This window comes from Cibotium barometz, chromosome 35 (assembly GCF_041138505.1).
Source record: "Cibotium barometz isolate CiBa-2024 chromosome 35, ASM4113850v1, whole genome shotgun sequence".
Classification (NCBI taxonomy): Eukaryota; Viridiplantae; Streptophyta; class Polypodiopsida; order Cyatheales; family Cibotiaceae; genus Cibotium; species Cibotium barometz.
The window spans coordinates 30,010,639-30,082,727 of NC_141080.1; the positions used below are offsets into that span (position 1 = coordinate 30,010,639).

The 72,089-nt window shown below is 42.9% G+C and overlaps 1 protein-coding gene and 1 pseudogene across 1 annotated transcript; one reads left to right on the top strand and one right to left on the bottom strand.

Annotated features, from left to right (window-relative positions):
* Positions 1–4,516: 4,516 nt before the first annotated feature.
* Positions 4,517–53,782, bottom strand: LOC147618313 (uncharacterized). The gene is made up of 6 exons (XM_086774777.1): positions 53,255–53,782; positions 35,674–37,767; positions 35,179–35,229; positions 6,297–6,395; positions 5,998–6,153; positions 4,517–5,199 (listed from the first exon to the last, which is right to left on the bottom strand). The coding sequence occupies exons 2-6, from the start codon at positions 37,639–37,641 to the stop codon at positions 5,065–5,067; spliced, it is 2,409 nt and encodes an 802-aa protein (XP_086630903.1). The 5' UTR covers positions 37,642–37,767; positions 53,255–53,782; the 3' UTR covers positions 4,517–5,064.
* LOC147618314 (uncharacterized) lies at positions 10,133–11,471 on the top strand (annotated as a pseudogene).
* Positions 53,783–72,089: the final 18,307 nt, after the last annotated feature.

Sequence of the window (72,089 nt, forward strand, 5' to 3'; positions counted from 1 at the left end):
AAGTCAAGGATTCTTTGATTACTAAGTGAGACATATGTCAAAAGAAGCCAAGAAAGAAAATTGGTAGTGACATAGAGAAATGAAGGTTTCTATTTTTGTAATTTGTAACAAGTTAAGACAAGGTGATTCTCCATCTATAAAAAGCCCACCTCTGCCTTTCAAATCAATGAGTGAAGCCTCCACAATAGGTTATTCTTGGGTAATTGCCACTTTCTCATAATCTCTTATTTAAGAAATCTCTTTACCTTCAATGGATTCATTTAGCATAAACTTCTTATGCCTTACTAAATCTTGGACCTCTTGATGATGATTCAAAGTAAGGCATAAGCTCCTTATGCCTTACCAAATCTTGAACCTCTTAATGATTCAAAGTAAGGGGGATAAAGAGTTATTATCTTGGTGGTCATATGACCTCAAGGTAGATCTTGTCTTTTTGTCACCCTCCTTTAGAAATACCAATGGTTTTAGTAGTATTGAGCATGTGAAAAGACTTTGGGAATCATGGGTAAACCTTTGGTTTTTCACTAAAAGTAATGTTAACCCTTGCTCTCTACAAGAAAGTTAACCACTCAAGGCATAGAGTGACAACATGGGTGTAGGTCACCATCCTAAGGCAATACTCAAGGCATGGAGTAGGCACAAGGGTGTCTGTCACCATCCTTAGGCAACAACCAAGCAGATCTTGCAAATAGCTGATGTGGGTTCTCTTCGTCATGGTGGCCGACCCACCACGTGTGCCAAGTGTTAATGGAGGCTCTCCGGTTTCAATGAAGTGTGAAACCCCAAACTTTGTGTCACAATACCTTGGATTGGAATAGTGATTTGGTCACCTACATGATGTTAGTGAGTTGAAATGATGATTTGCAATGATGGAGCAACCCCCCAATTAAAGTTTGTAAGCTCAATCGCTCAAATAAGCAAGCTTGATTAGTAGTAATCTCTAGATTAATGAGTCTCAACAATAGAGAGCACTTTGAAGAATGTGGTGAAAATACCTTGAGATTTAATGTGGGCAACTCACATAAGCTGAATTGAGTATCCATAGCTTTTATTTCAGCTCAAGAGCTCAAAAGGAGGTTTTGAACCCTATATGTAGAAAGCACAAAGCTGGCTCGCATGCAAGATTTGAAGTCATTTTTGTTAAAATCAGTTGTTGGAGGCTTAATGTGCTTGACTATAAGAGGCTGAGAAAGGTGTGTGATGCCTAAACTTGAAGTAAAATAGCTCAAAAGGGTAGATCTGAGCTGATTTGTAGATTTAACTAGCGTCACCTTTTCTGTTGATTTGGGTGTCAATTTTTCCCTAATATGTGATGAGGGGAGGCACCTCAGACTGATGAAGATAAGGGTATGCTTGGTTTGAAGTACAAAAGCCTAAATCTCTAATTATGAGCTAATTAAGAGAAGGGGTAAAAATTAGATTAGCATGTCGATTAGGGCTTAATCTCATTGACTAATTGAGCAACCTAGAATGCATGTATGGTAATGGGATGGTGGTTGGCTCTAATACCAACTTGAAAATCATAGTTGGGAGCTCTCAACAAGGAGGATCACGATGAATCAATGCCATTGATTAGACATAATCACACTTAGGAGTTTAATAGAGTAGCATAATAACAATACAAGTGAGCCAAATCAAAACCACACAATTTGCATTAGATTGATGGGAAGAGGTTGAGATACAACATTATCAGCACTTTGATTAGTGCCTAATTCTTGACGTAATCGAGCTCTTAACTTGCTCCTACCAACGCTCCACATTTTCCATAATTTATGGTGCGCTAAATGAGCTTTATTCTCCCTGATTCTCTTACTAATCTTTATGATATCTACCATGATATTTATACTTTTATATGGTGATTTCCATAGACCTTTGCTTCAATTTTTTTTCCTAAGATACAGAGACTCCTCCTCAACGTTAGTACCCATCATCACTTGATTTTTAACATAAATGACCTGTGCAAATTGAGCAAGTCAAGTGTAAGTATGTGGTTACGTGTGCTAGTGAAGCTAAGTTCAAAGGTGATGTTGTGAAGTATTTAAAGGGCTTAAGTATGATGTTTATAGGCTTAATTATGATGTTTGTAGGCTTAGCTAGACGTAGAAGATCAACTTTTTTATGGAGTGATTACAAGTCTTAATTATGATGTTGAAAGACATGTAGAAGATCAACAAATTTGACCAACAAGGACACATCTTTACTATAAAAGAATTGTAATAAGTAATGACTTAGTGTGATTAGGTAAGTATGAACCTAGAAAAGAAGGGTTGATTGTAAAGTAAAAGAAGGGAATAGACAAATGCACATGAGCCTTGAATGTTTTGATAAAGCATAAATTTATAGAGTATAATTAAACTATGATATAATTACTTTAGACATTTTCGTTTATAGTTTGGATATTTAAGAAAGGTTTTTGAGGATTATGACCAAGGTTCTAGATCTCAGTTCAAGACTCATTTGCCATATGAAATTGTGACCATTTGTGATGTTAGATGTCCTAGTCATCACACTTGTAGGTGTCAGTGTAAACTTATACATCATAAGAGAAAGGCTAATCAAGTGGACATTCCTATGCCTAAATATGTCCAACTTCAAGAGAGAGACAAGCAAATTAAATGTCCTAGTCATCACACTTGTAGGTGTCAATGCATCATAAGAGAAAGGCTAATCACGTGGACATTCCTATGCCTAAATACGTCCTAGTCATCACACTTGTAGGTGTTAGTGTAAACTTACACATCAGAAGAGAAACGGTAATCAAGTGGACATTTCTATGCCAAAATATGTCCAACTTCAAGAGAGATTGACCAGTTAAATAAAAGTATAGAACACAAACTTGGAATCAAGTCCCAAGGAAAGAAGGGTACAATAGAGTATGCAATCGAAAAGAATTTAGGTTCATCCGACCAATTCATAGGTCTTCGCAATATATCGATGGGACATAAGACATATATTTATCACTGCTATTCATACATAGCTTTTGTATGCATAAACATGGGTATGGTATTATCTTTTATGTGATGTACATGTTAAAACACTTTGCAGGATCTATGATAGAACCATTATGATGGAATAACCGTTCTCTACTGCAGTAGATCACAAAAGCAATCAGCTGCATCGAGACCTAGGTGGGACTTTTTAAGCCCATTAGTACTGTGGCACATGGATCTAGAATCCTCAAACACCTGTTGTTGCAAGGGGTTGCTGGTGGATGAAGCTCAAGGGCGGGTTGTGTGTTTTGAGCTCTTGCAAGAATAATTTTCCCTTTTGCACAAAACCATTTATTACATGGAAACATGGTGGAACTATTCCATCGTGGATTTATGCAAAAGTATTCGTACAATTACTCTATGGACACGTTTCTAAGAACGTCAATGTTTATGTTGTTATCCATGGGGACGCCATGTAAAACTATGACGTAGTTTAAATTGACATGTGCATTATTATATTTCATGTGAGGATCTGAGGAGAGGTGCATCATGTAGATATTACATTGTTCTCATTAAAAATCTTGAGGTTCTCATACTTACGGAGTACTACACTCAACGATTTTCTCGCAAGTTGACTTTAAGTTCCTTGACCTTCCTCAAATACAAGTCAACTTCGACTAACTTTTCTTTGGTTGGATTTGACTTCCTTGACCTTGGTCAACAAGTCCTTCATTTGAACCCCTAGAGTTTGTTGACTTGTGTATTAACTTCTGTCTTGTAGTTCCAACTACCTCATGAAAATTGCCTTCGATTTCCTTGACCTTGGTCAATGAGTTTTAACCCTGAACGCAGCTTGGTCTCCAATACTGCAAGGAAGTCTTCACACTCCCAAAGCTATCCCTGAAGAGTCATGAATTCTCTTGCTTTTCTTGGACAATGTGTTGCTGCAGGTGAGAGAGCAGTCAGCTCATTTTGACAAGGGTTTCCTACGTCGACACACCTCCAAAAGTGATGACCTTGTAGCCCGACGCTTCAGTGGCTTCTCTCACGGTTTTTTTGGGTCCTAGAAGCATAGAAAAGGCCCCTTAATAAGTGCCACATCGAAGGAATAACATATAGAAAAGGCTTTTAAGGCTCTCAGCAGAGGAGCAGCAGGCAAGCAGGAAGCAGGAAACAGGACAAAAATACATAATGGTGATGAGCTACTATCAGCACACGAACGAGGCAAACAGGCTTAACGCGTTAAGCTGGTAAGAGTGGGTTGGGCAAAACCTTATGGCTATGTATCATTTCAAGAGATAATTTGCTTCAAATTTTGGTGGCTGTTTCTTAGATCACCTGACTAGGACAAACACAGGAATGAAATTTGACAAAACCGAAGTGCAAGGTATAGCACACCAATATACCTACATCTATCCAAGGTTAAAAGACCAATGATATGCCCTCAAGAGTTACACAGTCATTCCTTAAAATATTATCAACAGATCACCATATCCTTTCCCCAGTGATTAGACTCCTTGATTATTTATCCATTATACAGAGACTCCAGGAACATGCTACAGCATATAAATAATATGGGCAGAGACTCCAGGAACATGCTACAGCATATAAATAATATGGGCAAGTAAAGGCCACATAATATTTGAATACAAAAGCGTCTACTTAAAACTCTATTAAAGCAAGCCGCATAGTATGCTATGCCAACCTTATGACATAAAGCCACGGTGCCCAGTTTTAAGTGCACTTCAGTGAGTCCTTGAACTAGCTTAGGCTTCACATTCACATGTACAAATTCCAGTTGCACAACAGTATGCATCTCAGCAAAAGGCTGCATTGGTGCATGGTTTAGTGCAGATTACACCTTGACGCCACCATCACACAGCCTAATCCACCACACCTTGTGCTGTGTGTGGCAAACAAAAATCCTGATAAGCTACTGCTGGAAGAGAAGAATGTTTTATGCAATAACCAACCAGATGTCCTACACCCCAATTGAGAATGCAGCCAATGAATGCTGTCCAATACTGTTGGTCTTTGAAGAAAGACACTGCATGGCCTGAGAAGGCTTGCCATGCTATCATAGATAAGACATGTTCTCCCTTGTAAAGCTTGGATTTAAAGGGCATCTTGTCCTTTAAGGCTTTAGATAGGCAGAAGACTTGCATATGGGACATTCATTCTTTTGCAAGAGCCATTGCTTTATACAAACCGAATGATAACCATGGCCACAATCCAGTCTACCCAATTCATCTTCTTCAACAAATTCCTCCTGCAGAAAAAGGCATGAAATTGTATGAGTGTCCAGAAGAACTCATTGCACGAGGGGGTGAGCTGTGCACGTGCGTATGTGCATGAGAGAGCCAGAGACAGACAGACAGAGCGTTTATGCATGTGATGCTTGTTGAGAGGGGAGTGGAGGGGAGTGAACGGGAGTGGGAGTGGGAGTGGGAGTGGGAGGAAGCAAGCATGCATTCATGTGTGTGGGGAAGAGAGAGAGAGAGAGAGAGAGAGAGAGCGAACGTCTACTAAAGACCCGATATCGTCTACTAAAGACCCAAGGGCCAATGGGCCTACGAGACCAAAGTGATACAGTAAAGCGCAAGGCATATCTCATCATGGAACGGGAGGGAGAAAGAGAGCAAGAGAGAGAGAGCATTCATGCATGTGATGCATGTTGAGAAGGGAGTGGGAGTGGGAATGAGCAAGCATGTGTTCATGTGTGTGTGGGGAAGAGAGAGAGAGACAGAGCGCAAAAACCCTCACTGAGCATCTAAAGCATACATGCACATGAGAAGAAAGAATACTATAAGCACTTCATCACCTAAAGACCCAATCGGCCTACGAGACCAAAGTGACACAATAATGCCCATGGCATCTCTCATCATGGAATGGGGGAGAGAGAGAGAGAGAGAGTTCATGCGTGTGATGCATGTTGAGAGGGGAGTGGGAGTGAGCAAGCATGCGTTCATGTGTGTGTGGGAAAGAGAGAGAGAACGCAAAAACCCTCACTGAGCATCTAAAGCATAGATGCACATGAGGAGAAAGAATACTAAAAGCACTTCATCACCTGGCAGATGCTGCATTTCACATCACTTTCTTGAGATATAGCAGCAACAGTTGCATCTAGCGAAGAGTACTTGCTCTCCCTCAAGCACAAAGATATCTTCTCATCATCAAGTCCTGTGCTTACATTACCAATTCTTTCCTCTAAAGCAAGCAGCTCCTGCTCAAAGACCCCATCAAGAAGCTTCAGAATATTAAGAATGTGATAAACACACAAATGAACACAAGCAAAAATTCATAAGAGAAGACAACACAAGTGACTTGCCTCGTGCAAAAAGGGCTTATGCTATGATATCAACTTACCTCGTATGACATGTTGTCCACGTCTAATCGCATGTCGCTATGCTGGTCATGTACGTCGACCCCTCCATAAATTAAAGAAGGGTCCAGCATCACAAGCTCCTGCACAAGGTTTTGTGCCAAAACAAAGGCTTCAATATTCAAGTAAGAGACTTTGCCCACATATCAAGGTTAAAGGAGCTGCATACAGCATAGTTACTAGAAATTGTGAAGGGAAAACTGAAACAGAAAAAGAGATGGAAACAGCATTCTCTAGGGGAGAGGGCCAAAACGCATCATTTTTGAACAGTTGAAATGGTTAAAATATGTTCTGGACCAAAATGGCCAAAATGGCTCAGAAACCCCGCGTTTCAGCCATTTCTTGTAACTATACAAATTATTGAGTACATGAGTGTGTTTAAGTGTGCTACCTGTTTTTGGCCTGCCTTTATAAAAGGAAAGGCATAGAAATGTATGGGAATCTATCAATTGAAACAGAATCTTACAAGACTTACTTGAAAATTATGCTTAGTGGAAGAAAATCTGCTAAGCATAATTTTCTTCCACTAAGCATAATTTTCAAGTAAGTCTTGTAAGATTCTCTTGCAAGACGGTACCCCACAGTGGAAGTACATTCCTCCCCAGTGGTTTATGTCCCACATCTCTTATCTCCCTCCCTGAGATTTTGTATAAGTTTTGTTTTTTGGCATAAAATTTTGCAAGTTGGTCGCACTTGTACTTTTTGGCGCTTTAGCGCGTGTTTGTATGAGATTTATGGTAATATAATCAGCCTTGTTTTACTTAAAAAACAATGCTTAGCGTTACTATAAATAAAGATGATATTTATGACAATAATAACTAAACTATCTAATTAATTCCTACTGTACATAGGTAATATTTATTAAGTTATGTATAACAGTGTAGTCCAATAATTGATATGAAATTTAAAATCAAAAAAATTAAGTCACCATCAGTCTACAGGCCGCCTATTAGTAGGGAGTGGTACTCCTCAGCCCGAGCAGCCCTAGGCATCATTAAGAATTCCCGGTGGGAGGAGTATTGGCACAGCAAGTCATCATTTCATTGTACTCATTCTCTTGCAGCAATCAAAGCAAACTCTCTTCAGAGGAGGGACCCTTCAGTGGGTGATTGGGACCCATGGGGTATACAATGTATGCTCTTTGCTTCTCTATAATATCTTCCATAATCCGCAATTAACGCATAACTAATCTCCATTAACCACGCTTCCGCATAGTCCTTTACCATTTCACGGTCTTTTCTAGCACCACCCTAGATCCCCCCCACATCGACTTCCATCATGAGCTTTACTTTGTGTATGATGACCACCTATACGAACTAAGAACCAAACTTCAACTCTCAACCCCTTTGCCAGTTCTCGCCTCATTCATGCATCAATGCAAGCCAGCTTTACACACCATTTAACCTGCACCTTTAGCCACATCCACTTTCACCACAACCTCAATTTAGTTTATGTTAGTCATCTCTACCACCACACAAGCAGTGTAGACCTCTCAATACCTCAGTGCTCGCTGCCATCGTATCATTCACAAGTCCACCCAAGCCAGAGTTTCCCTCACACTGTCTCTTCCACCACCAATCCTCCTCTGGGTTCACAACCTCAAGTCCACCCGAGCCACAGTTTCCCTCACACTGTCTCTTCCACCACCAAACCTGATTTATCCCCACACCTACAACCCACATCACTACCCTTTCACCACAACCAATGTCACCAACCCCCTCTAGAAGTTGCACAATGGAAGAGCCAAGTAACACAAGGACCTCCAAACGGAGCATTTTGCACGTGGATGTTACATCATGGCCTCTCATTTAATAAGACTTTGTGTGAAGGCTTGCCCCCTTCCTTTACCACTAACACCATTGTCTCGATGCATAAGGCACGAGACCCCATGGACCTTGGTAGCTATCAAACCATCATGATTGACCTAACCATGGCCAATATAAATGGTGTTGTTTGTGGTTCCATAATGTGGACTGAGGTCTTATCACCCAAAGATCGCTTCTTCGGACAATCTTGTTGATGATGGTCGGGATGTGTTATGTACCTAGCACTGACCCTTGGGGTTAGGGACTAATCTAAGAAAGCCTTGGGATTAGGAAAAAAAAGGTGATTCAAATTCAGATTTAATAAATCCAAGGTTATTGGCTATTTATGACTGGTCTGTTATTTATGGCAACAGTAAGCACTACATAAGTGAGTCTTGGGTTATTATTAATGTTGGGTTACAGGCCTAAATGACCCCTCTATCATTTGTATAACTTGTACATAGCCTTTTTAAAGGATTTATGAAGGTTTTAAAACCTTGGGCCAAGTTCACATTGAACTTGGCCAAGGGACCATTTTTAAGGGTCAAAGTGACTCCCCAAATAATAAAGGGAAAAGGGCTCAATTCTTGGGCTCTTACGAATTCCCCCCAGCCAGCGTATCTTCTTCTCTCTATCTCTGATTTTCGAGTGGCTCCACGCCTACACTTCCCTCTCTCTCACGCCATTGCTCAAGGCTCTACACGAGTGCTCCTTGACATGCCTTTTACCTGGTGTAGCCCACATGCCCTTTCAACTGGTATCAGAGCATGAATTTTGCTCCAAAACCTGCAAACTCTGATTTTCAGCCAAGAAGATCATCTTTCACGCGAAGTTTTGCAAATTCATCGCCAAAGGGCTCGTCCCCGGACACTTGAGGGCTCCGGACTTGCAAAGTTGACCTAAAACAGGCTGAAAACAGGCCCAAATCAGCAAATTACAGGTTCTAACAGCAAAATACAGGTTTTGCAAATCATGTATTAACTTGTGGGAACACAGGTACTTGGTCTACGCTACCCGAAAACACCGAAATTGCTGAAAACAGGTCTCCAAAACAGGTCAATTCAGCAAATTTCAGATTTACGCAGGTTTTTGCAAGTGTGCACTTGATGTATTTAAATTGAGGAAAGTGCAAATTGCTGTAATTTATGCACATTGAGTGAGTTTTGCCTATGTATGACCATTTGTGGCTCAATTCTCTGCATTTTTTGATGCTACAAATTGGGGCTTTTGCTCCTACATGCTTCTAAAGGCTGTGCATTAGCCTTATGTATGTCTCTTGAGGGTAAAAACAACTAAAATTGTTGTTTTTGGGCACAAATTTGCTTGCTGAAATTGTCTGCGCAGAAAATTCAGAACTTTATTTTTGTGCCTAAACTAACCCCTTTTGGCTCAAATTGCTCCTGTGACCACTTGGAGCTGTAGTGCACGTTTCTGTGAGGCTATACTTTGTTTTTGGTGCATTTTGCCCCAAATTTCAGCACGTTAGTCCTCTCGTTTGTGCGACTATGGCATCATCTTCCTCGGACGTAAAGAATCTCTTTGAGATCCGGCGCTTTGAGGGGACCTTTGGAAGGAAAGGATTCAAGGAATCCTCTTCCTTAAGGATTGTGACAGGGCATTGGAGGCAGAGAAGCCAGTGGACATGACTGAGGATGCATGGCTTACTTTGAACAAGAAGGCCATTACTTACATTAAGATGGCCGTTTCCGACGAGATCTTGGTAGATCTCAAGGGGCTTGTTACTGCTTTTGAGTTGTGGGCAAAGCTAAAGGCGACGTATGAGAATACAACGCCAGTCAATCAGGTGCATCTAATGCGGAAACTTGTTGGCATGCAGCTAGATGAGTCCAAGAGTGCTGCAGAGCATTTGTCATTGTTTACAAGTACCTTATCGCAGTTGCAGGATTCAAGCATGCCTCCCTTTGATGAGAAGCTGAAAGCTATCTTCTTGCTTATGACCTTACCTGATTCGTGGGAGACATTGGTGGTCTCACTGTCAAATAACCCCAATCTGACCTTTGATGGTGTTAGGGGTTCTATACTGAATGAGGAAATCAGGAGGAAAGCAGGGGGAGAGGGAGGCAGCTCAGCCAACATGGTTAGAGGCAGGACAGATAAGAAGACTCCTTATGCACAGAGAAGTAAGAGTAAGAGTAAGGAAAGGGGAAATGCCAGCAAAGGCAAGGGTGAGGTGACTTGCTATCAATGTGGCAGGAAAGGTCACAAGAAACCCGAATGCAGGTACTACAAGGCAGAGTTAGAAAGGAAGAAGAATGGCGGAGACAAAAAGAAAGAGAAGAAGGAAGTCAAGAGTGACGCACAGGACAGCTCAAAGGACAAGGAGAAGGCCAATGTGGCCTCTAGTGTCGTTATTGAGGAGTTGTCAGATGTAGAGGACATCCTATGTGCCACTTTGTCAGCCGACGATGCTCATGAGTTTGATGCCTCTCTCAATGTTCATGCACAGGACATGCAGATCACCAAGAGTGATCTCATTGATGCTTTGTTGACTGTTAATGATGCATTATCCCAGACTTGGATAGTCGATTCCGGTGCTTCGTTTCATGTGACTCCTATCAAGGAGTGTTTCTCTACTTTTAATGCAGGCAGCCATGGTCATGTATACCTTCGAAACAATCATGCATGTTCCATTGAGGGTATTGGCACTGTGCATCTTTCTATAGATGGCACAAATGAGCTCGTCTTGCATGATGTTAGATATGTGCCGGGAATCAAGAAAAGTCTGCTTTCTGTTGGCCAGATGGATATGCATGGTTACAGCATTTTGTTTGAGAAAGGATCATGGAAGATGACCAAAGGCTCAAGGCTGATTGTGAAAGGTACAAAGAAAGGGACACTTAACTGCTTGCATGGAAAGGCCTTGTTGGGCAAATTTATTGCTTTGGCTGAAATTAACTCACATATGGAGTTGTGGCATAAGAGGCTTGGCCATATGAGCCAAAAAGGCCTTACTAAGCTTTGTAATTTGAATAAGCTTGATGCTAAAGGCACAAAGCTTGACTTTTGTAATGAATGTCAATATGGTAAGCAAGTGAAGAGTTCTTATTACTCCGGTGTCTCTCGCAAATCTAATGTGCTTGATCTTGTACATTCTAATGTTTGTAGCATGCCTACCAAATCTATGGGGAGTGCACACTACTTTGTTTCTTTTGTTGATGATCATTCTAGAAAAATTTGGGTTCATTTGCTCAGATCTAAGGATGAAGCCTTTGCTGCGTTTAAGAAGTTTCATGCATTTGTGACCACCCAAACAGGTAAAAAGCTGAAATGCTTGCGTACGGATAATGGGGGTGAGTTCACAAGTGCTGAATTTAAGAAGTTTTGTGAAAATTTGGGCATTAAGAGGGAGCTTACTGTTCCATACAGCCCCTCTTCTAATGGTGTGGCTGAAAGATATAATAGGACTCTATGTGAGAGGGTGAGATGCATGCTGTCCACAGCTAATCTCCCTCATGGATTTTGGGGAGAAGCTCTAAAAACTGCAGTGCATATATGCAATCGATCCCCTCACATGTCTTTGAAAGGTGACATCCATGAAGAGGTTTGGTCTGGCAAACCTGCTTCATATGATCACTTACGCGTCTTTGGTTGTGAAGCTTTTGTGCATATTAGACCTGAGTTGAGAAGCAAACTGGATGCCAAGTCCATTACAGGCCTCTTCATGGGATATGGTGAAGAAGGCGAAATGGGCTACAGGATTTGGTTACCTCAGCTCAAAAAGGTTGTGCGCAGCCGGGATGTTGTTTTTAATGAGGCAAGGCTGCTTCAAAACAATTGTGCCTCAAAGCATGACCATAAAAAGGTCAAATTTCAGCATGACCAGCCACCTATTAGGCCTATTTTTGACCCTCAGGATGCACCACATATGACTGAAAATGTTGATGAGCCAGTGGTGTTTGAGCCAGATGATGTTGGACAGCAAAATGAGGCTCCTGAAGGGCATTTGCAGCCACATAACAATGCTGAAAATGGTGCTGAAAATGATGGACAGCAGCCCATAGTTGATGATGTTGTCATCCCACCTGATGTAGACCCATTTCCGGATAATGTGGATCATTGGGTGAGGCGTTCTACTCGTCCAAGACGGAATGTGAGTAGATATGATCCCTCTTTGCATTACATTATGTTGACAGATGAGGGTGAGCCTCTTACTTACAAAGAGGCAAAGACATGTGAGAACAGCAGCTTGCTATGCAGGAAGAGATTAAAGCTTTGCATGCTAATGATACTTGGGACTTGGTTGAATTGCCCAAAGGTAGGAAGGCCATTCCTAACAAATGGGTGTATAACATCAAGACAGTTGATGCAAAACCCCAAGTATAAAGCAAGGCTGGTTGCAAAGGGATATGCACAAACAAAGGGCATAGACTTTCAGGAAGTGTTCTCTCCTGTCATGAAGATGACCACTTTGCGTGTATTGTTTGCCATAGCGGCTGCCCTTGATTTGGAATTGGACCAAATGGATGTACATACAGCTTTCTTGCATGGTGATGTTGAGGAAGAGCTTTACATGAAACAGCCCGAGGGTTTTGTTATTCCTGGAAAGGAACATTTGGTATGTAAGCTCAATAGAAGCTTGTATGGGCTGAAACAGGCTTCTAGACAATGGTACAAAAAGTTTGATGCGTTTATGCTCAAACATGGTTACAAAAGAAGCCATGCAGATCATTGTTTGTACACAAAACTTGATGAGGATGGCAGCCCTATTATTCTTGTGCTCTGTGTTGATGATATGTTGATTGCTGGGAAGAAAAGAAGCACTGTTGATGCTCTTAAACAGCAGCTGAAATCTGCGTTTTCAATGAAAGACCTTGGGGCAGCTGAACATGTTCTTGGAGTAAGGATTAGAAGGCAAAGGGACCAGCGCATATTGTACTTGTCTCAAGAAAAGTACATTCAAAAAGTGCTGGACAGGTTTAACATGGCTGAAGCAAAGCCTCTTGGTGTGCCATTACAGCCATATGTGAAATTCTCCAAGGAAGATTGCCCCAAGTCTGATCAAGCAACCAATGAAATGCAAAGTGTTCCTTATGCATCAGCTTGTGGTTCACTTATGTATGCTATGGTTGCTACTAGGCCTGACATAGCCCATGCAGTGGGAGTTGTGAGCCGGTTTATGGCTAATCCAGGCAAATTGCATTGGGATGCAGTAAAGTCCATTATGAGGTACTTGAAAGGGACTAAAAACAAATGCCTCTGTTATGGTAAGGGTCCTTTGGAATTGAAGGGATTTTGTGACTCAGACATGGCTGGTGATGTGGATACACGCAAATCCACAAGTGGTTATGTATTTACTCTTGCAGGAGGTGCTGTCTCATGGTGCTCTAGACTACAAAAGATAGTTGCACTGTCTACTACAGAGGCTGAATATATTTCAGCCACCGAGGCTTCCAAAGAAGCCATATGGTTGGCACGTTTATGCAGTGAGTTTGGTTTGCCTGACAAGGCACCTATGCTTGGTTGTGATAGCCAGAGTGCCATATGTCTGGCAAAGAATGCCATGTTTCATGCGCGCACAAAGCATATTGATGTGTGTTGGGTTTTATGCTGTGTATGCACCCAAAGGAGTGCTAGTGATCATCAGTAGGTTACTGGGGCACTTTTTACTTCAGTTAGTGGAGGTTTTTTCCCCAGTTTAGTTCAGTTTCACTTATATGCAGTTTATAAGTGTTTTGGTCCACCCGGCACATTTATGGCCGGACATGTGAACACTTATCTTTTAGGGTCACTATCATGTGGCTATTGTACTTGATTTTTCTCATCATTGAAGCATATTGGAAGTCGTGCTCTCTCATCTTGGTTTCCACGCTTGCTTGCTTGAACCTGTGTAAACCCTAACCCTAACCCTTGAGTGCCTTCAATTGGTATCAGAGCATTGAAGCTCTGCATTGCTCTGCCCGTACACTTGTTGCTGCTGCCCGTACAGCATACGTACATCCAGTCAGGCGCAGGCTTCAGCATCTCCAGCCCGTACACCCAGCCAGCGCCGTCTTCAGCTGTAAGTGTGCGCTAGCTGCCCGTACATTCAGTACTGCACGTCGCCATCAGTCAGGTACAGTACACCGCCTACAACTACTGCACGTAGCCTTCAGTCGGGTACAGTACGCCGCCTACAACTCCTGTACGTCGCCTTCAGTCGGGTACAACACGCCGCCTACAACCTCTGCGCTCGTGTACCAGCCAGTCTGCGCCACCTGCCCGAACCTGGTCGCCTTCAGTCGGGTACTGCAACAGTCAAGCGCCGCCTGCAGCCTGTAGTACTTGTTCGCTGCTGTCAGCATCAGGACCAGCTCTTGTCAACGCTGGTCGCATTGATTCCGTACAGTCAGCGCTAATTGTCACCTGCACAAAGAAACGTCCAGCTTTAAGTGCTGTGTACCTGGCGACTGTACCTTCAGTGCAGCATTCAATGCTGCGTACCTGGGGACTGTACCTGCAGAGATACGTCTGTATGCTTTCGTACCTGGCTTCCGTACAGAACCAGTAGACTGTACAAGCATAGTACAGTCAACAGTACCTGCAGAAATAACACAACCTACACAGTCATTCGGTGGTAAGCATTACATATTTTGAATACTGGGCATTTTTATTTTCTCTGTGAAAATATACAGGCACAACAGGCAGATTTTCTAGCAAGAAAATATACAGGTTTTTTTTGCACAGTTTGGGTGCAGCAAATTTGGGCATTTTTGGGGCATTTTGGCAGTGTACGCCATTTGCTACTCTACTCAGTCATTGGTGCATTGAGCTGCACATTCAGAGGATTGAGAGTGCAGGCAGATTTGGGTGAACTATATTCAGTGGAGTATAGTTGTTATCAGGGTTTTTTGCCATTGGGTTTTTTGGTAAACAGGTACAACATTGTGCGTAAAGCATAATGGCAAATCAACAGCAAAGTGATGTATTCACATATTTGTCTAAGGAAGACAAATTGGATGGCACGAACTACTCCTTGTGGAGTTTTATGCTGAAAAATGTGCTTGTGGCAAAAGGTCTTTGGGATTTTGTTAGTGGTGATGAACCACGTCCAGGTCCATTGGCTCCAGAGACTCCTCCCCAAGGGGGTGCTCGTGGACGAGGACAACAGGTACAGGCTCCAGGACAGCCATTGCCTGTTCAGAGAACAAATGCTCAAAAGACATGGGATGCCAGGGATGCACAAGCTTTGTCACTCATTGCATTGTCAGTACAGAGGTCCATTATACCTCATATTCGTTCAACTGGCTCTTCACAGAATGCATGGGTGACTTTGGAGCAGATGTATGCTGCTCGTAATGAGGCTAGGATCTCATTTTTGAAAAGAGAGCTGGAAAATCAGAAAATGAATGAAGGAGATGATATGTCTAGCCACTTAAACAAGCTGCAGGATTTGAGAGAGCAACTCATCAATGTGGATGAAATTATTCCTGAGACACAGCTTGTGTCCACCATCTTGCACTCTTTGCCAAGATCTTACTTGGCTTTCCATACCTCTTTGAACCTCAGCATGAGGAATGCTGTTGAACCCCTCAAGTATCAGGAACTTGTTGCTCTCTTACTACAAGAGGAGCAAATGAGGAAGAATATGAATATGAACACAAATGCTGAACAAGCATTTACTACAGGTCAAAAGGGGAAAGGGAAATCTCAGCCAAAGAGTGCAAATAAAAATTCAGGTGATGGTGGTTCTTCACAGGATACCAAGAAAAGTGATGGACAGCCCAAGAAGAAGGGCAAATGTCATTACTGTAAGAAGCCAGGTCACTACATCACGGAATGTAGGAAGAGGATTGCTAAAGAGAAGGCAAAGGAAGCTGGGATGTCAGTTAATGATACTTCTAAAGCTCCTCCAGAGACTGCTTCTTTTGTTGAGGACAGGGATTACTGTTTTTATACATGCAGTTATGATGCCTCTTGGTCTTCACAGGCACTCAGTTTGACAGAGCATGCATGTACTTGGTATTTTGATAGTGGTGCCTCAAAGCATATCACATCTCGCAGGGATTTGTTTAGTCATGTTGGCCCTGCCCCTGTTGGCAAAACTGTTCAGTGTGCCAACAATGCTTCATATCCAGTTTGTGGCATTGGGGAGATTCAGCTTACAGCCATTGATGGCTCCATTCTCCGCCTTAGAGATGCCTTATATGTACCAGGGATAAAGAAGAATTTGTTGTCCATTTCTTCTTTAGCACATTGTGGAATGCAGGTCTACTTTGATGATGATAAATGCATGGTCAGAGACAAAGCAAATGCCTTGACCTTGATGCTTACTGGTACATTATGTCATGGACTTTATGAGTTGGATGCATTTCAACCAGTGGATCAGTCTGCTTATCAAGCATTCACTCTTACTCCAGCTATGGTTGATGCGGAGTTATGGCATGCTCGCATGGGGCATGTAAATTTTGGTAGTCTTATGCTTATGCAGCGACATAATATGTTTACAGATCTACCTCTCATGGAGAAGCCTCCAGATCACATTTGTGAAGGATGTATTTTGGGAAAAATGCACAGGTTTTCCTTCCCACGTGATCAGGCTCTAAGAGCAACTGCAAAGTTGCAACTTATACACAGTGATCTTTGTGGTCCCATGCAGACGAAGTCATTAGGTAGTTGCTTTTATTTTGCAACATTTATTGATGACTTCTCTCGTATATGCTGGGTCTATCCTTTGACACAGAAATCACAGGTATATGATGCATTTTTGGCCTTTGTAGCACTTGCTGAGACAGAGTCAGGATGCAAGGTGAAGACTCTCCGTTCTGACCGAGGGGGGGAATATATGTCACATGTGCTGAATTCCTTTCTTGGGAGTAGAGGTATAAAACATCAGTATACTACTCCTTACACTCCACAGCAGAATGGGGTTGCAGAAAGGAAAAATCGGTCACTCATGGAGATGGCCAGATGTATGCTAAAGGCAAAAAGACTACCACATATCTTTTGGGTGGAAGCAGTAATGTGTGCTTGTCATATTTTGAATCGATGTCCCACAAAGGCATTGGTTTCTATTACTCCTTTTGAGGCTTGGCATGGCCGCAAGCCTTCTGTATCGCATTTTCGTATCTTTGGGTGTCTTGCATATGCACACATACCCAAAGAGTTGAGGAGGAAGCTTGATGATAAAGCCACAAAATGCATTTTTGTTGGGTATAGCCGTGAGAGCAAGGGCTACAGGTTATATGACCCACTATCCAGGAAGATATTCATCAGTCGGGATGTGATTTTTGATGAAAAATCAGAATTATCCATGGCTGGTAATGAGGCAAATCAGGCTGAAAATGATGTGTTTGAAGGTCTACTACCCATGGAGTTTCATTCCACAGTTGGTGATCCAACTCATGAGGGTACTGGACAGCCAGCAAATGATGTAGGTGGTGCAGAAATTCAGCAGCCAAATGAGCCAGAAGCTGAACCAAATATGGGACAGCAGGCACCACAGGTCAGACATATACCTAGATGGTATTTGAGGACATTACAGGACAGCCATTTAGAGGGTCCTCTTGTTGGTCGTACTCGTAGGGAGACAAGGACCAATGAGCATGCACACATCATGGATTTGAATCTGGTTATGGCAGCCAGTTTACAGGATGATGATGAGCCTGATTCATTTGTGGATGCACGAGATAATGTGCATTGGAACAAAGCCATGCACGATGAGATTGATTCTATTAAAAAGAATCAAACATGGGATTTGGTTGATCTGCCCAAAGGCAAGAAAGCCATTGGTACTAAATGGGTCTATAAGTTGAAAAGACATGCAGATGGATCCATTGACAGGTACAAAGCCCGTCTTGTTGCAAAGGGCTATGCACAGAAGAAGGGCATTGATTATGAGGAGACATTTGCTCCTACATCCCGTATGTCGACACTTAGGTGTGTCATTGCATTGGCTGCACATCGTGGTTGGGTTGTTCATCAGTTGGACATTAAGACTGCAATCCTACATGGGAACCTCGAGGAGGAAGTTTATGTATTTCAGCCCATGGGATTTGCAGAACATGGTCATGAGGGGAAAGTATGCAAGCTGAAAAAGGCCTTGTATGGTTTGAAACAAGCTCCACGAGCTTGGTATGCAAAAATAGATGCTTTTCTACTCACTCAGGGATTTGTGAACAGTCCATCAGAAGCCACTTTGTATGTGAAGAAAGAAGAGACAGATCTGCTGGTCATCAGTCTTTATGTGGATGATCTCTTGCTCATGGGATCAAATGATGACAAAATTGCAGCTTTTAAGGAGATACTGCAACAGACATTTGACATGTCTGACTTGGGCCTTGTACATTACTATTTGGGCATACAGTTTGTGCAGGATAACAGAGGCATTGGGTTGTTGCAATCACGTTATGTTGCTAAACTTCTGGAGAAGTTTAAATTTCAGGATTGCAAGCCTATTAGTACTCCTATGGAGCCTGGGATGAAACTGTCACTACAAGATGACAGTGTTTCATTTGATGCCACTACATATGCTCAGGCTGTTGGGTGCCTCATTTACTTGTGTAATACAAGGCCAGATATTCAGTATGCAATCTCTCAGTTGAGCAGATTCATGCACAGCCCACGGTTGTCACATTGGCAAGCTGTGAAGCGTGTATTCCGTTATTTGCAGGGTACCTTGTCTCTTGGGTTGCTTTATCCTGAAGGGGGTGACATGCAGTTACATGCTTACAGTGATTCAGATTGGGCTGGTGACTTTGATACCAGACATTCCACTAGTGGAAATTGTTTCTTCCTTGGCGCTTCATGCATTTCTTGGCTAAGCAAGAAACAGACCACAGTGGCCACTTCGTCTTGTGAGGCAGAGTACAAAGCAGCCTACCCTACTACTGTTGAGTGTGTTTGGCTGCGTCGTCTTATGACTGATATGGATATTTCAGTGGAGGAGCCTACACCTATCTATACTGATAGTCAGAGTGCCATTGCTGTGGCCAGGAATCCTGTGTTTCATGCTCGCACGAAACACATTGAGATTCACTATCATTTTGTTCGGGAGAGACTCCAAGCAGGAGATATCAGTCTGATCCACTGTCCTACAGATCAGAATGTGGCAGACATCTTCACCAAGGCATTACCACGTCCGAAATTTGAAGCATTCCGCAATGCTTTGAATTTGTTTCCTTTTGGTGGATGATGTACAATGATCACATATCACTCCAGGGGGGTTTGTTGGGTTTTATGCTGTGTATGCACCCAGAGGAGTGCTAGTGATCATCAGTAGGTTACTGGGGCACTTTTTACTTCAGTTAGTGGAGGTTTTTTCCCCCAGTTTAGTTCAGTTTCACTTATATGCAGTTTATAAGTGTTTTGGTCCACCCGGCACATTTATGGCCGGACATGTGAACACTTATCTTTTAGGGTCACTATCATGTGGCTATTGTACTTGATTTTTCTCATCATTGAAGCATATTGGAAGTCGTGCTCTCTCATCTTGGTTTCCACGCTTGCTTGCTTGAACCTGTGTAAACCCTAACCCTAACCCTTGAGTGCCTTCAATGTGCGGTATCACTTCGTTCGAGAAGTGCTTGAGGATGGCCTTATCACCATGGTTAAGGTCCATACGTTACAAAACCCTGCAGATGCTCTCACCAAGTGCTTACCCAAAGCACAACATCAGCTATGCATACAGATGGTGGGAGTTACTTAACTTAAAGGCGCCATTTATGCCTTTAAGTGGGAGGAGGTTGGGTTACAGGCCTAAATGACCCCTCTATCATTTGTATAACTTGTACATAGCCTTTTTAAAGGCTTTATGAAGGTTTTAAAACCTTGGGCCAAGTTCACATTGAACTTGGCCAAGGGACCATTTTTAAGGGTCAAAGTGACTCCCCAAATAATAAAGGGAAAAGGGCTGAATTCTTGGGCTCTTACGAATTTCCCCCAGCCAGCGTATCTTCTTCTCTCTATCTCTGATTTTCGAGTGGCTCCACGCCTACACTTCCCTCTCTCTCACGCCATTGCTCAAGGCTCTACACAAGTGCTCCTTGACATGCCTTTTACTTGGTGTAGCCCACATGCCCTTTCAATTAATTCATTGTGGTCTGGATCTGGACCAAGATGCTTACTCCTGTTGCCATGGACATGGCGGATCACGGGTGGCAGATCACGTGTAGTCTTGCTGAGGGCCATGTGGGCAAGCGCTAGTGGTATGGGACGCCAACAAAATACCTAGATCTTTTTATTATGAATCTAGATAGGGTCGATGTTATACTAGGTAAGGAATGGTTTATAGCCATGACGTCCATGTAGATTGATTTTCATTGTGTGAACATGTATGTGTGTGAACACCTCTTAAAGGTAAATGTGTGTAAGTGTGATTGCGTAAGCAGTGATGTCACTAGGTATAGACAAGTGTCACTGCCCCAGTGAATTGAGTGTTGAGAAAGATATGGCATTTTGCCTATAAAAGCATTGTACCTTGTAAACTTCATATCAATGAATACAAGCATCACATTGTACTGTGCAATCATCTAATTTCAGCTTATTACATCACACACTCCCTCTCTCCTCTACACATAAACCATGGAGGCCCATCACCCTCCATAGCTCTCCTTTGTGAACCCTAAAAACTTCACAAATGGTATCAGAGCTCATTGTATGTCGCCAAGAAACGCCATGTCACAACCCCAAAGCCATTGCGGGCAACTTTTTCAGGCGACACTAGTGCTAGGGACACCACCTCTGCCTAGCCCCCCGTGGTGGGCGTCACCATCAGCACCAGCTTTTTTGGTCAAGGCAAGTGTCCACAGGACTGCCACCGGCAGCATTTTTGCTCACTTGCCACCATCGTCATCTGTTGTTCGCTCGCGACCACCGTCGTCCTGCTGGTTGCTCACCACCACCACCTAGCTGGCCGTCGACTCTCGTTCATGCTACTGCTGCTCTAAGTTAAGACACCACCTCTTCTCTTCCACTCGTCTCTAGAGCTTTTGCCTCTTCTACTACTGATATTGTTAATGTTGTTGATGCTCTTGCCGGCGATCCTATGAGTCAAGCCGCCTCCTACTTCACGGCCTCCTCACTACCTGCTTGGTGCTTCCTCCTCTACAACCGGACTTCAATGCCCATTACTTACTCTCCTTCTTAGTCTCTACCATGAATCCTAACAGAAGTAGTGTTGTTTTCGAAAAGTTCTCCGAAGCTAAATTCCCTATCTGGCAAAAAAGGATTCATCTACTTCTTGTCACCATTTGGCCACCCAATTGGTCCACCCGTGCTTTCTTATTATCATGTATGTACATTGGACTCGTGTCCATGGCAGTTGTATATGCCGGGGATTGATGCCACTCATGTGATACTGTGGAATTGGCTTTCCGTTGGGACTTGTGCCTCCGTGTACATGCCCGGAAATGCTTGGTGGATTGGTGTTCCATTGGGTCTGGTACCTCGTGTACTTACCTGGAGCACGTCTATTTTGGTATAGTCTCATGAACAGGGATTGTCCATACCAATGCTGCATTACATAGCATCTTTATGTGCTTGCTTCTTGCATGCTGTTTTCATGCTTGCTTGACCAATGTGTAGTTCCGGGTAAGGGAACACCCACCCGCGAACCGTGCGTGTGAAACTGTCTGCTGACATGGTTATGTGGCATGTGACAGGTGGTAAGTATTAGTCATAAACCTAGCCTTAGGAGTTAGCACTAATTTATAAGTGAGTGTGTACACACTTCATTAAGTTTTGGGCGACCAAAACTCACTTATAAATTATGACCAGCCCAGTGTTCTCACACACTGATGTCCCGAGGTAGACATAACCCAATGTCCACCGCCCAGACCTTATCCCCTTTGTACAAAGGGAGTAACCAACCATGTGTCCACACTAGCTTGCTCCACAAAGCACCTACCTTCCACCTACACTGGACAACTCACCACCTCACTCCTCCTCCTCTCTCGAGAGATTGGCGCCTCCTTCATGAGGGCTGTTGGGCTGCATTTTCTGCACTTTCTCCTTCCCAACTCCATTTCCAAGCTTGCTAAGGTGTTTCTCAAGCTTCCAAGAGTGTTTCCGAATGCTAATCACTCTCCTACACACTCCCAATGACTGAAATTCAGCAAAACAGCTCTCTTTATTGCTGTAATTTCTAGTCTTTTTGCTGAAAACCCTAATTTCAGCCCTCCTTTCTCATGTTGAACCATAGGGGAAGCTTTCCCAAGGTTCCCTTCATCCTCTTGAAGACTTTTGTCGCGAAGAAATGCGACAAATCAAAGATCTATTCACTCCAAGGACTTCCATCGCGAAGACTTTCCGCTATCATCGACTCTACTTGCAATTGGTAAGCTTTAATGCCTAAATATGGAAGCAAGTAGCAGGAGGGAGGAACCTAATTACAAGATCACATACCCTGTGTAGTGTTCTCTCATCCTACGTGCTCTCTTGCAGATTGTTGCAACAATGTGTTGGTAGAACAATAGAGAGCAGATGGTAGGAAACATGGGCACTTGAGAGGGTAGCGTGGATTGCAAGTCTACATCGACAACCACTTGTTTGCAATACTGTATTCATATGCATGGGTATGGAAATCTGGTCAGAAATGCCCATGACACTATGTACTTGATTCTCCCAAGATCAATATACTTTATTTGAGGGAGGGGTCGACCGTTCCGGCTCATTGTGTCTCTTGTCAATTCAGCAATTTACTTCTTGTATTTGAGCAAGTGTCCTTTAAATCTTAGTGTATTTAAGTGTATTGATTAGCATTGTGTTCAACCAAGTTACATTGGTATCAGAGCACTCAGCATACGGTTCTCTTTCACTTCTATTGTGAGAGACGATCACCGTGAACACTAGCTATCTCTACACTTAGAACATCATGGACAACCATACAATGAATGTTGGAGATGCTAATGCAAGAGGCAGGGACAATGAAATGCATGCCTCCAAAGCTTTACAGAATGAGCAAACTCATGTGTGCACAATAGGGAACATGAATATGTGGGACAGTCGTCCCGTGGCAAAGAGAAGATGCAGGAAGAAGTATCCATAGTCTTGAGGGCTGAACTTACTCGTATGTAGGCTCTTCTCCATGCACAATAAGAAGAATTGAATCTCTACCGCCGCGAGGATCCATTGGTACATGACCATTTGAAGGCAAAGAAAGCTGAATCTTATATGGATCATGCAATGGCAATGATTACTCAAGAGTTACACATACAACCGAGGGATGTAGCACGTGCATACTTGGCTCATACCGAGGATGCCTAAGCAGAAAAAGCAACCATCCCACATGTCTTGGAATCCCCACAGGTGCCTGAACAAGAACTTATGTCTAAGAGGATGAATCTCCATGCTATGGGAAAGGAACAATCGGTGACTTCACGCCATTCAAGAATACCTTATGTAGCCCGTGAAGGATACAATGTTTATGGCACTGGTCAAAATCTATGTCAAATGCCATTGCCGGCTGAAAATGTGCATGCACAACACATGCAACATGGGCTGCAATTTTTTGTTGGTGCAAGTATTCCGCGTATCTCTCATTCCACTCATGCTTTCGAGTGTGCTCGTTAAGGAGAAGCTATGGCTGAAAATGTATCAATGCATGTTGAGGGACCAACCATGCCTCATGCTTACACGACACATGTATCTATGCCTTATGCATCACCTTTTGGTCCTAAAATGATGCCAGTCACCCACAGGGACTGTCCCAATGAACAAACATGGGGAGAAACATGTTGAGATGTAGGCACGTGCATCAAAGTCTCGTGACTTCAAAGCCGGAGACAAATCTGTGAAGTTTGACACATATCATGGGAAATATGATGCATCAAAGGCACTTGCTTTTATTGCCCAGCTTGATATTGCTTTCAATGATGAGGATTTCACTCAGAAATCCATGTAAGCATGTTCATGAAAGGCACTGCTGCCCATTGGTGGCTCACGGAGAAGCTCTCATCAAATCCTATTAGATCATGGAAAGAGTTCAAGGAGAGGTTCTATGCTCAATTCTTGCCTCCCAATGCATTGAATGAGATAACAATGAAGTGGGATTGGGAGAAGCAAAATGAGGAGGAATCGGTAAATGCATATGTACAAAAGTTTTGGAAAGTGCTTTTGGAGTCTCCATTTATGCATGTCACCGAGGCGGAAAGGAAGAGAAGGTTTCAATCGGGATTGCAACCCGTGTACAAAGCAGGACTACAAATGTATCCTGGTCATACCTTACACCAACTAATCGCAACCGCCACTGCCACCGAGCAATTGGAGCTCAAATTGAGTCGATCCAATAAGACTAAACCCTCATTTCAAGGCAAAGAGAAGGCTGTCCAAAACCTGCAAAATGATAGACAACCACCTAAAAAGGACCAAAACCAAGATAAAAATGATCCAAGGGCTGAAAATAACACTACCAAGAAGCGTCCCTTCAAACTGAGAGACTATGCTCTCACTTCGAAGCAGAAAAAACAATATATGAGTGAGAGTAAATGCTTTACTTGTGGTAGCACCGAGCATATTGCAAAGGCATGCCCAAACAAGAAGAAGCGTGATAATGGAAATGCATCAAAGCCTAATGTGCATATGGTTCCGAATGTGGAGGACAACACTTCACATGATAGCAAAGACAGGATTGTATGTAAAGCTTGGGGATAGCTCAAGGATCAGCCCGCTTTGTTCATGTTTGATGATCGTGCATTTGAGAATTTCATATCCACACAGATGGCAGCTACTTTGGGCATTGAAGTGAAGGACATGGGTCCTCAAATTGAAGCAAGGGCTACCTTTGTTGGTAGAGAAGCGCAAGTCGTGCCTATTTTTGGCAAGTTGCGCATACACATTCAAGGCTATGTGGATCATGAGGATTTTCTTGTGGCGCCTTTGAATGGCTGTGATGAATAGCTTGGAAAGTCTTGGCATACACGCATTGATCCGTGTAAGGCTTACAAGACCAACAGGATCACCTTTATGCATAAAGGTCGAGAGCATGTAATTGATGCTAGTGAAGAGAGTGATACCATTCCCTTTGTATCTCATGTACAAATTAAGAAAGTAATGAAAAAGAGTAATTTTGCGTACTTGATTTTTGTACGAGATCATGTTAAGGAAAATAATGTACATGTAAACACTCTTAGGAATGATAGGCTGAAATTTTTGCAAGAGCACAATGATTGTTTTGCTGATGAGTTACCAAATGAGTTGCCACCCGTACGACCGAAAGATCATCGCATTGATCTTGTGCCGGGTAGCTCACCACCTAATAGGCCAGCCTATCGTGTAAGTGCATCCCAAAAAGAGGAGATCATGAAGCAGGTGAATGAGCTTCTTGAGAAGGGTTTGGTTCAGCCAAGCTCTTCCCCATATTGTTCACCCGTCCTCTTGGTTCAAAAGAAGAATGGATCCTTTCGTATGTGTGTGGATTATAGAGCTTTGAATAAGCTTACCATCAAGAATCGGTTTTCGATTCCACGCATAGATGACATCCTTGACAAGTTGGATGGATCGGCAATCTTTAGCCGAATTGATCTCAAGAGTGGGTATCATCAAGTGCGTGTAGTGCCTGAGGATGTACACAAAACTGCTTTCAAGACAGCATTTGGGCTTTATGAGTATCTTGTTATGCCTTTTGGTCTTACAAATACCCCGGCTACATTTCAATAGAATGATGGATCGCATATTCCGTGGGTACAGGAAATTTACACGTGTCTTCTTTGATGACATCCTAGTCTTCTCGAAGACCGAAGAAGAGCATAGAGCTCATTTGGCCATTGTTTTTGAAGAACTCCGTAAGCATAAACTCTTCATAAATGCAAAGAAGAGTGAGTTCTTCTTGTCAGAGATACATTATCTTGGACATATTGTGTCCAAAGATGGAGTGCGGATGGATCCTGCAAAGATTGATGCAATTCGGAATTGACCCGAATTGAGTTCGGTGCATGAGATCCATAGTTTTCTTGGATTATGCTCTTACTACCGCAGGTTCATTCGGAACTTTGCATGGATTGCTGCTCCTTTGCATGATTTGACAAAGAAGAAGACCGTGTTCGAATGAACTAATGTAGAGAGGCATGCATTCCTCAAATTGAAAGATGCAACTACTCATGGTCCAGTGTTGATCATTCCGGATTTGCAAAAGCCTTTTAGTGTGGAATGTGATGCATTTGGAAGGCTGTCCTTAATCAAGAGGGACATGCCGTGGCTTATGAGAGCCGTAGATTGCATCTCTTGGCATTTATGAGAAAGAGCTCTTGGCTGTAATTCATGCACTTACTATATGGAGACATTACCTTCTTGGAATTGATTTCACTGTGAAGACAGATCATCAGAGTTTGAGGTATTTTCTTACCCAAACTAAGTTGTCAGAGAAGTATATGAGGATGGCCAATTTCCTCTCTATGTTTCATTTTCAGATCTTGCACACCCCGGGAAAGAAGAATGTAGTGGCCGATGCATTCTCACGAAAGCCGTATGTAGCAGCTATCTCGGTTGCCTCTCATGGGGACTTGTCTACCATGCATGATTTGTATCATACGGATGCTGATTTTGCCACTATTTGGGTTGATTTGATGGCTGGTCATGCACATGCCTCATATGTGATCAAAGAGGGTTATCTCATGAAAGATAATTGCCTATGTGTGGTGTCTGACATGAGGCAAAAGATTTTGGATGAGTGCCATGCTCCTCCATATGCTGGTCATAGAGACATAATACCTACTACGCACATGATTGAGCGGTATTTCTTTTGGCCAGGTATGCGGAAGGACATAGAGGCACATGTACGTGTATGTATCACCTGTCAAAAGGTGAAATTTGATAGGCAAGAGGCACCAAGTTTGCTTCAGCCATTGCCTATTCCCACGCAACCATGGGAAAGTATTACAATGGATTTCATTATGGACTTAATGATGCAATTTGGACAATTGTGGACAGGTTTAGCAAGCAAGCTCAATTCTTGCCGGTCAAAAAGACCATCAAAGCTGAGCATATGGTTAAAATATATCTTGCACAAGTGTTCAAACATCATGGAATGCCAAAGTCCATTGTGGGGGATAGAGATCCCAAGACTACAAGTCTCTTTTAGCGGACCTTATTTGATAATATGGGAACCAAATTAGACTTCTCATCAGCTTATCACCCTCAAACAGATGGGCAAAGTGAGGCTGCAAATTCAGCCATGTTGGATCTCTTGAAATGTTATGTGGCAGATCAGAAGTCTTCTTGGGAGAAGTACTTACCGCTTGTAGAATTTGCATACAACAACACGGTACATGCATCTACGATAAAGGCCCCGTTTGAGATTGTTTATGGTAAGGTGGTTTTGCCACCCATCCTTCGCACAAAGAATGAGATATTTACAGCTGATGAGTATGTAAGAGACTTGGATATTGCTTTTGCTCAGGTGCCGACAGCCATTGCAAGGTCACAAGACAAGCATAAAAAGGCTGCTAACAAGCATAGAAGGCAATTGGATGTTAAAGAGAATGATTGGGTATTGCTGAAATTTGAGAAAGCAAGACTTGCAAAGAGGCCTGACAAAGAGGTTGCATATCCTAAGCTTGCAACCAGGTACTATGGGCCTTTTCGAGTGATCGAGAAGATCAATGAAGTGGCTTTCAGATTGGCATTACCTAGTCATTGGCACATACACAATGCTTTGTCTCCTTTGCAAGTATGTAAGACCGGAGCCCAGTGAGACGATCATTGAGAATCCACTAGAAGTGGATGAGCTTGAGGAGATCTTGCAACTGTCACCAATTGGCCGACCATTTGGTCCATTCCCACATTTTTGCGTCTCGTTCACTTGAGGCCAGGCCAGTGTCTCATGTGAAGAGGCCAGTATTTTGCTGACATGGACGGGAGCCAGACTGGTGCCACCCGTGTGTTAGCAGGATGGTGTTGTATGGACGGGAGCCAGATCAGTGCCACCCGTGTATGACCTGGACTGTGTTCGATCCATGGGACTGTCACGCCATGGAAGAGCCAGTATTCGTGCCGTGTTTTACCTATGGGACTGTCACACCTAGGGAAACTCGTGCCTGGAACTGTGTCTTACCTATGGGACTGTCACTCCATAGGAAGACCAGGATTTTTATGTTTTTATGTCGTGCCAGTTTTGTGCCGACAGATATTTTGTACATGTTCCATGAACGGGAGATATGTCCATGTTACTTTTTGCATATGCACACATGATTTGTATGCTTGAAACTGTTTTCGCATGACATGTATTCGTGTGTTTGCCTGCCTGACGTGTTACTTACTGAGCGGGGACGCCTGCCAGTGAGTCGTGAAGTGTGCTCTGTATTCTGACGAGTTTCAGTGCATGTGAACAGGTGGTAAGTATATGGTACATGTTGTTTTAAATGTTTTAAATACTAACCCTTTGATTTATAAGGTGAAGTGTTCACATTCACTTAAATGTGGGCACCACTTTGGGCACCCACTTTGGGGCCAATGAGGGGAGCCCCATTTAAGTGAGTGTGGGGGTGGGCAAAGGCACCTACCCAAACTCCCCCACCCTCATGCATGCGTGGGTATTATCAACAGTTAACTCCACCTTAATTTATTAAAAGAAATCTCTCCATCAAGCGAAAAAGGCCATCGCTTCTTCCTGGCGTCACCCCTCGTAAGCTTCCTGACGACGGGAGTCTTGCTACGCTTGCTGCTGGGGGTGCTTATGCTGCTGCTGCCTGCGCCTAACTCTCTACAGGCGGTCAGCACAGAATTGCAGGTGTGCTACACACACAGGCTGCGCATGCCTCTTTGAGGCGGCTGCTTCCTCTACAGCCACCTCCTACTCGGCTGCTTCTACAGCAACCAGGCGGCTACTCTTCCCAAGGGCTGCAACAACAGGCGACTGCACACACTTCAGCCTGGTGCCCTTCCTCACAGGCGGCTGCCCCACTTCAGGCGCATCTCTGTTTTCCTATGCTGTTGACTGCGCCTCCACTTCTACAGGCGGCTAGCATTGACTTGTGGTGCGCTTCACACATAAGCTTTGCTGCAGGCGGCCATCTCCATACAGCATACGCAGCCCTCTACAGGCGAATCCCCTGGTCTTGCAGGCTGCGTGTTTTCACCAGCAAACTGCCCTTTCTTTCCTCTCCAACAGGCGGCTATTTTCCCTTGTACAGCAACTAAACCTTAATAGTCAGGCGGTTGTGCACTATTACCTAACGGCTGCAGCACTTACTGTTGGTGGCTTCATCATACCACAAGTGTTGGTTTTCTTTTACGGAGGTACCTGCCTTGGTGGTTCACCACGAGGCAACTGCTTCTTCATCACCTGGAAGACTTCATCATTCCACAAGTCTTGGTCTTTTATCAACCAACTACAAGTAAGTGATTTTCAGATTTGAGTAAAGCATTTAATGTTTAAAATCTGGTAAAAGATTCGTCCCGCTCGGCCTACACCCGTTCGGTGCCGGGTTGTCCAAGCTATATGGGCGAACCTCGGTCCAAAGGTGCTGAGATCGGGAGAGCCAGGCGTTAGTACGAGAGCGCCTGTCTGTGCGTGGTCTCGGAACACCAGTGTGGTGCTCTCCGCGGAGTCCAGTGAAAGCACAGGACCGTAGTGATTGGACCACACTAGTGGTCGTTCTGCTCCGAGTTTTTCTACATCGTAATTCGAGCTATTTGTTTAGTACTGTTTTCATATGTACATGGACATGATCTGGTTCTCAGAACCCGTGGAGCATTGTATTCTTTAAATACTCCCAATAAATATATCATATATTGAGGGGGGGGTCGGCCCGTTCCGGCCCCAGTGCTGGTGTCCATCTTTCCATTTCTGTTCATTTAAATTTCAAGTTGTTTTAAGTTGTCCTTTTCATATTTGTGGTTTTAAGTTGTGCTATTAATCGTGTAGGTGTCCAATTGAGTCTTTCCCACTTGACGGGATCGGTTTCAGCAACCAGAGCAAATTGTTTATCACAAGGAACGCAAGCTTGCTGCAAGCAAAGTTGTGAGTCATTAACTTGTGAAGTTTAAGAACTATCTTCCCATTGATCCTAAATGGGTAGATGAAGAGTTCTTCAGAGATTGCCCGCATGTGCTTCACACATATTTGGACACTTTTCAGTTGCGGATAACTATTTAGAAGCCGGGGGAGTTGTCACCATTTGGCCACCCAATTGGTCCACCCGTGCTTTCTTATCATGTATGTACATTGGACTAGTGTCCATGGCAGATGTATATGCCGAGAATTTGTCAAATACCCACCGGATCTCCTCGTGGAACGCTCTTGGTACGAGACTCGAAGCCTGCAAACAAACAAACAAACAAACAAGAAGGGGGTGCGAACTGACTCACCTCCCAACCATGACAGCCGTGGGCAAGCCCACAGTCTTGGCTGTCCCCACCGAGCCACGAGCTGAGCTAACTAGGTTGACGTACCGACCAATCTCCACCTCGCGACGTCCCATACCGCCACGAAGCTACCCTCGCGGGCCTCGAGATTGCTGCCGGCATTGGCTGCGTAAAGCAGGTGCACGTCTGCACTAGATCCAGGCTCCAGACCATAGAGCTCTCACAAAACATGCGAGACTCTATATGACTAATGACTAACCTTGGCCACCCTTTTATAGACTCTTGGCCGGTCATCGGGCGTCCACACTTGGACGCCCGCCCGTCCATACTTGGGCGCCCACCCGTCCATACTTGGGTGCCCGCCGCCCGTTAGTCTATCCCTAACTCAGCTCGCCAATCAGCCTGCCTAGCTCCAAGCTTCCCCAAACCTCGAAGCTAGTCTTGCGTGCGTGTAGCACACGGTAGATACACATTGTGCACATGACATACTCCCCTTCCTCTAAGAGCTCACTCCTGAGCTCACTAAAAAGCCAGGGTAATCTCTCTGAAGAGTAGTCAATGTCTCCCACGTAGCGTCGTCCTCAACAAGATCCTTCCACTTGATCTTGTATTCCGTGATAAGCGTATTACGCAATCTTCTTTCACGAAATCCAAGAATCTTTTCAGGTTCGTGTGAAACAAATGTCATGTCCTCGACATCTATGATTTCTTGAGGAGTAACTAGCTGATCTGTTCCACCCAGTACTTCCTTAAGTCTACTGACATGAAATACAAGATGAACTTTCACATGAGAAGGCAAATCCAATTCATATGCAACTGAACCAATCCTTCGTGTAATACGAAATGGTCCACAGTAGATAATTTCGGAAATCAACCTGTTCGTAAAGTCTCTGAATCTTTCGGAACTCACAAATACACCATGGTTCCTTCAGAGAATTCTTTGGGTGAACGATATCTATTAGAATAAAATTTGTCTCGGTCTTGAGCACTTCTAATAGATTCCTTCGCAACTTGTAACATTTCTTGCATATCTTGCAAAAAATTACGTGCTGCATGATGCTGAAGTCCTGAGAATCCTACTGTAACAGGTGATCTAGGTTGAAAACCATACATAAGCATGAAAGGACTAAAACCTGTACTCATATGCTTAGTAGTGTTATAAGCAAATTCTATCATAGGAAGATAATCCTCCCACAAACTATGTCTTTTGGATACAGCATATCCTCCAAAATCTGATTCACTCTTTCTGTCTTGCCATCAGACTGAGGATGATATGAGGAACTCAAAATTCAAAGTTGTTTCCAACTTCTCAAAAACAAATTTCCAAAAATCACTCGTATACTTAGAGTCCCTATCACTGACTATGTCCTGCGGTAACCCGTACAATCTAAACAATTGCTCGATAAACTGCCGTGCTAATTGCGTAGCTGTAATAGTCTTCCGGGTCGGTAAAAATGTCATGGCCCTGTGAAAATGAAACAGCACAAGTGTGGGCATGGTGGTAGCTGAGTCAAAATATTAAATGATTCACACTTGGGGTGCCCGGATAGAGAGAATGATGTATGGGCATCCCTAGGTGTGAAGGGGGAAACTAGAATATTAATATTTTAATGTTATATGTGTGGTTGCCCCTAGGCCTTACTGGCCCCTAGGGAACTTTAATAATTATTAAAGTTGGGACCCTAGGACAAGTTTGGGAAGGAGGCAACTCCACTTTTGGAGTGCATGCCTCTCTCTCTCTTCACTCTCTCTCTAGCTTTTGGGAAATCGTGCAAGCCTAAGCGTGGAGGAGAAAGGAAGCAAGTCGACTGCTGTTTTGGCTGGTTTTTTGCTGCTGTTTTTCTGTGTAAACTTGCCCGTACGGCCCACGTGTGCAGGCTGTACAGAGTTGTACGACTGCAAGTACAGTACGGATGCTGCAGATTTGCTTTGCTGGTACAGGCGGCGTTGACAAAGGATGAGCAAGTACAGGCGGCGCTGTGGGAACTGCTGAGGCTGTACTGCAGGTACAACTGTACGGACAGCAGGTACAGATATCTGTACGACTACTGACATGTGGCTGTGCTGCAGGTACAGAACTATACCATCAGATACAGTCGAGTACAGTAGGCGCACCAGTATACTCAGGCGACAGTAGAACCATCCGTACAGTTCTCTATTGACAGACTCTGACATGTGTGCAGAAGCTGTACGGACAGTGCAGTGCTGAATTACTGACCTATACGGATAGATACAGCATCTTCAGGTACGCACAGAGTCTTCCAGAGCTTGGTTGGTGCAGAGGTCAAGTGATTGCAGGGGAAACGATACAGACAGTCGTTGTCAAGTGCAGACTGGTACGAACTGCTTCACGGGTGCAGAACCACATGCTGACTTGGTAAGCTCTGAGCTTGTTCATCTGTTTTTCTTTCCATCGGCTTATGTCTGATGCAGATTTGAGTTATCTGGCCCCTTGTGAGAGGAGGGGTATGGCAGATTGAAAAGGGTGGAAACAAAGACTGGACAGTGAATGTATGATTGTGCTGAGTTGTTGAATCATGTGCATGAGATATGCCACATGTATGCTCAAGGCTGTCCTGCTGAATAGTCTTGGCTGATCAGAGGGAGGCACAGAGTGTTGCTTTGAGACACAGATCTGTGTGTGTGAATCCTCTGTGCTGAGAGGTATTGTGGGCTGTCAGATTGGACATACAAGTGTATTCTCGTGGCTAATTTTGTTGTACTCAGCCTTTCATATTTTTTTGGAATTGAATAAAGAAATACCGCAAGGAGCGCCAAGCTTTGGGGCCAACAGGTGTCGTTCTATTTTCAGGTTTGGGACACTCTAGCTCCAATTTATTTTGTTTTCATATCTAGACTACAAGTGGATGGGTGACTGCTAGTCTACCGCACTTTGGTTTCTACCAGAGGCCGGTTTCAAAAAATCTAGGCATTTTTGTCAAGCGATCTACCACGACCCAAATAGAATCGTGGCCTTGATGTGTTCTTGGCAATCCGGTAATAAAATCCATGGAAATACTTTCCCATTTATTACCTGGGATTTGCAAAGTATGCAACAACCCAACCTGTCTAAAGCGTTCAGCTTTATTTGCTTGAGAAACTTGACACTTGAGAACATAATCTTCTACATACCCTTTCATCTTTGGCCAATAAAAAGTATGTTTCACTAATGATAGCGTCCTGTGTATCCCAAGGTGTCCAGCAGAAGAGGCGTCGTGACACTCCTTAAGAATCTTGGACCTAATGTCCAAGATCTGTGGTACACAAATTTTGTCATTACGGAATAGTAAACCATTCCGAATCATCCACTGGTCTCTTGCAGCCTGAATGGTAGGCTGTTCAGTCATTGAGTCTTGGTCAATCAATGAGCTCCCGTCTTGGATCTTCTACCAAAGACCAGCAGTCAACCAGTGTCTGGATCAGCCAGGAGCCACAAGACAACCTCCCACACCTGAGGAAAATAGAAAAAAAATATGGAGAGTGGCGAAAAATGAGAAAACACCTAAATCGGGTGGGCACACCCACAACAGAGGCCCTGGTGTAAATATACAGACAGGAGATGACTGCTAACAGTATGGTGTATTGTGTCGACAAAGTTGAGATGTCTATTGAGTCTTGATATGGATTTATGTGACAGTTTTGAGTTGGCTTATGAATGACGACTCGCGACTTTCTGCATGATGAAATGTATATATATATACCTAGATGAATCCAAGAACATGCCCAAATTCACCTTTTAGGAATGTGCATGTTATATACTCATGGTAGTCAACCCACAAGACTATATAACTATCAACTCTATTACGCATAGTATGGACTAGATACTACGACATCCCCACTAACGTTATCAGTGCCCAATAGTGGGTGTAGAACTCTGTATCAAGATATGCTCTCACACGCACTCCACACACACACACACACACACACACACGCGAGCATATATTCACACAAAGGTCTTCGTACTGAGTTTCTGTCAAACCTCCGGAGATGCAGGGCAGACTCAGCCATAATGAAGCCTAGCACTGAGGAAAGTAACAAATAGAAAGAATTAGTACAACAAATAAGTAGTTGATAGGGCAAATGCATTGCTAAAGATAGAAAGAATAAGCACAATATCAACTGGCCGCAACTCAAACGAAAACTTCACAATGTGAAATCTGCATGTCTACTAATACGGCTGAATTATATACCTAGATGAATCCAAGAACATGCCCAAATTCACCTTTTAGGAATGTGCATGTTATATACTCATGGTAGTCAACCCACAAGACTATATAACTATCAACTCCATTATGCATAGTATGGACTAGATACTACGACATCCCCACTAACGTCATCAATGTACCTTATGTTTTGATGTTTATGTTTTGTACCTTATATTTTGAAGTTTATGTTTTAAGTGTTTTTTATCATTACACTACGCTTTTAAGTAGCTTCAAGTTTTTTTAATATATGAAAATATTGATTTTTCGAAACCTCACGGTTTTGTAGCCAAGAGATGAAACCTTTCTAAACAAAACCCAAAAAAACCTCGAAATAAAAAAACCTCGAAACGTTTCTTGTGACTATGTATGGAACACCAGGATTCGGGTCAAGAGTTGTTCTATACTTGTCTATAAAAAGCAATCAAATGGGCTCTACAGCTCTTAGATTGTGGCATCCCAGAATGATCAGATTTAATTCACATCCTTTTTAGCTTCGACTTCCATCCTTTTTAGCTTCGACTTCCATCCTCCAATCTTCAACAACCTACTTCTTAGGAAATTGGACTAACCAGAAATGCGTTCTTAAAAAATTGCAAGGTTGACAGAAACAGATCTCCCACCTCAAAATTCAGGTCTTCACTTCTAAACGCATGGTGCATTGCAGTTAATATCTGCCAACAAAATGAAAAAAAAAATAGAATAAGAAACCTCCCGCAATAAAGAACTGCAGAGACGTGAACTGCAGTCGTATGATTGCAATCACCTAGAGACAAATGCTTTTTACAGACAGATCCCCACCCATCAAAAACAGGTAAGGTCGGATGAGGGAGATCCCCCGGCCATCTAGGTGATTACAATCACCTAGAGACAAATGCTTTTTACAGACAGATCGCCACCCATCAAAAACAGGTAAGGTCGGCTGAGGGAGATCCCCTGGCCATGGGGGACAGGCAGGTGAGATCTCCTCTTTTCATGGGCTAAGGTTAAGTCTGTAAGGACCCTAAACCAAAGGCATGATGGTGCTTAGGACAATGACAGGAAATCAATGCTTAAATAGAGTTGAATAAAGTTTGACATCATCTCACAAAAATCAAGTAGCTAAGATAAACATGAACCTCAGAAAGAAACTGGCGGCGATACTCTCCATCAGCTCGTAACATGTGTAGACCTCTAAATGGTAAACCAAGCACACTCTGAACAGGGCCTGCAAGAAGAGCTTCACGTCGCCCACGGGAAGGTGAAGGTGAAGCATACCGACCTGCATGCTGTCCTGCAGATGGTAAAGAAACTTCTAAAGGAGGCCCAAGTGGAAGTTGATGATTATTTGCTGTTGATGTTGGAGCAGGTGGAGCAGGGTTTCTGATGACCCTGTGACTATTCGATCCCGATGCTGAAAAGTAAGACGAAAGAGTGCCCGAATTGAGAAAAGAATTTGCAGCCTGACTGGTGCGAGCACTTAAGTCTGGTGGGTTCATCTCTCTCCCTGTTGGACCAGCCACACCTCCGCTGGTGCTAGTCTGACTTGAAAACCTATTCTCGATTGCTGCTGCTGTCGCCGCCAAATCAGGGCCCCTTCCCAGCATACTTCTTCTGCGGCTTCCTTCAAATACTACATCGGAGCCCCCCCTCTCCCCAGACCCAGACCCAGACCCAGAGAAGGCACTATTGCCTCTTCTTGAACCACTATTCACACCCCAGTTGACCAAAACTGGAGCTGCAGAGCTTCTCTCACCAAACATTGCAGGCCTATAATTGATGTCCGGCAAAGCACCGGTGCTACTTGCAGTGTTTCCACCAAAAACAGCGGTTTCCCTCCTTGTCGAAGAGTGTGAATGTGCAGTCCTCCTCGAATTTCTTGCGAATAGTGAATGCAACTGTGAGTGGCTTGGTTCCTGCGGCATGCTGAATGGCTGGTTCTGAAGATTTCGCGAAGAATCTTCTCCGATTCCAATCAAAGTGGGGGCTTTCTCACTACTACCTCTCACAGATTGGTAGTAATCATTATCATTGCTGCCCACATAGCCAGTACAATGGTTGCGAGAATCATCCCATATTTGAATCATAGAAGGGTTACTTGTGGCATTGGAATTGGCAAACCCATTGGGATCTGTTCTGTTTGTTCCAGTTCCTCCTGTCCTAGCTGCAACACTTTCTCTTCTAGCAGCAAAATGGTGATCAAAAGCTGGGGCATCTGCAAAATCAACAGTTGATCTCTTCCTTTTGTAGGCACCCCGTATATCCCCATGCGCATGATCTGGCCTGCTGTCTCCAGAGTAATCAGTTGAGCTGCCAGAAAAGTCGCACGACTGAAAAAAGAGCTTCCCTCCCTCACCTTCCAGTGGTGACAAGGAGTTGGGAAAGACAGATGTATCAGAACACCCTCCATCACCAACACCACCGACAGCACCAGTGTCGAGGTGATCTGAACTTTTCCCATTTATGTTTTCTGCAGATTGTCCCACTGAAGTCGGCATCAAGTCCCTGGTGATTTTCCAATCACCATCTGTAAAGCCGCCAATGGGCGGGCTTAGATCTGTCCCTGAGCCAGTATATGAGCTCCAGCTTCCTGTTCCAGCTGTAGTCGCCTGTCTCCATCCATTTCCAGGCATCAAACTGGGCAGCGAGAGAGATGAGCTGCTACCTGCTACATCCGGGCCAGTTTGAAAAAAATCAAAACCTGTGGTTCCTGAACTTGTTGTCTCACGGTATCCAAACAGCTCTGTCTGTAAGCCCTGCCCAAAATCTGTTTCACAACCAAGGTGTGTACTGCTAGGCCCAGGTCCTTGCTCATCTAAATTGTTAGGAATGTGAGAAGTAGCACCCCAGCGATGCTGACGCTTTGCTCTATGAAAGCCTGGCACTGCTCTTGCTTGTGGTAAATCCTCTGAAAAGGTCCTCCAAGCATCGTTTTCTAAATAACAAAACTCATTCTTTGAGCTCACATTACTGCCGTTGCAGTCCCCTAGAGGCCAATTGCTGCTGCTTGCCTGACGTTCGTTCTGCACCGAGCTCAAACCATAGCCTTGCCTACCAATTGCCAAAAGGGGGGGTTCGTTCATCTCAGCACTATCATTTAACTCCATGGTTCTGGTTGGCTAAATTTAAGTTAATTAATCACCAACTTCTTGTCACAAGCCACACCAAGCAGCTTGAACCATATGCCTTATCCCGAAGGTGATGTGTAGGTCTTACAACTCATATGCAGAGACCTGAAAAGAACAGAAGCAGAGTGTCAGCATGATGCTAACATTTATTAATCAAAACATCAAAATCACGGTAAACATCACACACACACAGTCAGCTTGTATCAAAAAAGCCTTTCTAAGCATAGTTGCCAAAAAATGTGTTTCGCTGGAAATGTAGATCTACATATTTTTCATTGGACTGACTGCAGTTCCAGTAAAACCTCAGGCTTCCATGTTTTACATATTCATCTATACTGCACGGAAGGGAAGTATTTGAAGTTTAAACTTTGGCTTTCTGTTATGTGAGCTTGGTGAATGTTTCATGTCATGACTCATGAAAAAGGATGATACCTGGATTCCGGTTTTTCCACCCTAGTATAAATTATAATGGTTCGAAGTTCAAACTTCATGCATGCATTTTGTGCTAACATGTATATATACCTAGATGAATCCAGGAACATGCCCAAATTCACCTTATAAGAATGTGCAATTTATAACCTCATGGTCTGGGAGTTGCTCAATGATGTAATCAAACACTTTATTAATGAAATGGCTAGAAGGCTTTACAAAGCATGTCTGTTCTCAACAGTCTATGTGCATGCGTTTTCTGCATATCTGAGCTTTCATGTGGGAGGAGAAGGAGGGGAGGGGGGGGGGGGGGGAGGGTGTTGTTTCTCTGAGTAGATTGTCTTCTGCAATCGTGGGTGTGTGAGCAAATAATTGAGGCTGAACATTTTGCAATTAAGTGTGTGTGCGTGTGCATGTGCGTGCACGTGTTTCAAGAGCATGAAATCCTTGCCGCCTGTGTGAGGCGCCTTGCAAGCAGCGGCCAGCACCAGTCAGTGGTCTTGATGATAGTGCAGCAATGGAATTCATGAAGAAGCCGGCATTGGATGGGTCGCCTCATCAAGATTTCAACGCTCGGCAGATCTTGGAGTTACAGGGTGATTTAAAAAAGGCTTAAGAGCATCAAGGTTTTAATGCTCTTGGAACAGGTTCATATGGGCAAGAGGAACTGGAGGGATTTGCTGATGCGGCAGTTCAGCACAGCAAGATGCTGACTTGACAGTGCTGAGTCAGCATCCTTGTTACAATTGGTATCAGAATGCCAAGGTCGGGCACATGTTCATCTTATGGACATGTCATCCAAGTGTCTCTTGGGGTGCACACCCACGTGGACTGCAAGGAAGATGATGTCCCCGAGCATGTCAAGTTATGGCCACATTGTCTTGCAAGGCAGAAGGTGAAACCAGCCTCTTGTAGAAACCAAAGTGCGGTAGACTACGCAATCACCCAATCCAGTTGTAGTCCAGCTAATAAACAATTAAACAGGAGCTAGAGTGCTCCAACACAAGAAAGAGAACGACACCTGTTGGCAACAAAGCTTGGCGCCCCTTTCGGTATTTCTTTATTCAATTTCAATGGAAAAGATTTAGATGATTACAACATGGCCATTCATGGCTCGTATGTCTGCAAGTCCAATCTGCCAATCCTCAGGACCTCTTAGCATAGAGGTTACACAGCTTTGTGTCCCAAGAACACCACACTGTTATCTCCTCTAATATGCTAAGTCTGTACATCCATGAGGCCTTGAATATGCATCTGACTAAACCATGCACATAGCCACAAACTCAACCATGAAAACAGTCCACAAACTTGTCTTGTTTCCACCCTCTGAACTGCCAAACCCTTCCTCTCACAAAGGGCCAAAGAGAACCCCTCTGGAATAGTCATGAGCCAGTGAAAAGAGAGACTCCATAAGCCACCACCTGCAGTCCCACTTGCTCACAAAGAGAGAGAGAAACTTACAGTCTTTGTCACAAGAGAAAAAACGCGAGGAAAAGCCCCGTTCTGTCCTACCCTCTTGTCTTGCAGCCGGGAGAGAGAGTCTGTGAGAGAACCTGCTGTCCAGCCTTGTGTTCCCTTCTAACAGTCCACACTTCCCAACTGATAATCAGCTTCTTGCCAAAAGCAAAGGAGAGAGAATAAGAAGAACCTACAGGCGCCTGTATGATCTGCAGCTCAGCAGCCAACCAGTTCTCCAAGAGCTAAAGAGAGAGAGAGAGAGAAAAAAAAAGAGGCCTGTGTCTCTGTTATGTAGCACAGCACAGCAGCCAGCCTGTGAATTCTCCCCCATGAAACCAGTCGCCTGAATCTTCTGTAGTACAGCAGCCAGCCAGGGAAGCGCAGCCTGTCCACAGCTTCTTCCAAAAACAGGGGTGTAGCCAGATGCGCAGACCCCTGTAGCTGTATTTCCAGGCCTGTCATCAGCGCTGCCCGCCAACCTCCTCAAGGATGAAAGCGCCTCAGCCTAATTCTGCAGTCCCAAGAGAGAAAGAAAACTCCACGCATGTAGCTCTTGCTCGACTGCCCTCCTTTCCCCAAAAGCAAGAGAGAGAGAGAGAGAGAGAGAGAGAGAGAGAGAGAGGCATGTACTCCAAAAGTGGAGTAGCCCCCCCCCCCCCCCCCCCCCCCCCCCAATCCTAGGGGCCACTCAAGGTTTTTAAAACCTTCCTAGGGGCCACCCAAGGTTATAAACCTTATGAACTTTAATCCCTTGGTCCCCCTTCACACTTGGGGTTGTCCACATGTTTCCTTTTTGTCCGGCCACCCAAGTATGAACCTGAATATATTTATCTTGCTCACCGACCACCATGCTCACACTTATGCTGTACCAATTTCACAAGGTCATGACATACCCCCCTCTTGAAAAATGGCAAGCGTACTCGATTGCAATCTGGTGATGATTGCAATCTGGTGATGCAGCAAGACATCCAAAGTGGAACCACACTGATAACAAAGGCTGCCCAATACAGTAAGATATCAGCCATGTGATCCAGCTAAAAGTGAAATGTACAATATGGTAAGATCAGCGTCCCAATCTCTCTAAGCCATGCATATGTAACAACGTTAGTACACATATATCATAGAAGTCCCATAAGCAGATGTACTGTCAGCTCTCAGTACCTTCGGGTGAGACAAAAACTGCACCAAGCGACCTCTAGATGTCATCTGAGCATGTCTGCAAGGGAGCGGAGATGCTACCCCCCTCTTGAGCATCAGGCAATGCTCCAGACCCATGCTCTGCTGAACCTAAATGAGCCGTAGCACGAGTCAGCTCCAACTCAAAGGCATCGAGATAAAGCTGCAATACCTGAGGTGAATCTGCTAAGTCACTGAAACCGATCCCGTCAAGTGGGAAAGACTCAGTTGGACACCTACACGTTTAATAGCACAACTTTAAAACCACAAATATGAAATGGACAACTTAAAACAACTTGAAATTTAAATGAACAGAAATGGAAAGATGGACACCAGCACTGGGGCCGGAACGGGCCGACCCCCCCCTCAATATATGATATATTTATTGGGAGTATTTAAAGAATACAATGCTCCATGGGTTCTGAGAACCAGATCATGTCCATGCACATATGAAAACAGTACTAAACAAATAGCTCGAAATTCGATGTAGAAGCTCGAAGCAGATTGACCACTAGTGTGGTCCAATCGCTACGGTCCTGTGCTTTCACTGGACTCCGCAGAGAGCACCACACTGGTGTTCCGAGACCACGCACAGACAGGCGCTCTCGTACTAACGCCTGGCTCTCCCGATCTCAGCACCTTTGGACCGAGGTTCGCCCATATAGCTTGGACAACCCGGCACCGAACGGGTGTAGGCCGAGCGGGACGAATCTTTTACCAGATTTAAACATATAATACTTTACTCAAATCTGAAAATCACTTACTTGTAGTGGATGACAGAAGGAAGTCCAATACCCATGTGCGCTCTTACTTGAGAAATACACCGAGACACATCACGTCAAGAGGGGTAGCTTGCAGCCACCGGCCTGTAGCACACAGTTGAAGAGGCGCCCGCAGTATACAGAGGGAGCAGCGCCTGTAGAGGATGCAACCTGCACAGCAGCTTGTTTGTGTGATGGGCAGCCCACTAGATAACCAGCATAGCCCTTAGCAATAGGGATTCCAGTCGCCAGCAGAAGGTACTGAAGTGCAGCCAAATAAAAGTAGTCGGCTGTGTATGATGTAAAGCAACCGCCTGCAGCAGGAAAGCTCACGTAGCCTGTATAGTCAGGAAGATTCTGTAGAAGGTGGGCAGCCTGCTGGCTAAGCTGGCGCAGAGGTTAGGGCAGCCGCCTTTGTGTAGGCAACACAACCTGCAGAAAAACAGGCGCAAGGAGAAGAGCAGCCGCCTGTAGGAGAGGAAGGAGGGAGTAGTGTGCAGCCTGCAGGTAACACTAGCGCTGAGTAGAGGGCAGCGCAGCCTGCTGGGGTACTTTTGCCTGAGAGAGAAGCCGCCTGCAGCAGTCAAAGCTGGCTGGAAACAGGCGTACAGCCACCTAGAGAGAAGTGGCCTGGCTGCTGTACACAGGCGCAGCCCACCTGTAAGAGGACAGAAGCAGCCGTACGCAGCCTGTATGGGGGAAGCAGCAGCGAAGTGATGAACGCCGGTTGATGGATCCCCCGCCAGATAGATGCGATGGTTCTCTACGCTTGAAGAAAGCCCTTCTTTTTTAATAAAAATTAAAGTGTAGTTAGCCTTAGTAAATTCTACGCATGCATGTGGGGGACTAGTGGGGGTTGGTGACCATGCCCACCCCCACACTCACTTAAAAGTGGGGCTCCCCACCTTGGCCCCAAAGTGGGTGCCCAAAGGGGGTGCCCACTTTTAAATAAGTGTGAACCCCTAACCTTATAAATGAAAGGGTTAGAATTTAAAACATTAAAACAACATGTACTATATACTTACCACCTGTTCACATGCACTGAAACTCGTCAGAATACAGAGCAGACTTCACGACTCACTGGCAGGCGTCCCCGCTCAGTAAGTAACACGTCAGGCAGGCAAACACACAAATACATGTCATGCGAAAACAGTTTCAAGCATGCAAATCATGTGTGCATGTGCAAATAGTAACATGGACATATCTCCCGTTCATGGAACATGTACAAAATATCTGTCGGCACAAAACTGGCACGACATTTATTACATAAAAACCTGATCTTCCTATGGAGTGACAGTCCCATAGGTAAGACACAGTTCCAGGCACGAGTTTCCCTAGGTGTGACAGTCCCATAGGTAAAACACGGCACGAATACTGGCTCTTCCATGGCGTGACAGTCCCATGGATCGAACACAGTCCAGGTCATACACGGGTGGCACTAATCTGGCTCCCGTCCATACGACACCATCCTGCTGACACACGGGTGGCACCAGTCTGGCTCCCGTCCATGTCAGCAAAATACTGGCCTCTTCACATGAGACACCGGCCTGGCCTCAAGTGAACGAGACGCAAAAGCTAGGAATGGACCAAATGGTCGGCCAATTGGTGACAGTCACCCTCCTCCATCCACTTTGCATCCATCGGTGAATAGTTCTTGAACTTCACAAGATAGCGACGGGAAACTTTACCTCCTACCTTTCTTTCCTTATGTGCCAGTATCTGCTCTGGAATAAGAACCTCATCAAGTTCCTCAACTTTTGGTGGCTGAGCCTCATATGATACATCCCCACGGAAAGGTCTATGTAATATGCGGAAGCTTCGGAGAAGGATCGGTACTTCAAAACTCAGAAATCAGCACTCTTTTCGCCACGGAATTAACGCACAAACTGAAAGACGATGTGCACAAAAATAGAGAGAGAAGGGGGAGATGGAGAGGACACAGTATTGGGTCCCAATTACCCTCTGTAGGGCCCCCACCACGGATGGTGTATTTGCTTTATTAGAATGATGTAAATCTGAAAACAAATACAAAGTACTTGACCTTTTCTTGGCTGGAAAACCTGCCCTTGACCTTCAGTCCTTCACCCCTTTGCTTTAGCAAGTTCTTGGCTGTCCTGGCCCTTGTTTGCTTGGAGCACTTGGTGAATTATAAGATGGATTCATGGATTATGGGCTGGAGTATTTATACTCCCTCTTGCATCCAGTCGGCTGGCTTCAGGAAGCTCCACGACTGGTCTTTATTTAATAAAATGCTTTCACACTTTAATTAATGCTGTTCAGCCTACGCCTGCCTGCTGGACAGATTCCAGGCTGCTGGGCACCATGCGCATGGGTGTGGGACTGCCCCCCACACCTGGCCGACTGGCTGGGTAGGGTTTCTAACCCTGTCGGCTGCCTGTCCAGCAGCCCTAGGGCTGGCCGACAGCCCTTCCAGCCCAAGCCTTGGCTGGTGGGCAAAGCTTGGGCCCTCCTGGCCCCTTGGGGGTGGTTCTACACCTCCCCCATGCCCACACTACAAGTGCAAGTGCAAGTGCAAGATCTTCTCACTGGGGTAGCCCTATGGGCTGGCCCCATCTCTACATGCAAACCTACATGCCTACAGAGGCCTGGCATCCAGTTGCAAACCAGATACACAGAACATCTGACATCATTCCAGAGGGAGACTCACAACGCGGACTGGCACTGCTTCATGTGCACGACAGTGCACACCTGACCTTGGACTCATGTGCAGGACAATGCACACCTGACCTCGGACGACTGAGATGGATCCCTCGCTGACTCGTCCCGGACTGGGCTCACATGGGACCAGTTCACCATCCCAGGTCCTGCACCTTCTGTACAGAAATGTCTACGTGGCATCCAAGTGCGAGATGCACGTGACAGTCTAAGTAGACTCAGATGGTGTATTTGCTTTATTAGAATGATGTGAATTTGAAAAGAAAATACAGAAATCTTGACCTTTCTTGGCTGAGAAAACTCTGCCCTTGACCTGTAGTCCTTCACCCCTTTGCTTTAGCAACTCCTTGGCTTGTCTAGCCCTTGTATGCTTGAGCTCTTGGTGAAATCTGAGATAAAACAATGGGATTGTGGGCTCCTCTATTTATACTACTCCAAGATGAGCAATCGGCCAGCCCTGTTTTGTCCCACGACTGATAATCAGCATTAAATGCTGAAAAAATCGCATAAAATGCAACGCATCATTCCCTAGATGGCTGGGCATCATGCGCCTGATTTTGGATGGGCTGGGCACTATTTTTTGAGGCTGGGCAACCTGTATGGGCTGCCCCATACCTGCCCTACTCAGTGATCTAGCATCCGGTACCATACCGGATACACAAAATCACTGACATCATTCCATAGGGAGACTTACAGCACGGACTGGCACTGTTTCATGTGCAGGACAGTGCACACCTGACCTTGGACTCATGTGCAGGACAGTGCACACCTGACCTCAGACGACTGAGATGGATCCCTGGCTGACTCGTCCCGGACTGGGCTCACATCGGACCAGTTCACCATCCCAGGTCCTGCACCTTCTATACAGATATGTCTACGTGGCATCCAAGTGCAGGATGCACGTGACATTTTGCTTTTGCTGAGTTTTTTGGAGTGCCAACTTAACTCTCCTATAAGCTTCATCCATGTTCTCCACATACTGGTCAGCCTCAGAGATCTTATCCTTTGTGTGCAAAATGGATGGTACCTTCTTCTCTCCTTCCACAATCTCAAAAGGCACCTTGCCCGTCGAGGTATCGATGGTGTTGTTATAAGCGAACTCCACCAAAGGAAGATACTTTTCCCATTGTTGCTTGTGCTCTGACACATAACACTTGAGAAGATCTAACATTGTGGAATTAGCCTCTTCCGACTGCCCATCTGTCTGTGGTTGAAACGATGATGAAAACTTGAGAGTTGTACCCATGTTGTCAATCAACCCTCTCCAAAATAAACTCGTCATCCGTGGATCACGGTCACTAATGATAGACGAAGGCATGCCATGATACTTGAAGATGTTCGCCATAAACAACTTCACCATGTGATCAACTTTGATCTTCTTACGCACGGGAATGAAATGAGCCTGCTTACTGAACCTGCATATAATAGTCCAAATGCCATCATTCCCCGTTTGTGTCCTCGGAAGATCAAATATAAAATCCATGGCAATGCTCTCCCATGGTCTATCTAGAATAGGTAAAGACTGAAGTAACCCTGATGTCTTCTGACGGTCATACTTCACCTTCTGACATACGATGCATTGCCTAACAAAAGCATCAACATCTCTTCTCAAGGTCGGCCAATAAAAGAAAGCCTCAACTGCCTTTACCGTGGCATCAATACCTCTATGACCTGCATACGACGGAGCATGACTTTCAATCATAACCTTGAGTCGTAATTGCCTGAGAATGCTATGACAGCTAATGCGTTACTCACTGGAGATTCATCTGGGTTTAAAGGAAGTAAGAACTAGAGCAAGAAAGCTGAAAAATCTCGGCATGCCTCACGTGATGCTAAAGGGTCTTCAGAGACGCGGTATAAGAAGTTGCCAATGCCCAAGAGAACTTCTGAGGAGAGACAAGCTTTGAGAGATGCTCGGAAATGTTTTTACTGTGCTGAAGAGGGACATATGTCATTTAATTATCCCAAGAGAAAGTCCCAAAAGGACTCTGACAATAAAGGAGAGCCCAAGTCAAAGAAACCAAAACCTTCTGCAGGGTTAGTTCCTGATCTTGTGGGAGAACAGCCAGGTGGTGCAGAGACAGAGTTGTGCAGGGCATGGGGCAAAGTGAGAGATCAGAATGCCTTGATATTCTTTGACACAGGTGCTAGAGCCAACTTTATTTCATCGGATTTGGCTGGCCGATTGGGGATTCGTGGAGAGGAGATGGGGCCGTTATATGAGGCTAACATGGCTTGTCCAGGGTATGCAGAACCCGTTACTCCTATCATTGGAAAGCTCAGGCTTCATTTGCAGGGTTATGTGGACAGCGAAGAGTTTTTCATCATGCCACTTGATGGCTGTGATGTTTTGTTGGGTATGCCATGGTGCCACAGAGTACATGCGGTGGTGGATACATACAATAGGAAGATCACTCTGACCCAGAGGGAAAGAACATGTTTTGGATGTAAAACTTAAAGGGAAATCTGTTCCTATTGTATCAGCTTCGGCAATTTCATCAATAATGAAAAAGCATCTTTCTGCGTACTTGATTTATGTAAAGGATGCAAAAGATGATGAGTCTAAGTCTAATTTGTCTATGTTAGATAAGGACAGGACTGATTTCTTATGTGGATTCCAAAATTGTTTTTCCGAGTCAGTAGAGCTTCCTCCGGAGAGGCCAGAAGATCATGCCATTGATCTAATTCCTGGTAGTACTCCACCAAATAGACCGCCGTACCGTGTTAGTGCAGCTCAACAGGAAGAAATTATGAGTCAGGAACAAGAGCTTTTGAATAAAGGGTTGATACAGCCTAGCTCATCACCCTTTTGCTCACCTGTACTCTTAGTGCAAAAGAAGGATGGTTCTTGGTGCATGTGTATTGACTACAGGGCGCTGAACAAGAATACCATCAAGAATCGATTCCCCATACCGAGGATCGATGACATTTTGGACCGCTTACAGGGCTCCACAGTCTTTAGTCGCATTGACTTGAAAAGCGGGTATCATCAGATACGTATTAGACCCGAGGATGTGCATAAGACAGCATTTCGAACCACGTTTGGGTTGTATGAGTTTTTGGTTATGCCCTTTGGTTTGACAAATGCACCTGCCACATTTAACAGAATGATGGACAGGATTTTCAGGCCTCATAGAGCGTTTGTGGGCACATTCTTTGATGATATGATTGTGCATTCACAAACTGAGAAAGAGCATAGAAGGCATTTGGCCATTGTGTTTGCAGAACAACTCAGGAACCATAGGCTGGTTATTAATGGCAAGAAGAGTGAGTTCTTTTTGCAAGAGATACATTTCTTGGGGCATATCGTGTCTAAGCATAGAGTTCATATGGATCCAGCGAAGGTGGAAGCAATTCTTAATTGGCCAAATTTGAGGACCGTGCATGATGTACGCAGCTTTCTAGGATTGTGTTCCTATTACAGGCGGTACATACGGTATTTTGCTGAAATTGCTTCGCCCATTCATGCCTTAACAAAGAAGGCAACTCCGTTTAGATGGGCTGATCGGGAAATTACAGCCTTCAAAAAGCTCAAAGAAAAGCTTACTTCGGATCCAGTATTGGTGTTACCGGACCTCTGAAAGGCTTTTGTTGTCCAGTGTGATGCATGTGGAAGTAGCATTGGGGCAGTTCTCATGCAGGAGGGACATGTGATAGCCTATGAGAGTAGAATATTGCAAGATGCCGAGAAGCATTTACAGGTTTATGAGAAAGAGATGTTGGCTGTAATTCACGCTCTTTCTACATGGAAACACTACTTGCTTGGGACTGATTTCACTGTGCAGACAGATCATCGGACTTTGCGTTATTTCCTCACGCAAACTAAGCTTTCAGAGAAGCATATGCATTGGGCAAACTTTTTGTCTATGTTTCACTTCCAGATTGTGCATGTGGAAGGCAAAAAGAATGTAGTGGCAGATGCTTTGTCAATGCATCTTATGTCAAACGGTAAAGTTTGACCGTCAAAAGACACCAGGGTTACTACAGCCTTTACCTATTCCAGATAGACCTTGGGAGAGCATTGCCATGGATTTATATTTGATCTTCCACGGACACAAACGGGCAATGATGGCATTTGGACTATCATATGCAGGTTCAGTAAGCAGACTCATTTCATTCCCGTGCGTGAGACGATCAAAGTGGATCATACGGTGAAGTTGTTCATGGCGAACATCTTCAAGTATCATGGCTTGCCTACGTCTATCATTAGTGACCGTGATCCACGGATTACAAGTTTGTTCTGGAGAGGGTTGTTTGACAACATGGGTACAACTCTCAAGTTTTCATCGTCATTTCATCCACAAACAGATGGTCAGTCGGAAGAGGCTAACTCTACAGTGTTGGATCTTCTTAAATGTTATGTGTCAGAGCACAAGCAACAATGGGAAAAGTATCTTCCTTTGGTGGAGTTTGCATATAACAACACTGTTCATACCTCGACAGGCAAGGCGCCTTTTGAGATTGTGAAAGGAGGGAAGAAGGTACCACCTATTTTGCACACAAAGGATAAGATTTTTGAGACTGATCAGTATGTGGAGAGTATGGATGAAGCTTATCGGAGAGTTAAGTTGGCACTCCAGAAAACTCAGCAGAAGCAAAAGAAAGCCGCAGACCGTCACAGACGTGCATTAGAGTTTGCATTGGGTGATTGGGTTCTTTTGCGCTTTGAAAAGGCTAGACTCAAGAAGATGAAGGGTAAAGAGCGCTTATTCCCTAAGTTGAGCATGCGTTATTATAGGCCTTTTCAGGTATTGGAAAAGATTAGTGAGGTAACCTATCGTTTGAAGCTACCAGATCACTGGAGGATTCACAATGCTTTTCACGTGAGTCTCCTTAGACCTTTCCGTGGGGATGTACCTGAGGATGTATTAGATGAGGCTCAGCTGAAAGTTGAGGAACTTGATGAGGTTCTTATTCCAGAGCAGATACTGGCACATAAGGAAAGAAAGGTACGAGGTAAAGTTTCCCGTCGCTATCTTGTGAAGTTCAAGAACTATTCACCGATGGATGCGAAGTGGATGGAGGAAGGTGACTTAACAGATTCACCTCACGTTTTGCAGCTTTATCTCGATGCCTTTGAGTTAGAGCCAACTCTTGTTGTGGCTCATTCAGGTTCAACAGAGCATGGGTCTGGAGCATTACCTGATGCTCAAGAGGGGGGTAGCACCTCCACTCCCTTGATACAGACAGGCTCAGATGACATCTAGAGGTCGCTTGGTGCAGTTTTTATCTCACCCGAAGGTACTGATGGCTGACAGTACATCTGTTTATGGGACTTCTATGATGTGTACTAGTCACATTGGATATTGTGGTTGTGTATGGTTCACAGTGGTATACAACTTGGACTACTACTACGCCATTGGTTTGTAGTGAATGTTGATACATGTGCATGGCTTAGAGAGATTGGGACGCTGATCTTGCCATATTGTATATTTCACTTTGGATATTTTGCTGTATCACCAGAATGCAATCAAGGACGCTTGCCATTTTTCAAGAGGGGGGTATGTCATGGCCCTGTGAAAATGGAACAGCACAAATGTGGGCATGGTGGTTGCTGAGCAAAAATATTAAATGATTCACATTTGGGGTGGCCGGACAGAGATAATGATGTGTGGACATCTCCAGGTGTGAAGGGGGAAACAAGAACATTAATATTTTAATGTTTTCTTCATAGGTTGCCCCTAGGCCTTAGTGGCCCCTAGGGAACTTTAATGTTTATTAAAGTTGGGGCCCTAGGATAAGTTTGGAGAGAGGCCACTCCACTTTTGGAGTTGCATGCCTCTCTCATCTCTCTCTCTAGCTTTTTGGGGAATCGTGCAAGCTCAAGCATGGAGAAGAGGAGAAGCAACGTCGACTGCTGGCTACTGTGTTTGTTGGAGTTTTCTGTGCAAAACACGCCGTATAGTCAGGCCGTACAGCTCTGTACGGACAGCAGGTACTGTGTACGGCTGCTGCAGGACAGCGGCTGTTATTTCTGTGCTGGCTGTTGCAGGCGACTGCAGTTGCAGTTTCAGGCAGCGCATGCAGGTACAACTGCCACGTGGACTGCAAGTACAGTCATATGGACAGGAGCAGGAGCAGGCACGTGGACTGCTGGTACAGTCGTATGGACAGGGCAAGAGCAGGCGGCGCTGGACAGGTGCAGGCTGCATTGACAAATACAGTCAGCAGGCGGCTGTTGTTGGGTACTGACCAGTACAATACAGGCACCTGTGGAGGCTGTACGGACAAGTACAGTGCTGAATTACTGACCTGTACGGACCGGTACAGCATCTTCTGTTGCAAGCAGAGCTATTCTAGAGCTTGGTTGGTGTAATAGTCAAGTAGTTGCAAGGGAAAGAGTACAGACAGTCGTTGTCAAGTGCAGACCGGTACGAACTGTTCCACGGATGCAGAATCACGCACTGACTTGGTAAGCTCTGAATTTGTTCTTCTGTCTTTCTTTCCATTGGCTTATGTCTGCTGCAGAGTTGTGCTATCTGGCCCCTTGTGTGAGGAGGGGAATGGCAGACTGCAAAGGGTGGAAACAAAGATTGGACAGTGAATGTATGTTTGTGCTGAGTTGTGGAATCATGTGCATGAGATATGCCAGATGTATGCTCAAGGCTGTCCTGCTGAATGGTCTTGGCTGATCAGAGGGAAGCACAGAGTGTTGCTTTGAGACACAGATGTGTGTGTGTGAATCCTCTGTGCTAAGAGGTATGGTGGGCTGCCAGATTGCACATACAGGTGTATTCTCTTGGCTGGTTTTGTTGTACTCAGCCTTACATATTTTTGAAATTGAATAAAGAAATACTGCAAGGGGCGCCAAGCTTTGGGGCCAACAGGTGTCGGTTTTATTTCAGATTTGGGGCACTCTAGCTCCAACCAAATTTGTTTTTATATCTGGACTACAAGTGGAAGGGTGACTGCTAGTCTACCGCACTTTGGTTTCTACCAGAGGCCGGTTTCAGGACATGTCTATCCTCCAAGTATGAACCCTACAAGGTGGGCTCTTGTTTCGAGGGGGGGTGTAACATGCTGCCACATCAGCTCGTGGACAAGGCCACGTGGCCCCGTGATGCATGGTCGCGTGGCAAGCTCTTTGGATGCCGCTATCAAGCTGGACAAAGTGAAGGGCTGAGGGTAAAGGGCCTTTGGTAATTGGACTATTAATGTATAAAAAATAGGGAGAGCCCAATGGGCATAACAGCTGGGGAAAGTCATTTTCTTGGAGGAGTGTCGCCTTCTTGGGAGAGACAGAGGCCTGAAGCACAGAGTCGTCTGCAGGGAGCATAGGAGAGAGAGACAAAGGTCTAGGAGTGCAGCAGAGGCTGCTTAATGATGAAATCAAACAATTTATTAATGAAATGGCCAAAGGGCCTTTAAAGCGTGTCTTCTCAATAGCCTCTGCGTATGCGTTTTCTGCATATCTGAGCTTTCATGGGGATGTAACCACATTGAGAGCCTTCTGTAATCATGGGAGTGTGTGAGCAAATAAGTGAGACCGTGAGCATCAAGAACATGAAGTCCTAGCCACCTGCGTGAGAGACGCCTTGCAAGCAGTTTGGTGACCAGCTTTCACAGAGAAGAGAGCCGGCCAGCACCCCAGCCTAGACAGGTGCAGGCAGACAGATCTTGATGATGGTGCAGCGATAGAATTCGTGAAGAAGCCGGTGTTGGATTAGTCGCCATCATGAAGGAACAGGTTCATATGAGGAAGAGAAACCGAAGAGATTAGCAGATAAGGCAGTTCAGCACAGCAAGATGCTGGCATGGCAGGGCTGAGACAGCGTTTTTGTTTGAGGGGGGGGGGGGGGGGTAAGGACAATTCCAGGCCATTATTTGGACCTGTGGAGGGCTTTGAGAGAGAGATTGGAGAATAAACAGAAAAAGAGAACAATTCATAGCCATTATGTTACAAGAAGATCCAGATAGATAAACGACCCTTTATGCCAGCCAACCTTTCTTCTATTGCCCTTCAAAATTTGGACACAACTATCCTGCAGCCAATTGTATAGTTACAGGAAACACAGAAAACCGGGCCCCTCCATGTAAAAAATACATGTGCACAGCCCAAAACCATTCCCGAGAGATGGCATTTCCCTCGTGTTCACAGCCCAAAACAGGCTTCCTGATGGGAAACGAGAAATGGCATTTTCCATACAGGGGAAACAAACCAATTGTAAGGTCACAGATCCTGCATTGCCTCATTCAGCTACATTACCAGATAGCTTCGGTAAAATGCTGAAGAGAAGGAGAAAAAATAAAATGGGCCAAGGCACAACACAACTTCAGTTTATAAACCTTCACTCCTTCTAGGCCCCCCCTGCCTAGACTCCTATGCCAATGGGACGTCGCCCTCATTCAGCACAAAAAGACTGTCCTTATACTATGAAAGGATCAACAGCTCTTAAGAATGCCATATTGCACATTCATACCCGAAACACATGTGCCATATTTACACATTCATACTTAAAACACATGTACATGCATAGACGCACATGAGCCTGCCATATTGCACAATCATACTCAAACACATGCGCATGCATAACGCCTCTGTATTCTCTCATATGCTCATACAACCCTAGAACTCAATGCCATAATGAGAAATGATAGCTCTTATGGATGCCAGACTGTAAAACATAGACATGCCCATGCACCTGTGCGTGCACATACTCAATACTCATACCAACATCATGGGCAAGGAGACGAGCATGCACAGGAAATTTGGAATGCGAGGAAACAATATTATCAGATTATGCCACAAGTACCCAGCTAATTAGGCATGAGGATGCCCGCCCATGTCGGAGTGAGAGAACGACAGAAAGGAAGGGAGGAAGGGAAGGACGGAGGAAGGCCATAGTGACAGCCTGTGAAGATTAGACGAGCCATCCAAGGCCCATCCCCCATGATAAGGGCAGGTATATATCTGTATCCAGCCTTAGCTAGAAATATCAATAACTTCGTCCATGTCAGAAGCAGCGGTAGAAATCATTTGATCTTATAAGCACTCAAAAGGAAAAGTAAAACATAAAATCTCCACACAGGCACAACAGGTTCAGATGCACAGGAAAGCTCATCAGATAATAGCAGAGCGAAGGAAAACGAACCTTAAACATCCCTCACGGCATCGCCATGGCCACTTGCTGTGCTCCTCCTTCCTGCTTTTTCCTTCCCCTCTTTTTGCTTTTCCTTTCTTTCTTCCTCTTCCTCTGCTCTGCTTTCTTCTTCCGATCTCTACAAATCAAAAATCATATCTTTGCACCCCTCGCGATGACACCGATCTACTCCTCCCCCAGCATAAAGCTCTGATTGCTTCTCCACGGAGAGAGAAGGTTTCTGCGTAGATCGGACGGCATGTGTTCAAAACGCAAAAAGTATCAAGGCAGAGATGGATTAGGGTAACAGAGGGAAAAGACGAGGGTTGAATAGAGAACATTAAGGTTAAGCACAGATGAAATTAGGGTTGAGGGGAAGGGAAGAAGGTGAGGGTGAAGGTATGCAGATTAATATGCATCTTGTCTCTCGAGGAGGCGTGAGGGAAGGATCATTCACACCACGACAGATGTACAGATGGTGGGCGGATCATGGCCGGGCTCAATTGCCCCTGAGATCTAAACCCCATAAATTAAATGTTTTATCATACATTCAACACATAGGGAGCTCTCCTCACCATTGGGTTTTTTTTTTTCGGGGGGACCAATAGTAAATATTTATATATATATGCTAAAAAGTGAGGACAAGCTCTCCTCACCATTGGGTTCTTCTTAATCTCCCCTATAAGAGCCTCACCACTTAATCTCCCCCTAAGAGCCTCTTCCTTCTGGTGGGACAAGCGGTATTGTAATTGTACGAAGAGATATATGCATCCTACATGTCCCACTTTCTAGAAAAGGTGTAGGAAACATAAAAGAAGGCATGCCCAAGCACACGCGAAGAAAATTCTCTTGGTTAAGCTCATGTGCAAGAAAAAGCAAGAAACACCATTCGTTAATCTCTCTATTTTTGTGACATTACCCTCGTTTTTTAAGAGGGGAGGGGAGGGGAGGGAAGGGGAGGGATTTTTGGAAAATGCACTACCCTGTTTTCCACCTTGGTATAACCCCTTCATTAGGGGGTTAATAGATCCCCATAAAGCCCCACTCCCGCTTGGGGGGACAGGGCTCCAAGACTACATGTACCTTGGTGTAATGTAGGTGAGTGGAGCTTGCACAAGGGCTTGATTGCCTCTCGAACACAATCTTCTTTCAAAAATTAGCCCATTTGCATAAGCAAGCATTGGTGTGTATGCCCTACCCTCTAAAAGGAGAAGTGATGAAGAAACAAGCTAGCTCCTATAAGCAACTACATCCAAGGTTTAACTTGGGATCTATCATGCCTACCCCCACAAATTTATAAGAAGAATTAAGTGCCTAGGTACCTCCCATTAGTTTACAAAACTTCTAGAGATAATGAGTCCTCTTATGTTTACAAAGGCATCACATCAGCTCTAGACGGTTTAGTATTCCAAAATCACACCATATGGTAAGGAAGTAACGCAAAGGCAATGTTTGTGATTAACAAAATATTCTCTTTATTATTAAGCAAACACGACATGTGATATAATGATATCACGTTGATATCAAGATCTTAAGGTTGGTGGCATCTATTTGTGCTTTAACAATGTTTCAACATCTCCAAATGGCTTAGCCTTTATGTGGATCTATGAGATCAATTGTTTATTAACTTGGTCTACACCTTATTGTAGCCCTAATAACCTATTAAAATTCAAATAAGTTTTTAATTTGAGAATATGAAACTTTAAAAGATGCAATATTCAAAAGAGAATAACATTATTATATTGAATATCATAAATAATCACCTTTTTCCATCTATTTACTTATTAAAAGGTCACAACTTTCTATATTCTCTATAGCTAATTTAAGAGTAAAGGGTCTTTTTCTTATTTCACTCACATAGATGTCATTTAGTAAGGTGTCTTTGAATACATTTAGTATCTTCCATCTTATCACGTAGCTTGGATTTTTATACTCTAGCACTTTATTAATCATAACTCTAATAATTCTATGCACCATAGATTATTATGCCACCAAATTTTTATATAGTGTTGATGCGTTCAAATTTGGATTGCTAACATACTTGTTTTATCTTAGTGACTATGCAAAAAGGATATCAATTGTTTTATCTTAGTGACTATGTGAAAAGGATATCAATGGTTTTATCTTAGTGACTATGTAAAAAAGATATCAAGCATTATGGCCCCTAAAGTCAATTCTACATGAAATTTTTCATGTTTATTACATAAGCTATGAATAATTCATGCCTCTTACTAATTGAGAGCTTTACTTCATGCCTCTTACTTATTGAGAGCTTTACTTCTGTTATGAGGAATGTGCAGTCAAGAAAAATTGAGTCTCTTTATTCCATGTAGCTTGTTTTGAGTTCTTTTGCCTAAATTCAGCTTTCAAAATGGCATGCGGGCTATGCAACAAATTTTTTAGGTGCTTAAAATGTTTAACCTTATGCAATCTTTGTGTAACCTTCAAGTTGCTTTTTGCTACAAAATAGCTTTGCCACTCCTTAAAAGGTGGTCATGCTTTTTGACATTGGGTGCAAACTTTTAATATCTTCGATAAAAGAACGTGTTTAGGGTTATCTTTACATGATGCTCTTCTAAGCCAATGTGGTTATTAAGTAACAAAATTAGTGATAGGTCTCTGATAGAAGTAGGGCTAAAAAATAAGCTGAAAGCATGGGAAAAGAGGGTGGGTAACTACTTTGATAGGTTGTGCTTAAAAAAGGAAGGTCGAAAGAATGGAAAGGGAGGACTGGGTAACTACTTTTGGAAGAGGACAAGGAAGGGGAATACATCCACCACAAGACTATTGGGAGTTATGCACATGGTGGGACCTTGGTGGAAAGGAAAGGAATGGTTACTTTCTTGTAGGGCTCCAAAGTGATGGAGTATATATATGGCCCCAGTTTTAATAAATTTAAAAGCATTTTTGGTGGGGCTATTTAAGCTTGAATGCAAGAGTTGTTGGGAACATACTAGAGAGGCAAAACAAAATGCAACCCTCTTGTTGGCAATATTGTGCCCTTCCCACATGTTGTTATGCTGAAACAATCTCTGATCCAATGGGTGAGGTGCATTGATGTTTGTCAAGTAAAAAAGCAATGTGGTTATCCCCTCAAGGGTAAATAGGTTCAAGTAAAGGATTAAAAAACCTTACCCTTCAAAAGAAAGGCTCCATTCTAGAAAAATATGCTAATTGTGCAACCATGCTTGCCTATCATGCTAGATAATAGAGTAGAGAATATAAAAGATAATAGAGAGTAAAGAAAAGAGAAAAGAGTAGAGAATATAGAAGATAGTAGAATAGAGAGAGATAGTAGTGAGTAAAGAAAAGAGAAAAGAGTATACAATAGATAAGATAGTAGAATAGAGGAGATAAGAAAAGAGTAGAGAATATAGAAGATAGTAGAGAGTAAATAAAAGAGAAAAGAGTAGAGAATATAGAAGATAGTAGAGAGTAAAGAAAAGAGAAAAGAGTAGAGAATACTGAATAGAAAACGGGGATGGCGGGCCATTGGATATGAGTGGGACAGGCATCCCACGGTTCAAGCCCGGTAGTTCCCGTGAAGATAGTAGAGAGTAAAGAAAAGAGAAAAGAGTAGAGAATAGAAAACGGGGATGGCGGGCCATTGGATATGAGTGGGACACGCATCCCACGGTTCAAGCAGAATAGAGGAGATAATATAGATTAAAGAAAAGAGAAAAGAGTAGAGAATATTGAAGATAGTAGAGAGTAAAGAAACGAGAGAATAGAGAAGATAGTAGAGAGCAAAGAATAGAGAAAAGAGTAGATAATAGAGAAGATAGTAGAATAGATGAGATAATATAGAAAAGAGGAGATAGTATAGAGTAAAGAAAAGAGAAAAGAGTAGAGAATATAGAAGATAGTAGAGAGTAAAGAAAAGAGAAAAGAGTAGAGAATATAGAAGATAGTAGAGAATAAAGAAAAGAGTAGAGAATATAGAAGATAGTAAAGAGTAAAGAAAAGACAAAAGAGTAGAGGAGAATATAGAAAGTAGTGGAGGAGAATAGAGAAGATAGCAGAGAGTTTTAAAAAAGAGAGAGAAAATAGTAGAGGAGAATATAGAAAATAGAAGAGGAGAGTAGAGAGTAGAGAAAACAGAACACGTAAAAGAGAATAGAGTAGAGAAGAATATAGAAAATAGGAGAGGAGAGTATACAGTAGAGAAAACAGAACACGTAAAAGAGAAAAGAGGAGAGAAGAATATAGAAAATAGGAGAGGAGAGTATAAAGTAGAGAAAACACAACACATAAAAGAGTAGAGTAGAATATAGAAAATAGAAGAGGAGAGTAGAGAGTAGAGAGTAGAGAAAACACAACACATAAAGAGAAACGAGTAGAGGAGCATATAGAAAATAGGAGAGGAGAGTAGAGAAAACACAACACATATACAACGATGGTTTGGCAAGCTTTTCCCCTCTTACACACTATGCACAAGAGAGAGTGGAGACTCAAATTGCACAAATGGGGATTAAATTGTATCAAATAAATGTGTTTACACTTGTATAATTCTTAAGGGTGCTAATTTCTACTTAGTGCCAATTTTTGCTTACATGTGTATAGGAGCTTTTACAAGATGTGGCTTTATAACCCTGTGTTTCTCCCCAAGCTGCATTTACATGAAGTGCACATTGCAAAATAAAATAACAAACTTTATTTATGAGGTATCTTCCATGCATATAACATGTTAACCATGGTAGTTAGCCTACCCTCTTTTAAAGGGTGATTGAGCCTCTTGGATTGGTCAAGGGTGTGCAAGTATAAGCCCTTTCTCCACCAACTTGATCAGATTATATCATGTTAATACATGCTAAGTGGTCCTCCAAAAAGTGTTGTATGGTGTCTAGAAAAAGGTGTTGAACGTGATGATGTAATAGCCTTGAAGTAGTTGATTTTGTAGTAAATATAATCATCTATATTAAGGTTAGGTTGTTGGTTCAAGTCAAACACCAATCCTGATTTTGTAGTAAACATAATCATCTATATTTAGGTTGGGTTGTTGGTTCAAGTCAAACACCAATCCTGATTTTTTACTGAACATAATCATCTATATTTAGGTTGGGTTGTCAAACACCAACCGTGATTTTATACTAAACATAATCATATATTTAGGTTGGGTTGTCGATTCAATTCAAACACCAATCCTGATTTTGTACTAAACACAATCATCTATGTTTAGGTTGGGTTGTCGGTCCAAGTCAAACACCAATCCTAATTTTGTAGGTTAGGTTAGGTTGTCGGTTCAAGTCAAACACCAATCCTTCCCTCCATCTTAGATATTTGTGTACTACCCTAGGCAGCAAGACGATGAGTTTGAAGAAGTGAATTGTTGCCACCACCACTAGATCAAGGATATTATCATGATCTTAGATGAATTATTCAATTCTTTAGAGATCATGTCCACTTTAGTTGTGGGTTATGAAAGCCTAAAGTAGGGGAAGTTGAGCTATATGGTCATCTTTGTCTTACATCTCTTTGAACTCCATCCATGACCATCTCGTTGAACTCCTTCCATGACCATCTCTTTGAATTCCTTCCATGACCATCTTCTGGCAATAAAAAAGTAGTTGGAATTTCTACGTTGAGTCATCTGATTGTAGTAGACCCACCATGTGTGGCTTTCTTCAATCTAGTTGGATTCCCACATTCTCGTCTATCATGATTTGCAGGTCCTTGTCTCACTTAATGAAGCCACCTCTAGTGTTATGCAAGTGATGTTGTATCTGTAGGGTTGGAAGTACCATCTTTAGACCTTGATAATCACTCTCACCTCTAAGAGGCACCTTTAAGAGGTGTGATGTTCATTATCCTCTACTTGAGACTGATTGCACATTGGCCAAGGGATTTTACCAATGCATGTGTGCTTATGGTCTTGGTTTTAATCCACCTCTTGGTTGTTGTCAAATTCACGCTCCATATCTTTGCAAGGCTCTTTATCACACTTGGATACACCAAGAATAAAAGGAGCTCAAAAAATCTATTAAAGTCAATGTGTTCCCACATTAGTTTGTGAATGAGGGTGAGTGGAAGAAGAGGGAAAATCAAAGAGAAGTGGCAGGTAAGAAGAAGGCAGCAAGTCAAGAGAAGAAGGAAGAGGTTGATGAGAAGAAAGAGTATCATAGGGCATTAGGTCACAAGGGTGGGAGGTTAGGACAAAGAAGATGGTGAGGAATGGTAGGTAGGGCTAGTTCTACGGTGCATGGCTGCTTGGCCTTGTTCACAACATTCTCTTTGTTGGCTGGCAATGTCTTCCATAGGTAGTTGTGGTGCCATATTATTGAAGAACTACAATGAAGCATCCTTGTCACTTCTTCAAGGTATACCACATGGATGTTTACAAAACCATTTTGGCATTAAGAGGAAATGTAACATTATTGGTGCACTTGATGATACATGACCACAATACCATTGGATTGTCTAGGGTACTTTCTTGATTTTTTTGGGTTGATAGTGAGTGTTTAATACCTCCACCCATCTTTTAAAGTGTAGCCAACCTATAATTTCAAGTATGAGTGTAAAGTATATAGGGTATTCCTCGAGGGAGAATAGCTTACTAAGCTTTGGAAAAATCTTCACGGAAAAATCTTCACAAAGGCTTGTAATACTTGGCACCGATTAAGAGAGTTATTAAGTATGATGGGATGGAGGGGTGGAGAATATACATAGATGAGGCTTATAAGTGATAAGGTATCATAGAGGCTTGTAATACTTGGCACCGATTACGAGAGTTAAGTATGATGGGATGGAGGGGTGGAGAATATACATAGATGGGGCTTAGAAGTGATAAGGTATCATTGAAAAAAAACATGGTGAGGGTGGGGTGAGAGGTGTTGTCTTCATGAGTTAGTAAATCAATGAATTGGTAAGAATTAAGAGACAGGGAAAGGTGAACATTAAATTTAAGGAGAGAGAGGGTTAGTATATTTGTTTCTAAGGTAAGTGTATTATTTAGAGTGCAAGGAAATGCACAAGAAGATTTATCAACCTTATTTCTCATTTGGATTAGTATATAAAACTTTTGCAAATCCTTATCATATACTTTTCGAAACATGATCTCCACTTCTTTAGTTCTCTCTTGTGCTTCTAGTAGTTTAGCTTTCAAGGATATAGTAGTTCTTAAAGCTTATGCCCGTGGCTTTATGTATATGTTTATAGATTATGTGCATAAGCTTTATACTTATGTAGTATAAGCATTATGTATAAGCCATAAAGCATATGCTTATGTATAAGCATTATGCATGAGCCATAAAGCTCATGCTTATGCATAAGGCTTTAATATGCATAAGCATGAGCATGAGACTTATGCATAAGCCATAAGCTTAAATATTATAAGAAGCTCATGCTTATACATAAGCATAAACCATAAAACTCATGCTTATGCATATGCATAAAACATAAAGCATATGCTTGTGCATAAGCCTTAAAGTATATGCTTATGTATATAAGTGTTATGCATAAGCCTTAAGCATATGCATTTTGCATAATCTTTATGCATAAAGGTGTATGCCTTAGCATATGCTTAATGCATAAGGTGTATGCAAAAGCATAAAGCTTTATGCTTATGCTTAAACATAAGGTGTATGCATAAGCTGAATACACAAGAATAATTTCATTTGCTTATGCTTGTGTTTTTTTTCTTTTAATTGATTTTATATGTTTTAGGATTTAATTATATACCATAAGACTAATGCATGAGACTCATGAAGAAGCCTTATGCATTAGACTTATGCACGCATGAATAAGCATCATGCATGCATGATGCTAATGCTTATTCATTAGTAGGCATGAGACTCATGCATGTATGATGCTAATGCTTATGTATAATGCATGAGGCTAATGCTTACATAAGCCTCATGCATTAACCTAAGCCTTATGCATAAGACATAAAGCTCATGTTGCTTATGCATAAGCCTTAGGATTAACCTAAGCCTTATGCCTAAGCCATAAAGCTCGTGCTTGTGCATGAGGCTAATGCTTGCATAAGCCTTATGCATTAAACTAAGCCTTATGCATAAGCCATAAAGCTCATACTTACGCATAACCTTAGCATTGATCTCATGCTTATCTTGAGGTCTCACCTTTTTATAGGTTTCACCTTTTTATATTATACATAACCTTAGCATTGATCTCACCTTTTTATATTATGCATAACCTTAGCATTGATCTCATGCTTATCTTGAGGTCTCACCTTTTTATATTATAGGTTTCACCTTTTGGTATTGATCTTATGTTTTGTATTATAGATCTTGCCTTTTTTGAGCTCAGCTCTTCTCAACCACTCGAGGTAAAGCTCTTACACACACTCTTTTTCTATTATGCTTTTCTTGTTTGCACTGTTAACCCATTCTTAGGGTTAACAAGAGCTACTACCATTATCTTATATCAAGGAGTCAAGGTAGATACACCAAAAGGTCATACTTAAGATATGAAGCAATGGTGTCTAAATCTACAACTTAGACGGGTTCCCGTAATGGTCCTATAAAATACTCATGGTGATTTCCACTTCAAGAGCATGTGGTAGTAAGTTAGGATGAAGTCCTAAGTGATGTACTTCATGTGTATATTATGAGAGTAGTCATTGTAATAGCATTAGGCGTCTTATGAGTCTAAAGTGCCCGATCTTTAGCCCACAGTTTAAGTGAGCGTGAACACTTATGGTGGCCATGTATATAAGTGAATATCTCTCATAATATAAGGACTCTCTCATTGTGTAATAGAGTCTTGCTCTTGCTAACCTCTCTCTCTAATGCATGCTAGTGAGTGTGTGTGAGTGATGTGAGGTGAGAGGAAGGACAAGTACACGTAGTGCAATGCGACGGTGTGACAACGCTCGCGGGCGGGAGACACGATGGAATAGCTTCTTAAGGAATTGTAGAGCTTGGAAACCTCAAGGGTTACGAGCTCGGTCATTAAAAAGATTCTCACGACAGTTGCGATTCACCAGGTAATCTCTTGTTGGATGTGTTTCAAGGAGGGTTAGGGTGAGCCATAACATTTTTGGCGCCGCTGTCAGGGAATCATCCCATTGGCTTTCTCCATTGTTTTTCTCTAATCTACTCATTACCCATTGCCCATTGTCTTGATTAATGGTTTCCCATGAAAAAGATGTGGATTTGATGGAGATTTGTATGTGGATTGGTAAGAAATAGCTCTCTTTTTTGTTTTGTAATAAAGAATGCTTTTTTGCTTAATCTTTGGCTTAAATTGTTATTTTTGTTGTTGTTAATGTGGTTTTTAATGCTCCTAGGGCTTGCACATAGTGCGTATTAGGTTTAGTTTGCAACCATTGCATCAAACAATGCAATAGAATGCAATTTTTAGTGATTTTTAGCTCTCTTTAGAGTTAAACATGGAGCTAGAATCATTAATTTTTGTTTGATTTATGTGTTTTTTGTTTGAATTGTATGCACTAGAGTGTTAGCAAGCATTAGGAGTAGCTTCATCATTGAAAAACTTTCTCAAAAACATCAAAAAATCTTTGAAATTGACTAATCTTTCTTAATTGATTGATTTTTATCATTAAGAGTGATTAATCCAATTCAAGAGGCAAAAAGATTAGAAAATGTATTTTTTGGAGTCAAATTTGATTATATAAGAGATTGAAATTAGTGTTTTTGGGTGTTTTGTAAGCATCTAGATGCATCAAAACATTTAATTGCATCAATTTCTTCATCAATTGGAGGAATTGGCTCTCTTTTGCATAAAGAGAAGAGACTAAAATTAAGAGTTTAATTACTCTCTAGTTATATATTAATCTACACATTAGTTTATGAACATAGCTTAGCAACTCCATGCTCTATCCAATGATGTGCTCGATGGTGTGAATTAATTAATAATTAGTGGTTAATTAGTCCTTAATTAGTCTAAAAGAGGAAAAGATTAGTGGGAGGATTAATCTTTGATTAATTTCTAATTAGTTTTTTTACATAACTCATCAAGGCTAATGAGCATTGAATGAGAAGATGCCAATGAGTTATCAAATTGTCCATTTTGGGAGTCATTTATGATGGGTATAAGGGTGTGTCATAAAAAGGTTGACTTTTTGGATTCCCCCTTGTCTTTTTGGGAAAATGCCAATATCTTCCTAATTTGAAATTCAAAAAATATCTCCCCAAACAAGGAAATTTAAATTTTCCTCTAGATAAAAAATAAAATAAAAATATTCCGTGAGCCATGTGTTTCATGCCATAAATCACGTTTGAACTTTCATGCTGTGAACAGTCCTTGTAAAAAAAAAACACGCCTTAAAGGTTTCATGTAAAAAAAAAATCATGCCTTAAAGGTTTCACGCCTTAAGATCTCATGTCAAAATAAAAATGAAAATTTGACGTTTTCACACATTAAGGTTTCACGCCATGAATCGCACCTACAGTTTCACGTCGTGAAACAGTTCCCGCGATTTTTTTTGGGATAAAATTTGTGAAGTCCGTTTCACGTTGTGAACTGCACCTTGCTGGTTCACGTCGTGAAAGGGGAGTTGTCCGTCGGCAAAAAAAAAAGGACTCTGGAAAATATCCATGTTTGGAGGCTCATATCTCCTAAACCGTGAAAGGGGAGTTGTCCGTCGGCCAAAAAAAAAAAGGACCCTGGAAAATATCCATGTTTGGAGGCTCATATCTCCTAAACCGTGAAAGGGGAGTTGTCCATTGGCAAAAAAAAAAGGACTCTGGAAAATATCCATGTTTGGAGGCTCATATCTCCTAAACCGTGAACCCAATAAACGCTCTTTAGTGCTCATCGAAAAGCGGGCATTGAGCTCTTCGATATTGGTCTTGAGCGTTCGAGGACAAAATCCATCATTTTAACCTCCGACTAGCAGCCTCAAAATTCGACCTGAAAATCGAGGCAAAAAACGATCCTTAAAGTACTAAAAATCGCCCAAAGCAATGCGAAATCGATTACGAACCATATTTGGGCTACTTTTTGAGGGTCTAAACGACAAAATCACGAAAAACTCAGAGAGACAAAGTTGTAGTACTCCAAAAATACTATGACTCTCTCATATAGAGTTTTTTTAAATTCCTTTTTGGAACACTTTCAAAAATGGGCTGTGAAACAGAGAATCTTTCTGAAATTTTTTTTCATCTTCAGATAGTGATGGAAAATAGGTTTTGAAACCTCCTCTTCAATCTGGGATGCTACTAGCATGTACTTTTTTTGAAAAATATCTCTAAGAGGTCGTTCATCACGAGTGCGTAACACCTAAGCTAATTAGGGCAAACATACACTCATTTGCCTCGAAGGGTACGCCAAGCCTCTTGAGGCTATAACGGATTGTAAGGAAACCTAAAAAATTAAATAAAAATATGCTTGTTCAGTAAAAGAGCAATTGGCAACGTTAAGACATGGCAACGATAGAGGGACTACGTGGGTCGGTACCCTCACTGAACCCAATGGCTGACATATTCGAGCCATTGAGATCCATGCCTCAACTGCAACTCCCAATACCAATTGCCATGCCAACAACAAGCGTGTTATCGGGATTTACACCCCCTATCACTTCAATCCCATTGGGCTTTGGTCCTTTGCCTAACGTTCCCACAAATCCTATAGGTACCAACCCTATTCAACCCCTAAATGCTCATACCTTGGACATACTGACTAATCTAGGAAGGGGGTTGCCCAAGGTCTAAGTGAGTCCTTAACCACATTAGTATCCACACACGGCCTAAGTGACTCGTACAAAAACACGACCGTACAAATTTCCAAAATCATGGGCAAATATGATGGAACAATTGATCCTGTTCAATTCATACAATTGTTTGAACAACGATGCAAAGCCTTTGGAAATCCACACTAAGGTACATGCATTTAGTGGGAAAGGCTAGTTGATGGTTCATTACATTGATGCCTACGATCAAGACAAACTTCAAGACTTTGAAAACAACCTTTATCACTTTATCCTTCGGATAAAAACCTTGGACTCACGATGTGAGGCATGGGAAAAATTAAATGATTCTCAATTGAAGACACGTTTCATGATGGGCTTAAAGAATAACAGCTTACACAACTTGATCATTGTATCCAATCCGAAAACATTTGATCAATGCTGTAAAGAAGCAATACGTTTAGATGTTAACATGATGGAAGATTATCATGATACGAGATGTTCCTCATCTAAACCAAGTTAAGCAAAAAATGATCTCGGAATTGTCATTCCCTAAATTCTATGCAGCCTTGCTTAAAAACTTACAACCGACGTCTCTAGGAGAGGATGAGCTCTTCCAAAACCAAACATCCTTAATGCCTCTCCAAGTGATGAGCAAAATGCCTTGTGTCTAGTGCAATCACCTACGACCATTCCAATCCCCATTGTGCGCACAAAGCGCCTATTTTTTTTGTACTATATGTATTGCAAAACTTTTGGTCATGACACATCCCAATGTCCCAATTCATCTAAAATTATCTCAAAACCTCCATCTCTCCTGTGTACCAAATAGAAACAGTCTAAAGGGTACAAACTGCTCAAGAAGGTGGCAGATTGTACAATTTGGAATACTTCCATGCCCATAATCACTGACACCTTGCAACCCCTATGTGAACGATGTGGCATCGATCACATATTCCAAGATTGCCCAAGGTGAGTTGCTTCGCTGCAACCTGTCTCACAAAATACAACTCTTAACATCTTAAGTGTACGAAAGGGGCAATTGTCCACGGTACCCTTGAATGTGCTTACACGCTTGCAAGCTAAGGCATGAGAAACAGTAAAAAAGAATACAAAAGAAAAAACTTCGAAATGGGTAGAAGAATATGCTTTAAAGTAGAAACCAAAACCTTCTAAACCCAAGAAAAACAAGGAGCAACAAATTGTTAATACCAAGGTTGAATTAAAGGACAAGGAAAAGGAGCCTATTGAGGACATAAACCCAAACGAGCCAAAAGCTACACATGATGCGGAAGCATCCACCTCACATGCTACCACTCAAACCACAAAACCCATGGGTAAGACAGAGAACAAAAAAGCAAAAAAGAAAGTTTGTTCTCGTTTCGCATCATGGGCAAACATAATGAAATCCTTATTACGATTCAAAGAAAGTCAGAAGATGAAACAAGTTCTAGTACGTCGCTAAGTGAGGGTGAAGCAGGTTTTGATTCTTCACTCAGTGTACTAAATAGACCAATTAAGAAACTAGAACCCACCCAACCACCCCAAAGTGAAAATCATGATCACATGATATATGTGGAACGCAAAAGGCAAGCTCAGGGGAGCATGCTTAGCATTGTTGAGTGTCATATAGGATCACCAGTTGTGATTGAACCTCATAATGCCGATCCTAAAAAAGCAACCGAAATATAAAACCCAGAGGAGTATCGCTTCCCCTTTTTCAAGAGGAAGACGTACTCTCTATAGAAGAGTCATTAGAGACAGATTACACGAATTATGCAGTTGAAAAAGCACACGAGGAATTCAATGAATGCCTTACGAAATTAAAGTAGTCTCTCAAATCCTCATTTGGAGGAATGCTCTTCTCTCGTGCGAAGCCAGCATAGTGTCAACACTTGCATCTTTAAAGACTAAAAATGAGCTATACCAAGACATAAAGAGCTCCATAGAAGAGGACCGTGAGGATTCACAAGTCTCCAAATAGATCTCAGTTAGAATTATCAGAGGGCCAAGTGTGCCATTGTACACATTGGGTACTCTTGAAAAAGCCGAGAGCCAAAAAGAGGATGAAAATGAATGGGAATATGAAATAGAAACGAGATTTGAAGTTGAAACAAAAATTGAAACATCCATGGTTCCACTTGAAGATTCTATCATGGTATGTTGGATTTCCCTATAGGCAATGATGTTAAGCGCAGATGCCCATTGTTTAGCCCTTGAGCTAGTCATAACATCATAACAATAGACATGGGTGTCATTGGGATAACCTAAAATCATTCCTAAAAACAATAGTCTTGCCAATGGACAAAACATTGAAGTTCCAGGTTACTTTAGCTATGCTACTCAAACAATCAGTGGAAATGTGGAATTTAGATTCTATGTTACCCTAGATGCTCTTGAGTATGATGTCATCCTAGGTGGAACTTGGGTAAGTGACTCGTATTCAATTGATGAATCCATGGAAACAGTCACCTTGAACACTCTTGCAGGCAATGTGCAATTGCTACTACGGGAGGAAGAGACCTTGGAGGAGCTGGAACTTTTAACATATCTTACTGAGAATATCCCAAGAATTATGGTTGGATTAGAACTTTCCACTAAAATCACCACAATTAAAGCACAACTTTATCCAACATGAGAGCAGAATCTGATGACCCTTGAGTTATGGGATTTGTTAGGTTAACCAACACTTACGGCTCATCCTAAAATAGATCCATTTACACAAGATTTGAACATGCCATGTTTGGGATACTTTGAACATACAATTTATATTGAAACTAACCCCCTTACTTGTAAGTTTTTAAAGGTTGAGTATGTGTTGGAAGTAGATTTGATATTAGGGCATAAATGAACTATGCCTGTCCAAGCACCTTTGTGCTTTGCTAGCGATAAGGTCATCATAATGGTCAACGACACAAAGTTGACAATACCATACTACCAGGAAGAGGATCCAACCCTAATAGATTTTTATGATGCTGAACGCAAAAAGTTACAAGCCTCTTCCACGGAAGCCCCTCTACACAATGACCTACCATCTCCATCAATTGCCGACTCTGATAAAGGATCTATTCCTTCAACTCCATCCTCTTCAACAAAGTCCGAAGCTACAACCTACATCTTTTCCTGTGAAGAAGTTCCCCAAGTGCAACCATCTAACCAAGGAGCTCAAGGGAAAAGCTCCAGAGCCAACGCCTCTTCAACCACCACCCTCACCAACCACAGAAGATGGCTGCATACTCAAAACCCTTATCTTCAAAAGCCACTCCACAAGAGACTATAGCCTCATCATCAATAACTTCCATGAGTCTCACAACTGCAATCTCAGCGCCAACTAATGTGAATGAGTGCCCCACTCCGTCTGCTTCATTAAAAAAGAAAACTCCACCACGATAACCAAAATCAAGGTATCTTAAGGGTATCAAAATGTGGGTGGAGAAAAAGCTACTTGTAGCCCAAGGCTACTACAAAGGCACCAATCCAATTTGGGTGCCTCAATCATCAAAAGCCTCTTCCTCTCAATGCAACACTCAGAGGCCAAGGAAAAATAAAAGTACTCCACAACACTATCCACAAAAGCCTATGCGAGTTCCTCAAAGATCTCCAACAAGTGTGGGTACCAACTGCAAGCACAAGGGTACTACCAAAGCTTGGATTTCGAAGCGCATTAAAAAGTCCCCTAAGCCTGCACAAAGAAAGAAGCCTCTACACCAAAGGCATTAGCACCAATTTATAATGTTCATCAAAGATGGGTTGCCTGTGAACGTACTTCAACAATAAAGGTATTATAATGGTAATACCTTCATATAGTTGCCAAAATCAAACAAAGTGAAGAAAGACTCACCATCGACTTCAACCCCAACAGCTTCACCTAAAGTTCAACAAGAATGGAACCTAAGCAACACCGAGCAAGACACTTAATAAATACAGAAAAGCTTGTGTGTTCAATCAACCCAAATGGTAACCAACCAGAAGTTGTACCTACTGCCTCGACAACACTTGAACCACAAATTCAAGAATCAATTCCCATGTCTGCAATGGAGACTTATGAGCGCAACAAAGACAAACTCATAATGCTCTTTTCACCCCTCTGGATGTGAAGCATAAGTGTAGAAGCTATGTGGCAGCCTTAAGAATCTATTCTCTTAAAAAGGGGAGTAGCCACAAGAACCTGTTGCTCACAAGGTGGTAGCCAACCCAAAAGAAGAAGAAGAAGAGAGAAATCCAAAAAAAAAACACAAGGGAGTCACACATATGGAATACCCAAAAATGGTAGAATATCACAAGCATCTCCCAATGATCTTTAATAGCCATTACATTTTTGTTAAGCTTATAGCTTACTATTCTTTTGGCTAAGTTAATGTAGCAGCTGCTCCATGAGTACATATCCATGCATTGGAGGTTTGCACCAAGGCCTCTATGAGTACATATCCATGCATTGGAGGTTTGCACCAAGGCCTCATCATCGACAACTTTCCAGGTACATCTCTAGATGGGGCAGCCATGGTGGGCAAAAACCTGGTCAATGGTATAACCATGAAGATATCTATCTAAGTCTCGCAAGTCAACATAGTTCTTTCAAGCCTCACCCCAACAAGTGGCTACTTCAACAAGAGCAGCTCAATAAGAGTCTATATGACTCAATTCTTGTACTTTATGTATATCTGCTTCGTAAGAGCACTTAAATATACATAAAAGCATAAAAAGCACATGGGAAGAAGCATGCAAGAACAAGTCCTATTCAACAACATTTGGCAAGAATCCTACCACAAAAAGGACTTCATCGAAGGCCAATTTATTCAAATGAAGAATGTTGCTTCAATGAATCAGATGAGGAACTTAGGATCACAATCTCATTTTGATGATTTTGTCTACGTTCCTCCAGATCCTTCCTTCTATTTTACCCCTTTATTAACATCTCTTAGTTTCCCAACTAATACAAAATCCCATGTAACTCTGCTTATGATTGCCAAAAAACAAAGTGAGCAAAAAATATTTAAAAAAAGGCTCACAAAAATATAAAATGCAATCATTCACAAATACCCTAATCCCCCCACCCTCTTAGGAATTTTCGTTAACCTCTAATATTTTCATTTACTAACCTTTCTTATTCCTTCTGGAGAAACAAGGATCATTCAACGTCACTCAACATCAAAAGCCATCAACTTGAAAAGGATGCTTGTTCACAATGCTCTGTGAAGATAAATAGCTCAATTATTTGATGTAATACTTTTGATGAGTCAATGTTACATAATCTATTCATGTCCATTCTTTGTATGTTGTATTGTGTACTATCTCTAGAACCATTTGACTTTTTAGTAACACTTTCTTAAAGGAACTATAGCCGACCTTTGATGATGTCTTTGAGCATGCCAACATAGCCGAGGTTGCCATTGACAAGATTTTGATCCATGATACTAGCACAAATGTATTAGTCAAATGAGGCAACAATGAAAATCATGCCTGTCCAAATAAGTATAATGATAGTTTTTGAATTTAGGCATTGCATGAGGTTCCACACAATCACAGCACTGTATGGGTGGTTGCTTTGTCATCCGATTCATATCTCTAGCCCCCGCGGCGTTCGGGCTGCTAAAGTACACGGGGTACATTTGATCTCCCTCCATAACGTTGACTGAAGGTTTGTGAGGGTGGGCTTGTAGGCTTTTGGGTTTCATAGATAGGGACTTCCGGAATTTCCCCCTCATTCCCATCTTTAAAGATTTCCATCAGGGTTAGGTGATGAACTGGTGCAACTCTTGGCAGTGGGGGCTAAGATGGAAGAACCAAGGGTGGTAAGGGCATTTCAAGTACCTTAAGGATTCCTCTATGGACCAATTCTTGGCCACGTTGAGGTGCATTATGAAGCGTAGGTGCTAGCAAGGCCAGCGGTTGCCTAGAGTTGGCAGGCAATACCTAAGGTAGATCTCTAGATAAGGGAGTTTTTTATGATAGTAGTTGGAGACCTCATGATTGCCGCATTTCATGCAATATGTACATTAGAGGTTAGGGCAGGATCTTAGATGTAGACACTCTATTCTTGTATGGTTAGCTTGATAGACTAGGCACCATACAAGATCCCTCTTTGGATAAAGATGGGGTTGGCCTCCCTGATCCCGGGCGGTTCTCCATTGTTGCCAATTGCTCTACACTTTGTCTTGATGTGGACTCCTTGATTTTCCCACCAGGCTTTGTGCTAGGAGTCTCGAAAGAAGCTTCTCATGTGCCTTCATGGAGTTCTCGGGAACATGTTCCCTTGAAATTGTCCTCAAAAGCCATAGCACTCTTTGCAACATTGCCCAAAGGAGGTATGGCCCAAGGCATATAATGAGTTGTGTAAAGGCACATCATCAAGACCGTCTAGAAATCTCCCTGTTATGCTTTTGTCAAAGAACTTGTCTTTGGCATTGCAGCACAAGTGGAGATATCTAACTCTATTGATGTAGTCTCTAATAGTTTCTCCTTCTTTCTACCTTACGTTATGTAGTTTCTCAAACTGGGCTCCATTTGGTCCCTTGGCGAGAATACCCAACCTTGAAAGCCTCTTTCAAAGATTCAAAGGTGGCTTTATTCTCAGTCTTCAAGGACCTAACCCATTGGCTTGCTTTACCATCAAGGGTGAGGGCGAAGGCACTCACCTTGACTTGATCTTCTACATGGCCGAAGGTATCACAAATTTGGTTAAACATCTCTAAATGTGGGATCATGGCTCCAGTCCCATCAAATTTTGTGATAAGTTTTGAGATGTTAGCGGGTTTATTTCGTTCTAATCTTGGTGCAGGTGCAAGTTGCACTGGTGCTGGAGGTGTGATACTTGCAGCCACCCCCTCCCTATTTCCATGGCCAATCTCAACATTTCTGGTGTTAGCCCTTGGAGCCTGAGAAGTAGCAACTTTTGATTATGGAAGTAGAAGTCAATTTGGATCATGATTGCAATATGCATATCGCAGTCAACTTTTGGCCTCCAAAGCTAAGGTAGCATTAGAAGAAGTTGTGGGTAGGGTCGATGAGGCATGAGTACAATTATTTGGTTGAAGCTTGGGTGATCAAGAAGCTCCAAGTGATGGGTTGTACCATTGACCAGGCTTGTGCCCTCCATGGTGTTGCCATCCAGAGATGTACCAGGATGGCTATCGATGATGAAGTGTTGTGCGGTGTGTGCACAAATGACAAAGCCCAGTGAGAATTGTAGGTGCTGTTTTGCATGGACAAGGACAAAAGTTGTGCCTGTGGTCCTAATCA

Bases quoted from the DNA above. Each gene is read 5' to 3' on its own strand.
- LOC147618313 (XM_086774777.1), bottom strand. From the start codon at position 37,641: ATGGAGTTAAATGATAGTGCTGAGATGAACGAACCCCCCCTTTTGGCA. The intron at 35,230-35,673 runs GTTCATGTTTAT...TTTTGTTGGCAG, and splicing joins GCCGCCAGTTTCTTTCTGAG to ATATTAACTGCAATGCACCA. The intron at 6,154-6,296 runs GTAAGTTGATAT...GTCTTTGAGCAG, and splicing joins TGGACAACATGTCATACGAG to GAGCTGCTTGCTTTAGAGGA.